Below are 72,089 nucleotides of genomic sequence, written 5' to 3'. Positions count from 1 at the left end.
CAGATTATCCATCAGTGGGTGCCTCAAGGTCGGCTCTGTAAATACTGTATTCTGCATGTTTCCGAGCACACGTTTTCCAGGACACTAATATTAAACAGAAAAACAACATAAATCAGTGTTAAACACAAACAAATTTTAGGTAAATTAAATAAGGTTTTCATTTTCAATTAATATAAAAGAAATAAACGCAATAAAAAACAATGTCAGTGACGTAATATGTGTAAATTTACACGCATCATTTATTAAGCATTATAAAAAAATCCAGCAATATGATTAAACTTTGGTTATTTGTTATTATCCCTGCATTCAAATGGTTGCAGGTTGGAGCAGGAAGTTAACCCTTCTGTCGCGCAAGCGCGAGCATAGACAGTGGTCGCGAGGCCATTCGTACGTCACGTGAGCGCCATTTTCATGATATGACCGTTTTTCCTCAGGCACACTTCAACATTTTCTTCGCATTTAACATCATTATTAACATGTAAATAATATAATTCGTAAACATAACGTTTATGTTAATTTATAATATGTTTTTTTTTTATTATTGTTGGCTTTAAGTTAATTTGTCTGTCAGACTCAGTTTGTTCGTGTTGGTAAGTAACTTAACGTACGTTATTAACGTTACGCTAGCCTTTTGTCATGTATTGTTAGAAACTGATAAAATACGAATTAATTCACAGATATAAATAACTTTATAGCTAATACAACTGAAAAAATATATTAACTTAATTATCAAACCACTTCGCTATAAAACTTTAAGGCTTCTTGTGAATACCGGTCGTTTACATAACGTTAACTTACTCCAAGCAAGTCGGACGGGAAGATTGATACATTTTATAACTCAAGTAACTTTAAGTTAAACAGGGGCTGGTCTAGGCTAACTTAGCAAATTTTTACCCCACCACCGCTGAGAAAACGGTTACATGTTCAACGTGCCTTGCCTTCAGGATTTGCAGCTCGATTTTGGCTTGCATTGATAAACGTTACAAACAAACAAACCAAAAAAAAGAATGATCATATACGACAATCAATCTTTAGATCCACTACATGCATAACATGTTGGTTACTTACCTCCAGGGTTTAAATTGGGCCGGGGCCGTCCGGGGCTAAGCCCCGGCACATAGGCTGAAGGTCGCGCTCTGCTCTTGCCAGTGTACCCGCTGCGCTGGTGGGTGTGCACTCGCTGCGCTGGTGGGTGTGCACTGACGCAAAGGGAATAATGCGTTTTCATTCATTATGGGGCATACTCACCAACGCAAGTTCAACGATTTGCGAGCAGATTACATACAAAGTCAATGCAAAGACGCAACCAGGCGCGTCCTCGCACGGGGCGGTGAAAATGACGCGAATTGGGCGCCGCAATTGCCGCGAAAATACGCGCTTTTCCCATTAAATGCGTCTTCGCGCAAGTTATGCAACTCAAGCGAAAAAAATCAGAACTTCAAGAACGCGCTCTCACGCAGGATCATTTGACGAGAGAGAGAGAGAGAGAGAGAGAGAGACAGAGAGAGAGAGAGAGAGACAGAGAGAGAGAGGTAAGAATGGTGCCCACGTCGAGAAAACTTCATAGAAGACTAGAAACGTGTAAAGGATTAATTATAAGTATGTATGTCACTCATCTAATTACAGTATGTTAACTGGATAACACTGGATATAACTATTGTATCGTTTAATAAAATAATGTGTTTTGATTACACAAATCAATATGATTGTTTTAGCTGCTGAACAGCATAGGGAATCTCTATGGCCAATTTATAAGACATGTTGATGATACAGTACTGTGTGTTGTACCTTTTCTTGTTAAGTGAGTCTTTTGGGGTAGCCTAGAATCATTCAAGGAGGTTGATTCTTTTAACTTCCTTTAAAGTTTTATCAGTTGTGCATAATGACATGTGCAACAAATGGATATAGGGTGTCAAACTAATAGATTTGCATCATTTTAAAATATTTTGGGTCAACCTCTGAGCATCCTATCAAATCCTATCAGATGTCCAGAATGTCATTGAAACACACCAGGGGCTTTGCTATTATCAGTATTAAACATGTTACCCCTTGAAGTACCCCTCCCCGCAGAGCCCCCCCACATAACAAATCCCAATTTAACCACTGCTTACCTCTACTGATGAAACTCCTTCGTCAGCGTTGTAACTTCACATGTTGGTTTTGGTAAATCACACGAGGCCAAAGATCGAGGTGAAAAAGAGCAATAAATCGTTCTGCGATCGTTTAACGCGATGAGACACGAAGCCTTAAAAGCCACAGGCTACTCCAGCCCAAAGCCCTTGTGTCCGGCTTCACGTGGCTTAGCCTTAACCAGTATGACATCACAGTACCGCGTGATTACACTGTTTCGTGGGCTTTTGAATCACTCTCGCGGTACTTCAATGTCTGCGCATGTGTGCCTGAAGTCAATCACTCATGCTTGTAACAGGGGTAGCGTTTGTGCGCTCAGTGATTTAGGGTGTTACAAAACAAGATTATTACATATATATTATCAATTAGTATTGTAATAAAGCTTTTTAAATGTTTGTTAATGATTAAGTGTCATTAACAAACTCTGATTTAAAACATCAATATATATGCTACGTAAATTTTCCTTAAATCATCAAAACATCCAAAATCAATGAAACAAAAACAACATCAATGTATTTAAGATGAGACACATTCAGCATTTATAATTTTTTCTCTCTTTTTTGTTTGACTTTGTTTTCTACAGTAGCCTGTTAACAGTAGACCAAAGGTATGATGATCAATTATAAATGCAATATGGTTGAAAGGTCAGTAAACAAACAAGAAAAAGGTAATTTCTTAATAGAATGTCTATACATTTTTTGCTTTTGTTACATATTTCATACATCAAAATCATTAAACGTTAATAATTATGTATTCCAACTTGTTGCAGCTTGACAAAAATGTAGCTTGAAGGAGAAGGGACAGCTGAGTAACAAAGTCCTGGTACGCAGACGACGATACTTTTACACTGACAAGAGTGTAATGATGATGGAGACACAAGCCAGAGAAAGGGGGACCAAACACCAGGCCAGAATTCTGCATGAGTCAGGTAAGCATAATGAGTTACAGCAGTGGTTCTCAACTCTGTTCATGGAGTCCCACTGCTCTGTGCATTCTGTATGTCTCTTTGATTTGACAGACTGAGGCTGCGTCCAAATATCACTTTGTGCATCCTATCGTGCATCATGTTCTGGATGTAAAGCATGAGACTTTTAATTGTATGTTAACATTTCTATGGTGTTCACTGCATTATTGTTATGCATTTTGTGAAACATCTGCAACATTGTGTCGTTTATTTAGGGACTACTGAATAAATAATACACTTTAATAAAGCTACATACTCAAAACAAAGAGCTTTTTTACAGGAGCAAAGAATTCTGCATCTAAAAGTTTGATATAAGCAAATGTTCATTTCAGAGTGTTCATTTTATTTACAGAAAAACTTAAAAATGTTAAATATAAATTAAAAGTAGTAAATAAAACACAAATACGTTTTGGTGCAAATTGCTGGCACTACCTGGATTGAAATTTTTACCCATGCTAAGTGTGTCCCATCGGATGAATAATTCTACATGCACGCTTGGGATCTTCACGCCCACTAGAATACTTAGGCCAAATACAAAAAAAAAAAACGTAATGTAAGTAGTCTAGTGCAAAGACAACAAGTGTGAAAATTTGGACACAGCCTCAGTTCAGTTCATGAAGATCTCTACTAATGAGCTGATGATTTGAATAAGGTGTGTTAAATAAGGAAGACATACAAAATGTAAATAGCAGAGGACCTCAAGGAACAATGTTTAGGTACAGTTACACTGTATAAAACATTAACTAAACAGACAAATTATTTGTCATAGCTTCAATAAACAAAAGAATGTCACCTGCATAGTAGTGTACCCTACTACACTTGGTCTCTGCAACAGTCCAGTTTAGTTCATGGTAGGGGGGCATATTTAGAAACATAAATATTTTCAAATTATTTGCGACCCTTACAAAGACACTAATTTCCCACAGCCAGCAACAGCACAATGTTTGTCTGACATCACAATCTTACTGTTATTACAACTTTATGATTGTCAACAACTACTACTTTAGACTGAACACCAGTGGGCGGAGCCAACGATATAATGATGTGCTGTGTCTTTCTGTGGGGGAGGTCAAATGAAAATTAATTTAGCTAGTGACATCACTACTCCAGCCATTTTACATTCGTAAAAGAAGAATGCTGTCTGCGATTCACTTATGTTTCCATGATTGCAAAAACCTTTATCGAAGTACATATACAATTGTTTAAGTGTCATAATTAAAACATGCCTAAATTGGCAGTGACCCTGGCTTAAGTCGATACAAAACTCAAGTGCAAATCATGACACTCATATTAACTGTAGTTTTGCTAATTATTGTAACACCGATATCAGATATGAATAGTGTCTTATGTAAATATAAAAAGATCAGAACAAAAAATGAATATAGTCAAAAAAATATGATCTGTGCATTAAGATTTGCATTGTAAATGCAGTCTTATTGTTACGAAAAAACTTGGTTATTGCTGGAATCATGAATGGTCTGAATAGGATTTGAGTTTGTTTACTTGTGAAACTTACCTGCACCACCATTTACAGATCCAGTGGGTGCAGATCATCATACAGATGGTTCAAGTGTGGATCCACCTAATATTCAAGGTAAAAGAGCATTTGTTCACAGCATTATCTAAGAAAACATATCACTAGATATTACATATTAGATGTTAATGTCTGACTCTGATCCATACGAAACAGATTTTCTGTCCTGGGACACTCGGCTAACCATCAAGAAAGAACACAGTAGGTTAACAAGAATCTGACCTCACGTTTGATCATTACAAAATTATGGCAGTACATTACACATTTAAGGACTGTTATTCCTCTGGCTGATTTAAAAATACCCAAAAGTTCTTAAAAAGAAGCAGCCCTAGTTATTTTGGCTTGTTAAACATAAACTATATAGACATAACTATTGTGACACCTCCTTCTAATAAACAGGTTTAAATACTTTACTTATTTCCATGAGCACAAATCTTAATGCTACAGCATATGATATTCTAGAAAAACCGTTTGATGCTAAATTTATAGCAAGAGTTTTGGCAGGGCCCTTTTCAATACCAACTTAAGAATGACCCTACAAACAAAGTAAGGTTCAAACAGAAAATTAGTGATTCAGTCTGGTGTGGAAGAACTTTGACTGGTCTGAATAAACCCCAGACCTTAACTCAGCTAACACCTTTGATATGACTCAAAGGTTTTTAGCCAAAAACTCATCACCTAAACCTATCAATGACTTGTACAAGAAGCTGTAGTCATTTCGGAACAGAAAAAGGCACTTACAAAACTGTTGCAACAAAAATCAAAATTCTTTGTAGTGGTATTATATGGTATAGCATTTTTATTTGTTTTGATTGGACATACTGGAATAAATAAACATGTTTATTAGAATGAGGCCTCCCAATACTTTTGTCTAGTGTATTTGCCACAGACAGGGTAACGCAATCCTTAGAGTGTGCTTCTTTGTAAATGTGACAAATGAAAATGACCTGATCCATCATTTCCAGCTCCAGTGGGCATCCTTTATCCATCCAGACCCTCATACAGATGTTGGAGTTTTGATTCACCTAAAGTACCATGCAAGGTAAGAGAGCATTTGTTGACATAATTAGGAAGAAAACATAAACGCATTGTTCATGGCATTTAAATACAACATAACACTGTTTAATACTACCTTTTTCTGTTCAATCCATAGAGCACTCATTTTCCCTCTTGAGACCATGGTGTGACCTGCAAGGTCGAATGGAGAGTAAGTTGCCTAAAAAATAAAAAAAATAAAAGTATTTAAAATTGTCATTAGCTAAACATCAACATGTCTGAGGCAGATGCAGGTCTGATAATCTGTCCAACATTCAAAACCTCACAGTAAATCTACAGTCTTGAGTACTGTTTTAAATCAATGTATACATATGCTCATTATGAATTTTAATAAAAAATACTAAATGTATATAAAAAGCCTCAATTCAATTATTTTTTTGATATTGCAGCTGTAAGCGAGACAATCTTGGAGTCACCTGCATTGACTGGTCCAGTTGTTAGTCCAATTACAGATGGAGATTATAGAAGAGGATGATGTCTTTTCTCCAAAATCTTTCTAGACTGATAAAAGATCTAGACAGGCTCGAACAAAAGTTAACAGAGGGGCTTATATAGAGAATGGTAAGAACCATTTTATCCGTCAAACTTTTTACCAATTATTGTAAACATAAACAATATTATAGGGCTTAATTTGTTTTAAACATTACTTCAATGTACTGTATCTGTTTAAGGTGAGCAGCTACACATAAAAGAAGAACATGGAGAATCTGCCCAGAGGTGTTAACCAGCAATGCAGCTATACAACTAAATTGATGCAGGCGGAAACAATGTGTGTATGTTATGTCCAAATGTTGTTATGTTCAAATGTTTTACAATATACTTAAACAGGTGGACCTGTCAATATTGCATTAGTCAAGTACAACTGAGTAGGTTAAGTTTACATATCAACGTCAATAAATATATAAAAATAAATATCAGTCTTGACAGCAAACATAATAATGTTAAATAAAATAATAATTACAGCTTTTTAAGAAATTTACACGGGCTCAAACTATCAGTGAAATTAACTATCAAAAACCTAAAATAACCACAGACACGTGAATAAAATATCTAACGTGAACTAGCTAGTTACTGTACATACATTGCTAATTATCAACGAAATTTCTAGTTAACTGATCCCACACCCAGCATTATTAAAATGTATTATTACTACATACCTTAAACAAATGTCCCCTTAAATCGCCAGACCAGGACAGGTTTCTTTCTTGCCCTTCTTCTTTTGCATTGCGACGTCGATATAAGTGCATGGTGTGGTGTAGCACGAATTTAACGCAAAGAGGCTCATATTAATAATATACACGACATTGACGATTAATACGGATGATTTTATCTTTGTTTGACATTCTAATCAGAGTTATATTGAGGAAACAAAGAAAACATATGACATAGTTTGTAAAATTCATTTTTCCTTATTTTTGTAATGGTTTCTTTTAGAATGCAGCTGCTGCAGATGAAGAATCCGTCCGTCTACCACTGAAGGAGACGCGGAAAATCGGGAAAAGATGTTCTTTGCCCGAGGAAGCATTTGATTAATTTAAAGATATTGTGTTTCTTTGTATGTTATAGAAAAACGTTGCTTTTTTGCATACACTCGTGTAAATATGCATCTTATGAATGTTTTCTTTTGTCTAATTTTAATAAATTTTACGCAATCAACTGCCTGTTTTATTGAAAATACTGTTTTAATTGTTGTCAATGATATATTGTAATAATGTGTATAACTGTGTAGAAGATGTAGTTTAGAGCAATTTATTTTTAATGATCTTTTAATCGTCTTTTAAAGCTCTCAGAAACATCTTAGAAAGAGCTCGATTAAAGCTCTTATAAAGATCTTTTAAAGATCTAAGAAACATCTTGGAAATATCTTAGAAACATCTGCTAATCATCATTCTAAATATCAAGCGTCTTGAAAATATCTTAAAAGCGTCTTCAAAACGGCTGGGCTCGTACGTCTCAGATACGTAATTCATATGGGCAAACGACCTTTATAATACGTTTTCCAGACGGAATGGAAATCTGAGTGATTACCTCGCAGATACGTATCTGAGACGTACGTGTGCTATCTGGGATGTGATTGCAAACATCACATCTACTTGTTTACACGCACCTAAAGTTATCTCCAGACAGACGCGAGTGTGTCACGATGACACGATGCCTCATATTTGACGCCCTTTGTGGTATTCTTATAAAGATACGATTGTAAACATTACATCTACTTTTTTACTCTCGCCTGTAAATAAGTTATCTCCAGACGCTAATGTTTTCTTTGTGCTTCCGTCAGACGCGATCAATGGCCAAACGCACAAACACACAATGCCTCATATTTGACGCCCTTTGTATTAAGACACATCTAAACACATCTAAAACATTGTTTATTCGCGTATATCTCTGCACAGTAAGTTTATTTAACGCAGGATCATGCATGGAAAGGCATTTCTTTTGTGTTGCTTTCACAAACAAACACTTAACAATAATGGCGTCGTCTTACTGCCTAAAGGCTCATTATGCAAGTGTATTGTTCTTCAGCTGTCAATCGCGGATGTCATCAACCGTTCATTTTTCGTTTTGCAAATAGGCATACACTGTTAATTATTTCCCTGTTAAATAACAGGAAATTACTGGCAGCAGGGTTACCATTATTTTCCTGTTATTTTAACAGGTAATTCATGTTAATGTTTTTTTTACAGTGCACTCCCCGTAATGTTTTTTAACAGGAATTTACTGTGATTCACAGAAAAAAACAGGAAACAACTGTCAGCAGTGTTACCATTATTTTCCTGTTAAATCACCATTTATTTTGTTTCCATTAAATATTGTTAATTATTTTAGCGTAGTAACATGTACCACTGATTGTTATAGACATATTCTAACTTAATACAAGAATAGGCATAATCCATCAGATAACACTTAAGTGAAAGAAAACGAATAGTCCGTGTTGAAATTCACTTTTTATTGTAATACAAACACTGAAAGGTAAATACTTAAAAATGAGACACACATGGATCAGACCAATCACAGAAATTTATTGTGTATTATGTTCATTGCTGATATCTGTTGTCACAGGATGTAAAATAACTGTGTAAGTATTAAACTAGCAAAGACAATTGTGTGTATAGATGCAAGGGCCCGCAACCTCAACATTTAATGTTCCCCCGAGCTGCTAAAATTAAACTAAAAAGACTTAAACCAAGGATATACACTGACTCCTTGTCACATTAAAATGTTACACATTAATCACAAACAAAACTCATTTTCTTATGTTCAAGGCTTAAAAAGTAGCAAATACATTTTAAAACCCAAATACATTGTTCATTATAACAAAATGCTGAACCTCAACACCTCAACACTAAACCACTAAAATTCAACATGTATAAATACATTCAAACCAGTACTTATCACTCAATGGAACTCATCATCAATAAAGAACAATAAACCTAATAAACAAAAACACTGTCACTGTCACTTAGACAACTAACCGTTTCAACCATTTTTTTAAAGCAGACAATGAGGATCCTTTGCAACGTCTTGGGTCTGTATAGAGAGCGAGAGAAATAGATAGAGAGATGAGTTCTATAATTTCAAATTTTTTATCCAAAACTGTAAAACATGGCTTGAACTAACAAAAGCCAATTTTAGAAACCACATACAGAACAGACAGAATAACATAAAATAATAGAAAGTGTGATACGTACAATTCATTGAAAGAACAAAAACCAAATGGCAAAAGAGCATGGAAGAGGAGTTCAGCATTCTAACTTTGAAAGGCAGTTGAGAATGAACATGAGAATTAATGTCCCCAGCTGCCAAAGTCATTGCTGTTTTGTAACATGTGTAATATATACATCTTACTCACCATTTTCAAATGAAATCCCACTGAAAGTCCATAAGCTTGCGCAAGAGGCTGGCGACATGTGAATTTACCGTTCTTCTTTTTTTCCCCTTTGCAGCCTTTGTCCCTTTCTCTGGGTTTATTCCCACAAAGCGTCTAAAAAATTATACACTGGTAAAAAATCTAGTAATTCACACAGACTAACAGCACAACAAATGTACATGAACTATCCTCAACATGCACTATCTTCTTGCCTCTGTGAATACTAAAACGAAAACTTTCTAAATCAAAGTTAATTGCTAAATCCCATCATCAGACCTGTTAAAACCACGCTTGAGCCACAGCTAGGCCAGAAAAAAATGCAGGTGTTAGCAGACAATATCTTACCTCTGGATGAATTCAAGCGTGCTGGCTGCCTATATGTAAAATACAGGAAAAGAAAGATGCCAATCCTGTCACAAAGGTGGACTGGATCCCTTCACAAACTATTTGGCTGCATCTGTAATAAAAACAAACGTGAACATTGATCTACAACTCAATAATAATCAAAACAGCAAAAAAAGAAAGAAAAAGAATGCACTATCCCAATGCAATAAAACGAGAATAGCTGTTCACAAATCTAGATCCTGCACTAGCCCAATCAGTACTGTTTTTGCTATAATTAAGTTACCTCATTGATAATTCTAAAACCTGCACATAAATAGCCACACCAGCATGTCTGTTAGCCCAAACAGCTATAATCCATCAAAGACGAGCAGCTGACATAAATTCATATATAGTCTTAGACCAACTATCATAACTATCATAAACAGCTTACAGTAAATAGATTTATGTTAGCTGTTTGAATGTCAGGATGAATCTGCTTTAACCAGATGTACACATGGCAAGAATGCCTCACAAACTTGACCACGGTAATGCAACTTTAACGCTATAGGTCTAATGTTAATTAGCCTGTTGTTTATAGTTTTGGATTGTATACATAAATGAACATTAAAATGTGTGTACTGTGGGATTTGATTTTGTTTTACTAATCGTGCTGTTTATAATCTTAATTCATGTGTATTATTACAACAATGGTTCCTGTGCTGAGTACAAGAAAGTTGTCTGTGTGGTTTCGGTTGGGGGAGAAACAGCATATGCTGAGGAATGTACGTCTGGAAATTGTTAAGATAAGAGAGAGGCCTGAGGGGGAAAAGTAAACAGGCAACCATGTTATTAACCAATGCTTTAATATTCACAGGATAAAATATGCAATGTATTTCTTACTTAATCAGTATTAATCATAGAATAATTGATGTAATAAATATAAGATGTTGTCTTTGATAAATTTGTATTAACCAATGAAATGAAGGTTGCATACAGAATAACTTAATGGGGGCATGGCAGCTCTACCTTGAAGAACAGAATCTCCTGTGCTTGTTCTTTGTGTGTGTGTGTGTGTGTGTGTGTGTGTGTGTGTGTGTGTGTTTTCTTTCCTAACAGATGGTTTTTAATAATGATTAAAGTGTTTCCTTAGAAGTAGTATTGCAGTAAAAGATTTAATATGTGTTTATCTATCTAAAGAAGTTAATGTGTGCCTTATTCATATAACCAATTTTACGAATAATGAAATGATGTCATGATATTGAAATGTGTTTTACATAATAATCACTTTCATCTTACAGCTTATGTTTTTTATAAATGAATGTTTTGTTAATGATTTGTTTTTAAGAAAGCATTATAACATGCTATGTGAAGTCAACCATATGTGAAGTGGAGGAGTACTAGGGAGGAAGTGACGGACTGCATGGCTCTCTGGGATGAGCGGAGAACAGTTTGTTTTTTCTTTGTCTGTGTGTGTGTGTCTGTCTTCACCGGCAGGCTGAAATTGGGTGTGGTGAGGGAGTCAGATTCACGAGGAAAAGCAGCCTTTGTGGGTGGAGATTCTAAGAAGAAGATCGACGTCACATATTTTATAAATATGCATGTTACTTCCTGAGCTGGTTGTTCGCCGCTTGAGACGACCCAGCGAGCTGTAAAACTTTTTCATATCTGATCAATAAATATTTGAACTTAGATATTTGTATTTTGTGCCTTTCCTCTAAATTATGAACATGCAATGGACGCCTTAAAGTCCAACAGTACTGTGTCTAAAATTAAAAGATAAACTATCGAAATGTTGCTTGCTCGAATCACCTAAACTAAGCTAAATTACTTCATTTCATGTGGTGTAAATCCGTGGCGTTTAGTATTCATCAACATCACTGATAGATGTTAAAACTATTTATGAGCTCAGTCTCACCGGATTATTGTGATTTTGGTCGATGTAACCACTGCAATCTTCCGTCGTGGATCTCCGTGTTAGTTGCAGGTTCAAATGCCGCCTTCTACGCTCCTTCCCAGAACGCAAAAAAATACAGTATGAACATGTTATTTCAAATAGTGGCGCCAAATAAAGTGGTGCCTGCGTGCTGCGTGTCATACGGATACCGTAGAAAGAACAGAGGAGACAGCGCGCACAAACACAAACTGTGAGCGCAGTTTCTCAACTAAATGTATAGGCCGTCTCACGTAAAATCCGGAGTGTAGGGTATTAATAGGGTAATAAAAGACATTTATACCCACGATAACAAACACATCTGCGCATGCACAGAAAACACCGCATATACTTTCTTATTTCCGTCTGTGGAATGGCTATGCAAGATTCTTGATAACATTTGCAGTAGAGAAATCAGGTGTTTAATTTGTCCAATGTTCATACAGTAAATGCATACAATATTTAGTTTGTCAGTAATGGATTGCACCGTCAACTATTGATCGAATCAGTCGTTGTTTAGCAACCTAAAAAAACCTGACATGAAATTGCTAACTTTAATTAACTTCTCCACTGATAAATAATAACTATTTAAAATAAGCATAACATTGCATACGGGCATTTATCTCCAAACATACCAGACCATCTTACTCTATTCAACATCTTTCTTTGAATTTTCGATTTTGCGGTTAAATTACAGAAATGAGGTGTTATTTAACAATGGGTTGTTAAATAACAAAAGAGAGGTGTTATTTTACATATATTTCCTAAAATTAACAGTAAGGCGCAGTAATTAAAAATAACAGGTTAATCATGTTGAAATTTGGCCGTAAATTAACAGAAACATTTAACAGTGTACGGATTAAAAAAGGAAAGACGAATGGACACAAAAGTACACCGTTTAAACATAATATGAGAGAGAGTTCTTTATAAAATTTATAAAAGAAGCAATAGCCTAATTAAAGTAATAACTACTGGATTCTAACCTCAGAAATGCCACAATCAAGACCTCGGAGCAGAAATGAAGGAGAAACACCCATGCTTTGATAACACGCCACGTCTTTTTTAATCTAATAATATTAATTTCTAGTGCAATGGCTGTGATATAGGCTGATATAGGATATAGACTGACCAATGGTCGTTGCCATGAGTTTTGGAATGACTTATTGTGAGAGGAAAAGGTGACGTTTTAGTCGCATAACATCGCTTAATGGAAATGCCGTCATTTCGCAAAAAATTGTTATCCACATTTAGGGGGAAAATTTTGCGCAAATCTGTAATGGAAACGTAACGTGCCTATTTTGCACTTTGAAAACAAGAAGCCCCCCGCGATAGAATATTAACTGAGATGCATTACCTTAAACCACAGACAGGGGGCGATGTTTTACACAGAGGTTAGCCTGTCCAGTTTTTGTTAGTCTGTATCTACTTTCCCTGAGGACTCTGAGACATTAATCTTTCCGCACATGGCTCATTAGAAAAATGGACACTTATATTGTTTTCAGGGGCAACAGACGGGTCTCTCTAAAACTGCACGACGTGTGCAGAGAGAATATCTCGGATTTTTCAGGTACATAAACTATTTATTGCTCAATTAATTAACCTAGTTAAACTGCAAATTTTTAACACGTGGCTGCTAACAATTAGCTGCTGACTATTACAGCGATCGACAAATGAATGCGTAAGCTTGATTTTTGCCAATTAAAAATAGTTTTGTTTTCTTTTAGAGCAAGTTTAGTGATATTGCATGGCCATGTGCAGGGTTTGGTATGTTTAACGACAGTAAGTTTTCTGTTTCACAATCTTTAGTTCAGATCGATGTGAGCAGTATTTATTTGACCGATGCTAACAACGTAGTTATTTTCCCTTTGGAAGATGGTCACTTCAGCAGTTTTGATTTAAGTGAGTGGGCACATTATGAAGTTCACGGTAGAGGCGATCAAAGCCATCTTGGTCGAGCGCCAACCGATGCAGACCACTGGCATTCATTCGCATTTCTGCAACCAAGTAGTGGTGTGCCCTCGTCTAACCTGCTACCACGTGCGAGCACATCGAGATCATTCCAAAGGTACCACATTACATTTAACGTGCATTTGCAAGTGAGGCAAAATAGTTAATACCTATCATAAATGGCTATAATCCAAATTGTATACAGAGTAGTCTTTGTAAAGTAATGGTTTGCAAAACTGTTCATTTCAGATCAATTCACATCTCTGAAGTAAGGGTAAGTAGTCGTGGAGTGATTTTTAGAGTCTGAGAATCAGTGGGGAGTCCTGGTAATGAAAATCTTGTATATGCTCCATTATCATTGTTTAGCCATTTGCAAAAATAAAATTGTGTTATTGCACTAATTTGTAGGGAAATCACAGTATCAAAAATCTAGTAGTTGGTACCAATACAACAAAAAATACTATACTCATGTGTAAAATAGGAAAAATTATAATTAAACATTAAAGTGGACATTTTTAAAGAGTTTTAGATGTCAAGTAGCGATGCACAAATCTCACGATACAATCCGGTACGCGATACTCATCTCGCAATTGTTTATATGTATGTTTCGGTGTGATGCCCAGGGTACGGTGCTTATTAAAACCTTTACAGGAAGGAAAAAACAAATGAAGACTTGGAAAATAAGTGTTTATTAAACAATACTGAACATTAAAATGGTGTACGTAGTGTAGTGTAGTGTTTACAATTTTCATAAAAAGGAAAAAATAATGATACAATACAATGTAATAAAATAAAAAAGTTTTAGTTTAGTTTGTCAACTTTAAACAAACATAACAGAAAATGACAAAATTACGTGTATATTTACAGCTGCTCTATTCGCACTGGATTAGTATAACCTGAGGTATTTTCTAGAGATGCTCCGATCAGCATTTTTGGGGCTGATCACAAAGATCATGGTCTGCTGATCGCCAATCCGTGCCGATCACAGAATGGCAGTGGAATGGGAATCTTTTATCTATAATCTAGCAGAGTTTGCACCATTTGTAGAAATGAAACTAACTACAAATTAGGTATATTATTGTTTTAATAGAGAATCAATTAAATAAGCACAACAAATATTTCTTGCAAAGAGAAATGTAATATGCCTTTAAAAAGGTTTATGTCTGTTAAAAGTAATTAAAATAAAACCCTTCACAGTCTTTACTGTATGAATTAAATATACACGCATTTGTATGAAGTACAACAGTTCTTCACTGATGAGCAGAGAGTAATTTTATTGAGAGATTAATTAGGATACTGTAGCTTTAAGACATGGGAGAGATCATTCTCTTCACGTGCACTGATGACAGGCTGTTGTGCGTGCATCCCTAGTATTTTCTCCCGACCTTTTTATATATAGAGGTCGATTGATACGTTTTTTTTCTTCTCTGGCCAGTTCCGATATTTATAAATCAGGGCGGCTTGATATATAATGCTGATTTTCTGGGCAAAAGTGTCACTATTTAAGCCAAAGTATTAAAAAAATTATGACTGGTAGGGGTGGGCGATATGACCAAAATCGATAGGATTCATTTTATATCATGATAACGATATGTATCACTGTATGGGTTTTTTATGTTTTAATAAGGTTTTTCTGTTATAAAAATCTTTAATACCATAGAAATATTCGTAATTCTCACAAAAACCTTATACAAGCATAAAAAGAAGATAAAAACAAACAAAACTCAAGCTCTCTGAAGATAAACAGTCAACGATAAAGGAATGATAATAAATAATTATGTATATATGTATGTATATTAGGGGTGTGAGGAGACACTTAATCTACGAGACGAGACACGAGATTGGGTTCACGAGAAGAGATTTTTACTTTTTTTTTAAGAAATCCTCAAGGATAAAATAAATGAATGGGAAACTGGAATCACATTATTTTTAAATGTTTTAACGAATCAAGGACTGTCCCTAACAATTATTTTGCTGATTGATAATGAAGTTTTGATATTTTTGGTAATAAAAATAGACCCAATTTAGCAATAACCTTTAAAATTACATAATAAAGACAATGCAATAATCATTTGTTCAAATAAAGTATCAAAACCAGTAAACACCGTAATAAGTATCCTTTGTAATAAAAACCAGCATTATGTATTATAACAAATGCCTGCAAGGGGCGCTAACAGACCCGCTTTTGTTACTTTCACTTTAGAATCTAAACTTTAGCCGCTTTTAACCAAACAACGTTTAAATCCATTTAAATCTTTAATATTTGTCCAATTCGTTACAACAGAAATTATATAGCCACTTTAAGCTTAGGTTTTAGGAAAAGGTTTAGCCAGAAACTTAACTTTATGCTGACAGTGACCGTTTTTCCTCCGGAGGTCGCATATGCAGGCTGAATAAGTCATGAAGCCTGGTTTATTTCAGTTAACTGAGCATTACATTCGCAAGTCATAAGCATATTACAACAATCTACGATTAACTTAATATAATAGTAAACTTTATAATTGTTATTATTCTGTAATAAGACCGTCTTTATGAAGTATGCAGTCTACAAATGCGACCTCCAAAGGAATACACCCTTTTGTTTGAGAAACGGCCAGCATTTCACCTCCCCGAGAATGTATGTGTGTGTGTGTGTGTGTGTGTGTGTGTGTGTGTGTGTGTGTGTGTGTGTGTGTGTGTGTGTGTGTGTGTGTGTGTGTGTGTATATATATATATATGAGGTATGAAAGTGATTTAGTCAAGAGCAGTGAGAGATTTCATAAACATGAGTGACAGACAGGAGCAAAATTGGGTAACTTCCCCTTTAGTCCGGACCCAATGTTACACATTTTCTCTTTTAGCTGTTCACTTTCTCTTAAGCCCTATGTAAGGCTAATAAAGCGGGAAAATTCTCACGAGCTTAATGAGCAGCGGTTGCGCGACTTGCACGCTCCTTACAGACAGAAAAAGAGCAGCAGTTGCTCATCTTGAGCGCTCCTCACACAGAGATAGAGCGCACGCATATAGATCTATTGTTTCAATGGCTTAAAAAAAACTTGTTTTAAAACTGCAGTGCTTAAATAAGTCTACAAACGTTACGTTCTCGTGACCACGCTACAAGAGCGTCACGTGGTAACCCCGATAGAGACGATGGTCTAAAATCTCTACCGGTTGACAAATTTCTACCGGTTAATCATGTCTACCGCTTTATGGCCAACCCCTAACTGATAGGGGTGGGCAATACAGCCTCAAAATTATCATGATATTTTAAGAATTTTTGAGGTAATGATATTTATGATGGTATAAAAAATTATGGAAAAGGAAGGGCAATTTTCATCCAATGATCCGTCAAAATGATCCTAATTCAAAGTGTAAATCCGTTGTCATAAGTAAAAGTAGTGACACGATCACACAGCATGAGTCAAATGTAAACAAAGTAGAAACTAAAAATGAAATGGTATGAAAATTTTACATCTCTGACACTACCACAGATTTTCATTAATATTCACAGATCCCAGTAACTTAAGTTATTAGTTAACAATTTAAAATTTTGATTTAAAATTATTTTACATGTAAGTGCACTTTTGTTCGCATAAACATTAAATAAATAAGATTTATCTCACAAACCCAAATGTGCCATGATTAATGCTCATGTAGTTGAAGAGAATAAATAAAATTTTCATATAAACAGAAGAAATCGACAACGCATCTGTCTGTTGTGAGAAATTGGGTGTACTTTAGGACCAAGGAGTGGACCCAACGTATTGGATCGGCCCACCCTTAGTCTTTGGTGCTAGACATTGGAAGTGGTGGTAGAGAGGAGCCCCCTCCCCTGAAGCACTTTAAGTGTCTATGATAAAGCGCTATATAAATGTAGTATTTTATTTATTATTATTATTATTATTATGACAAACAACTCGCAGATAATTCTCTGCCAGATCTTTCTAGCCTTATGCTGCACTTTCTAAAGCCTTATCTAAAACTTGTAAGATTTGATCGTTGCCACCACTCAACCCCAGAAAATTGGAATGAAGTTGAACATTGGTCAACTTTCACAGTCGCTAAGTAGTTGGATGCTCCCTGTCATAGTCGTCTGGCACTCATTGAAATCAATGAAGATCTGTCACTTTGTAGCTGGCGAAGTAGCCTATTTACCACATTTTTTTCTAGTCGCAGGAATGAGGAATACTTTGGCCTGTTTGATGTTCATGATCAGATCGAAGAGCTGCTGGAAGCCTCTTGAGGCCTAGAAGATGTGCCCAGACACATCAAGGAAATTGCAGCCACATCACGGGACCTGACGGCATTACAGACCCATGAATTAAAGGAGGCGTTCACCTGTTTGGTGTGCAAAGTTATAGTTTGACTTGAAAGTAGGTTACATATTTAAAAAAAAGTTAACATTTTTGATAAGTTTACAAGACCCTCGTAGAGTTACTTATGACATGTTCTGAAGCAAATCTTATGCTGGGTTGACACTAAACAATTTTAGCCCAGTTTTTAGCACGCCAAGTTTTTCAGACGGGAATTACAACTCACTTATGTGACCGATCGTGCACAGTGAACTGCTTAAAACTGGATATTTAGTACGGTTAATGTCTGGACCTGTCGGAGTCTAAATCCTGTGTTGTGACTGACAATGAAGGCAGCGATGTCCTACAACAAATTAGAGTGTGACACAATGAAGTGATCGACAAATTGGAGGAGTAATTGCATTAAGGTATTGCATATAGAATCTTCTCTGATATTTCCATTGATTAATACATGTTGCTTTTTTGGTTATTTGTTTTCCAGGTACAATGGAAAGCCCCATGTTTTCTGCATGCTGCAGAAGCCTGGTGTGGTGTAAGGCGTGGGTAGATGAATGGATGGCCACATCATCTTGCTGCCTGAAATGCAGAACAGATGACCCTGTTTTGACGGAGGGTGTGGGTCTGTCTGCTGCTCTGGATATCTTAAAGAATTAATTATATCCATTTGTACATGATGTGCGTTTGTTGAACCTTATTTTTGAATGCTTTCATGTTGCATTTACTGTTCACTCTGCATTGTTGGTTTCCAGAATTTACTTTGCATAAATGTTAATTTTCTGTTATATAATCTATAATCCATTGATCATTGGTTGTACAGCTGTATTTTAGTGCAAAAAAAATGTGTGGTACTTATTCTTACTATGTACTCCTAAAGAACTACATAGTGGCACTCTTTATTTTTATTTAGTTTATTTAATGGCTCAGCATTGTTTCTTTGTTTTATTTCTGTTCTAAAATCCATTTATCATCGGTTCTACAGATGTTTTTTTAGTGCAAATGTGTAGCAATCTTGCTCACTTTGTACTTTTAAGAACTATTTCTGTGCAATTAAATGTAGCTTTTGCTATTTAGATTTAGTATATGTTTAGATCTTCATTTGTGAGTTATATGCTGTTGCTGACATCAATCTCTTCGAAACATCATTCAAGCTAGTTTTAATCGGACTGTATGTTTTAATCGACAGCCATGGCTTTTGATAAAAAAAAGTTTGAATACGTAATGTTTGAATACGTAATGTTTGAATAACGGGACCTGCAGTCGCCAACAAAGTACCTCACTCCGCCTGATACGCTCCCTTATCCATTATAACAGTGGCAGAGCCAGAGGGGGAATTGCCACCCCAGACGAAATCCTTGCCACCCTTGTTGCCACCCCGCTGAAAACATTACACTCTTTGATTTTTACAAACCAGTGCTCCAGACTGCCCCCAAATGGTGGCATTTTGCCCCTAAAATTTGAGAGTGTGCCACTGAATTTTACATCCAGTCGCACATGTGCAACCAGTAAATTTGACCTTTTTTTCCAAAAGTGCACAATAAAATGTGTCACTAGGGATGCACCGATAGGATTTTTTTGGGCCGATACCGATTTAAACAGACAACTTCTGGCCGATACCGATATTAAACACTTGTATACAATACTATACAGTTGGTCTATTAGCTAGTTTATTTCTGCATCAAATAATTTTTACCTGAACACGGATTGGATCTAATTAACATTAAACTGACCAACATAATAAGAGAGGCACAAATTAAGCTAAAACAAATATAATAAGACAACATGACAACCTTCAAAGGTGGTTTTTGCTATTCAGTATTTATTTTATTAATGACATTAACTTATTTTTTACATATAATGGATTTCTTTATGCAGTTAATTAATAAACAATCAGTATCGGCCTTTCTCGTGCTATTGCCGATATGCCGATGGTTTCAAATTCATCAAAAATCGGCCGATAAATATTGGCGGCCGATACATCGGTGCATCACTATGTGTCACTGAATTTGAAACAGCACATTGTACTTTCTGCATCTATCATTAAAGTATTTATTAGTAATACAGTGGAAATTAGTAGAAATGTGAATATTTGGTTAGCATGGTGATTTACGGTGTGTGCCCCTAAATTTTCTGGTTGCGCCCCTAAAATTTTCAGTTGGGGGCCACTGTGCTCCTAGTGAAAAAAGTTAGTCTGGTACTTTGATGTAATCCGGCTGTCGATTCTTAAGGGGCCGCTTGAAGTCGAACAAGCCTATTGGTTAAGCTGACACGCAGCTCCGTCGTGCTCCAAAACATAACGCGACAGCACACACAGAATCAATGAAGAGCGTTTTGCTGGTATGTACGGCTTTTATTGGTATTAAATTAAACATAGTACTGTTTTAATGGGAAGTAAGGGAGACGTTGCACTGTAGTGCTTAGCATTAATACTTTAATGAGCATTACAAGTCTTGTGAAACTGACTAATAGTGTCACGCCTGCGTGAAGATGCTTAAAACAATAAAAAAACATGTCGTTAGCAAATGTTCAGCAACAATCACAGACATTAGGTAGGCTTATTCATATTGGCACGTGTAATGCAGCATATTGAACTTAATAAAACCACCGTGGAGATAGTACAGGGATGTAACAGCGCGCTTTTCGGTGCCTCGCGCTTTTTTCACATCAGTTTGGGTGACTTGGGTCTGAGAGGGTTGGATTATAATTTAACAAAGTCAACTGAAGCCATTCCATAGCTTAATGTGAGGGACAGAAGTCTATTTACTTCATTACATTAAAGTTTACGGAAACTCGTTCTCTCCTCCCTTAACATAACATGTCTAGATGTCTTTAAGCAATTTTCCTTGTGTTGTCAAATAGGCTAGACCTCAATATACTCAGATCTTGTTGTAATGTATTACTTTAGTATTTGTATTATTAGTAACGGTGTACTTATGGTAAATAAAAACAAGCAAATTGTTACAAATTTTGGTTTCTTCATGAGGTGTGTAACAAAGTTTTCCTTTAGGAACAGCAGAATGAAGAGAAAAAGCAATATTACCAACTTCTTTCTAAAGAAGCAAAAGTCAGGGGCAAATCAGGGCCAAACAGATCCCAGTTGTTCTATTTTTGCTGTATACTTAATAAATACAGGCTATAATTGTGTTCATTTAAGAAAATAAACAACTTTAATCTTTAATATAATCTGTATACATTTTGTGGAAAATAATTTATTTTTATTGTAATTGAACACTTTGTATATTGACCCCCCAAAATAATACCTTGCCCCCCTTTGCCACCCCAGTTTTAAAAGTCTAGCTCCGCCACTGTTGAGATGTAAATGTATGGCTTATATATGCTTAACTAAAGTTTTATTTTAATGTGTATATATTTTGTGGTGGGACATGGGCACGTGTATGAAATAGCGGCGGGCGAAAGAAAATTACGATTACCCGCCTATCACAATTGGTCAGGCGTCAAAGGCAATGCAGTCCCATTTGTTCAGGTTTTATCCCCTAACCAATCTGCTATTCTACACTTAACCACTCGAGGTAAAATGCCTAAGCCCAACCAATCAAGTTGCTTCGTAGGGCGTTGCCAATGACCATGTGTATTCGTAATTTTGAAAGCGCGGCCAGAGAAAGGCGCCATATAATCAGAAGGGAATCGAGTGTTACGGTTACGATTGGTAATGGCAGCTTTAGAAGAATAACGAGATGACATAATTTTTTTAATTTAATTCAGGAATGACTCAAGCAGATATCGCTGAAAACATGAGTCGGATGGGTGTCCAACGGGGATGTTCAGTGATGAGTGTCAGAAGGTTTTTTGGAACAAAACAACCTCTCGAGGTGGGGACACTTGAACAGTGATTTGGAGACGGCTGTGACTCGAGCAATTAACCAGGTAAGTTTTTAATTTTGGTTGCGTAGAACACAACCAAAAAACTTACTATGAGTTATAAGGCCCATAACGTTGATAATTTTTTTATTGGACAGAACGGACCAACGTACGGCCGCAGGATGATGACTGGTTTTGGTTATTTTAATAAACAAATATAACAGCAAGTACATAGTCACAATTGAAAACAGATTTCGGTCGTCTTATTTGTTGACCGCAACTTAAAAACATAAGACATACAATCGTAGTTTCATTCTTACCTTAAAATGTAATGGTTACGGTGTGGCTTTTAAGCCACAAATAGAATATCATAAATTTCTATAAGCCTACTGTGAAATTGAGACATTAATTCAAGAAATGCATTAAAAGCTGAAAGACGTAGGCCACGGAAATGTATAGTGGGTTCACTTCAATCCACACCCAACGTTCTTGGTTTGCCTCTTATTAAATCGAGGCAATTGTTTGATTAAACATTGATAAAAATTAAGATACAATTTATACAAAACGAAATTCACTTTAAGGAAAGTCTTTCTACCAAACCTATGCAGGTGTAGCAAAATCGCTTGCCCGACGTCCCTGGGCTATTGCGAATTCCTGTCAGGCTAACAAAATGTATCTGTGCCCTGCCCTTCGGCTGTCTTAGGGAGGAAAAATATTGTGATGTTTTTGCAATCTCTCTGACTTAGTTATGTAATTATATTGTTTGTAATTCGGCGTCGTCTTGTCAGTCATTACTATCCTCACGTAACAAGTGAAACTCAACAAATGAAGTGACAGCATAATTAAACCCATTATTCTCGTATTCACATCTGATATGTGCGCTACTCTGCATGTTGTTGGGTGGTCACCTTTAAGTGGTTTTAGTTGGGCGCCAGCCATTTTAAAGCTGTCAAAAACAATGTTTTCAACAAAAATTGAAATCCCACTCAGTAACCTGCATTAATAATACACTCCACAATCAAGGTGATTTTATAATATTTCAATCATTTCAGTTCTCATATAATCAAGCACATAATTAAATCAAACACATCATCCGAACATGATTTGCGCACTCAAAGACAGATTAGACATAAAGAGCAAATCATCAATAATCTAATTTATACCCCAATAAAAAGGGGGAGGATTAAATGAATAACCAACTCAAAATAGTTTTCCAAAAAATAACGTGTTGGCTCTGGGGGGAACAAAGGGATTTAACTGCAACTGGATGGTTCCTTTGGGAAAAAAATTATGAAATCTAGTAGGGGTTTTAAAGCATGGCAAGGCAAAGTATACTAGTGCTCCTTTATCTGAAACTTTAACAGAGAAACAAAAGAATATTCAAACCGTTCTTGCGTGTTGTTCTCGTGGAGTATCATCAATTGCAGGTCACAATTTGTGCAGGATATATTAATCCAAAACTCCAGGAAACAATATCTACAAACTTAAGACTTTAACAGATGAAAATCCAAACCGAAAACGAGGATTCCTCACACACCGAACACATCGCCGCCATTACCACCGCGCTCTCCTCCCTTCCGCTCACCTGTTATTATCTTAACCTTTTCCATAGACCACACTCTTTTCCCGTGCCTTCCGTGGTTTTTTCGTAAGAATAAACACAAACATTAGTTTTAATAGGGAAATAAACTACGAATTTCAATATCCTAAAGATTGTTCGTTTATTAAAAATAAGAACTACAGGAAGATTTAATCTTAAACGCAACCGGTGTATTCATTACACTCTCTCCCCCATGAGAAGTCAACCCATGGTTGGCCTATCCTATTCTGGAAACCCAAGGAAATCTTCATCTAAGGATTCTAGAAACAATTCTAAAACATTAAGTTTACCATTTCGATACTCCACTATGAAATCAAATTTCTGTAACCGTAAAAGACTTCTTGTGGTCTTAGTAGAAGACAGAACCCACTGTAAAGCAGAGTGGTTAGTAATTACCATGAACAGTTTTTGTTCCAGATAGTGTTGCCCCTTCTCCAGAGCCCACATAACAGCAAGGCACTCCTTTTCTGTAGCAGAATAATTTGCTTCAGCTTTGAAAACCTCTCGACGCGCACTAGCTCGAGGACGGAAAGGTGTCAGTTTTTTTTAATGCTGCTAACAATATATATATATATATATATATATATATATATATATATATGTGTGTATATATATATATATATATATGTATATATATATATGTATATGTATATATGTATGTATATATATGTGTATATATATGTATGTATGTATGTATGTATATATAGCCTACTGTGTACAAACAACAATAATAATAACACTACTATACATCGTTTAAAAGGTCTAAGGGTTTAGCATCAGTGTCCGTTTTGAGATAGAATTGCTCTAGCATCATAAATATAGTATTTTGTTACAGAAATCCAGATGACAACATGCATAATATAAATTGACTCCTTACCTTTGTGCTGGTATAAGGAACGCGAATCGAATCCAGTCCGTTTCAGATGTGTGAATAATCCATAAAAACTCTCCAACAAAGTACATCCAATGACCATTTTTGTCCACAAATGCGTGTAATCCGTGAAATATAGATATATTTTCCATTGTTTACATTAGATTTCACAAATGCATGTCTTGTAATAGATTATAATATACAATCTGAGGACTATTTATATCGTAACACTTGTATATGAGATTACACTCGCGTTCAAAACCAGCGTTCAAACTTGTTTGTAAAAGTAGGCGGGAGTATAATACATAATATCCAAACAGCGCTGTCAAATATCGTGACGTCATCTGACTCGCGTGTTCCTCCAATTAGAGGTCTACACGGGTCCAAAAATTCCTACCCGAACCCGATCAGACCCGCAAATGTGCTACACTGAACCGACCCGGACCCGTCTGTTGTTTTGAAAGCTGGACCCGGACCCGTCTATTATTTAAAAGCTGGACCCGGATCCGACGAAGACCCGTCTATTATTTAAAATCTGGACCCGAACCCGTCCGGGAAGACAGACCCGACCGACAAATATTCTTAGCTAAATGTTATTAATAAGTCAATAAACAAGTAGCGAAAATTAAACTTTTTGTCCTACCCATAGAAGTACCCATAGAAGTAAGTCTTCTCCCTCCTTGTACCTGTCTGTGTGATGCACAATCCTTATTCCATCCATGTTATTCCTCTCTTGACGATTGAAATGTTTAATGCTTAATCCAGATTTTAAAGTCTACTTTACAGTCATGGTGATTAATAACACAGTTTTACATCGGGTCAACTTGCTTAATAATGTTTGCCCATTTGGATTATAATAACGATTGCTCGTTCAGTGCCATGGCTGCTTTCGTTGCTTGTTTGCTATCATCTCTGTGCTCTTTGAGTCGCGAAAACTTTAGATATAACAGCAAGACGGTCAATTTATAATATTATTATAAAAATAAGAGAAGTCAGTGCAAAATGCGCGGTACGGCGGAAAAAGTCCCGCCTTATAAATAAAAGAGCCAATTGTCAAAGGTAAAGTCATTGCGTCTCACTGCAGAAGCTCCTGACTGGTAGCCAGAGACACATTAAAAGAGCACATGCGCATTAGCTGCCTGGTTGGAGCAACCAAATATAAACTTTTTAACGCAATTTTAGCGTCATAGGGTCTTCGGGTCTCGGGTCTTCCGTGTAGAGCTCTACCTCCAATGACTTCATGGAAAATATTGATAGACAGAACGTGTAGCCAATTAGATAACGAATTCAACGATCTTTGTGTGAAGCTTTATTTCCTGGTGTGAATACGGCATTTTATACACTTATATAAGGATAAACAATGAAAAGAACGAACGTGTATGCATGTAAACAAAAGACTTTTATTTTGTGGCTGACTGGCACTTAGAAAAGGCACTAGTCTTACAAAAACTCTTGCAAGAACCTAATTTTTGGGTCTATTGACTTTAAACTTGAAATATAACTTCTTTAGACTTGTGGCTTTGGCCTCATTGCATTTCTAGGTTTCACACATATTTATCATTAAGATTTTTAGTGTTAAAAAAGATGTTATGCAAAAAAAAAAATGTATTACAATGTACTTCAGCCTCTCTATCTTTTTTTAATTTTTTATCTTAAAATAATTTTGAAACATGGAAAACGAAGCTCAAAGTGTCTTCTTTCTAATGATACCACAGTTGTGCTTATACTATAAATGGATTAGTAAAAACAGCCCTTTTAGTGAAAGTAGGTATTTTCATGGTTTTGGGCCAGAATGGGGGTGCATTTCAAGAGGTTAAGGGTTCTGCTGGCATATGCTATTACCTGTTCATAGGGAGGTCCAGTTTTCTGTGCAAGTAAAATATGTCCCTTTTTTTAGATTATTCAATGGCTTTGCAATCTTGGAGAATCCAGGCATAAAACGATTGTACCAGCCAGACAAGCCAAGAAACCTTTGCAGTTCTTTAAGGTTTTTGGGTATGGGATATGACTGGATGCTTTGCACCTTTTCCGGATCTGCAGTGACACCTTCTGTACTAACTATGTGGGCTAGGAACTTGATTTCCTTCATGCAGAAGCTACTTTTCTTTAAATTAATAGTAAGACCTGCTTGATGAAGTTTGTTAAACACCTTTTATAGGTCCATCAATTGATGTGTCACTGAAGGAGAGTAGATAATTATGTCATACAGGTAGACCAAGCAGCACTGACCTCGTTGGTCTCCTAAGACCAGCTCCATGAGCCTTTGAAAGGTAGCTGGAGCATTTTTAAGACCAAAGGGCATCACGTTAAAATGGTAAAGACCAGATGGGGTTATGAAGGCAGTCTTAAGTTTGCTTTCTGGGGCCATTGTTACTTGCCAGTAACCACTGTTTAAATCAGTTGTAGAAGAAATGGCTGAATCAGCAAGAGACTCTCTAGAATCTATGAAATTGAAGGAAGAGGATAAGCATCATTTTCAGTAAATGAATTCAATTTCCCGTAAGCAACACAAAATCTGTAGCTACCATTCTTTTAAGGGGTCAGTACCACAGTAGAGGACCAGCCAGAATGTTATGGTTCAATAACACCAGAAGACAACATAAAGAGCATCTCATGAATATGTCCTGTTTTGCCAAAGACATCCGGTAGGGTTTTTGTTTTATAGAAACATTGAGCTTGTTTACATGTATAACACTCTGCAATTATAAGTCCAGAGTGTACAAAAATATAATAAAGGGGAAGATGCTCGCCTTTAAGTCAGTAAAATAAGATAACAGAATATAATGACACTGACACCAATAATTTTTAACTTGCCCAAGTGTATTATACAAAAGACCAGTGTTGGGCAAGTTACTTCCAAAGTGTAATACATTATATATTACAAATTACTGTCATTTGAAAGTAATTAGTTACATTACAATATTACTGACTCTGAAATGTAATGAGATACACTACTTTTGCGTTACTTTTGAGTTACTTTCATCAAAATAACAGAAGTATGACTAGGCATTATAAAATGTTAAAATGTAGTTTATTGATGCTTATAAATCTAGAAGTTATGTGTTGGCCCTCGAGCTTTGAATAGGCACAGTGAAGACTTTTGGCAAAAAACAGTAACAATGACTGTCAGAATCATAAACATAGACAAATGATCTGGTAAAAGTCTGGTAAATTATGGTAGACATACCAAACACAATAAAGCTAGAGCCCACTATAATGCAACCTATAGACTAATAACATGCCAACAAAGACACGCAACCTATTTTCATTTCTATTCTTTAATTCACTTTTAATTCAGATTCACAGCACAAACCTGGCATGCACTGGGTTGACACAACTATTCAAAAAGTGCTATTGGAGGATCAGGCCTCAAGGCATACAGCTCATTTCAGAACAGGATGAGGAGGATTACATGTAGGTTAACATATAATTGCTTAATAAAACACAGACAAACAGAGGAACACTGCTTTTTGCCAAACAATGAATATAGGCTCCCATACAAAGGCTGGTAAAAACTTTAACCAGTGATGTTTAAATATACTATTAAATAACCATGTTTAAGTCTAAATTAATGTTATGTTGTAGTTTAGGTTGCTGTTTGTAATAAAACTGAAGATAGCATAGGAATAGCCTAGCAATCTATTATGTATATGGACTGTAACCATAGCAACGTTAGCTTACCTTGTCATTGCTGGTGTGGTAAAATGGATTTTACTGGCAAGATTTCTAAAAGTCTCCTTACTTCTGAGGTTCAAGCAGCATGGGAGACCGATAGAAACTTTCTGTTGCTTTTACTTAGTGCTCTCATTCGCAGAATTTTGCGTATGCGGCGCTACCGGACCTGATTGCGACCACTTTAGTCAATGCTTATACAGCCGAGGACTTCCCAGATTTGGCTCTTTAAGAAACGCGTCAAATACAAAATTAAAGTAAAAATGAACATGCTGCATACAGCACCTGGAAACAGACATACGCTGCGTCCCAAACCGCCTACTTCCATACTATATAGGCAAAGAGTACGAGAAGTAGTGCTTTTCGCCTACTATATAGTATGGAAGTATGCTGTTTGGGACGCAGCCATTACTATTTTACCCGCAGCTTTTTCCTGTGTGGATGCTGGTCGCGCGCATTGGTCAAAAATAAAAAAATTAAAATAACACGTTTATTTTTGAAATGCATTGTTGTAACGCGCTCGTTACTAAGACTGTAACGAGTAAAATATTACCAAAATTTTATTAGTAATGCGTTATATTACTGCGTTACAGCAAAAACTAATATATTACTGTAATATATTATATTTTGTAATGCGTTACTCCCAACACTGCAAAAGACACAGATATATACAATAACAAAATATATACAAGACAAACAATGATTTCCAAGTAATACCGTGAATGTATGTGTGTGCGTGAAAGTCTCAAGTTCAGTATATTTACAAGTGCGGATCAGTTCCACCGGTGATGATAGCAACCAACAGCATAATCCTAAAAAGTGAGTGTGAAGGTGTCCTCCCAGGTGAATAATCCAATAAACTGATATATTCCTCAAGGAATGGTATCTTCACAATGACAACCAATGTATACAGTGTAATCAGCGATCGGAATAGGACTTTTGGGAGTACTTCGACTCGGCGCAGTAACACTCTCCCTCTCCCATTATGAGAGGGAGAAGGGGAGAGGATTTTTCAGGCAAGTCGAAGTACTCCCAAAAGTGCTATTCTGCCATACAATATAGTTCCTCTTTTAAATCCGCTTAGAAAAGCGCTACGTTTTATTTTGTACCACCATACTTGCTCGTTTAACTACTTGTCTTAAATAGGAAAAACGTTGATGTGTTTGGTCACTTCCAACTTTATCTCTGTTTGGTACCATTGAATGAATGGGGCTAAGCTAAATGCTATCGAAGTGTTGCAGCGCGCCCCAGCGCTTACGTGCACGCACTAAGATGATAGAGGTATGTATTAACTCTTCTAAATTAAGGTAATAACATAGTTTTATATTGAAAATGAGTAGACTATTCCTTTAAACCGATGTCTTGACTCTCTGTGGTCATTAAAAATCCCAGGATGTCCTTCGAAAAAGAGTAGGGGTGTGCCCCGGCATCCTGGCCAAACTTGCCCATTGGCCTACTAAACATACCCTCAAATACTAATTGGCTATATCACTCTATCTCCTCTCCACTAATAAGCTGGTGTGTGGTGGGCGTTCTGGCGCAATATGGCTGCCTTCGCATCATCCAGGTAGATGCTGCACATTGGTGGTGGTTGAGGAGATTTCCCCGTTCATATGTAAAGCGCTTTGAGTACTGAGAAAAGCGCTATATAAATGTAAGGAATTATTATTGTTTCTGGATGAAGGCAGACTGCTGACAGCGAGTTCAGGTAAAACTTAATTCTAAACCTAATGTCAAGTTTAACGAATTTGTGCTTAAGGTGCATGACTAAAACACACTCGCACTTCAGTTAGTGCGGTGTAATGCGATTAAAGCGTTTACATGGACACACACTGCGATTAAAAACTGTGTACGCCATCTCTTTTAATACGATTATTCGTACTGCCGTTATGAGCTTAATCACATTATTTTTTACCAAAATATTGTGTTTACATGAGGTAAAGTTTAATTACAGTATTGCCAAAATCACATTATAATAGCCTTATGAGGGTGCATGTAAACGTGGTCAGTGTTAGAAGAATATATGTGATGCTGTAATACATTTGTTTTGCCAGTAGTGAGTGTGCACACCTGAGGATATAGTTGAAGATCCTGAAGGAGGTGCTTATCTGGTCTTTGAAGTTGGGCAGAAGACAAAGCCTTATCAATGTAATCCTGCACACTCAAGTGACCTTTTTCCACAAAATACAGGGGGTGAAATTGAGCCGATAAGACAAAGCTGATGTGTTTTGTTCAAAATTTCCCTTGTTCTTAATTTCAGAACTTTCCAGAGACACAGGCATTACCAGGTTGAAAGGGATGGACAACATAAGGTGTATTTTTGAATCCATATATTTGGCCAGCTACATTTATTTGCAGCTTGCTGTGGAAAATGAAATTAAGACCCAGGACAATTTCATTTGCAAGAGCTTTAGCTAGGAGCACAGCTACAGAGATGTTGGTAATGTTACAATGTAGTTCAAGGTCTAAAGTTGTCCAGCAGAGCGGTGACTCTGATTTACCATTTGCTAAATACAAAGGCCTCTGGGTCCAGGGCCTTAGGTCTTCCTTTGACTTCCTCATGTAGTAACGTATAGCTGGCACTGGTATCAACAATAGCCTTACCAGACCAAGATTTAATATGTATGGGTACAATCAACTGCTGTAGAATAGGCATTTAATCAAAAGAGGTGTATGAGGACTTCAATGATGTTTTCCAATGCTCTTGCCTGAGAGTCACAGCCGATGGAGATGGATTAGAGGGATTTTCAGTTATATTACAAACTTACCTCAGGCTGCCTCGATTGTCCGGCTGAGGAGGATGGTGTAGACGTTCCTTGACCGTGAACCTCCCGATTACTCATCTTGAACTATTGTTATTCTTCTGCTGATGTGTAAAATATCCGTGTTTTATCATTAATGTTCTTTAATATACTCTTATTACAGTTTGTTTAGACTACTTGTAGCTCCGCTGAAAAACAGCGTCCGATCGTCTTCTTATTATTATTTTTTAACAGCGGTTGGCCTTCTGTTCCGGGGTTCCGGTTTAATGAGCTGTCAATCAAAATTTCACAAGCCAATAAGAGCGAACCACTGTTAAGCCCGCACCTCACAAGAGGTTTGTGTCAAAATGGAGAACGTAAATTTGCGAAGCGCAAACGAAAATACTTGCAGCACATTCAAAACTGTTTAGTGAAAGTGAAACTTAGAAAACCATAAACAAAGAATGCAGTATATTTAAAGATGATGTTAATTTTTTGTGTGTTAGTTGATTGTTTTTATTTTCAGAGTGTTTTTTTATCAATGTATATTTTTGTTTGTTTTTGCAAAAGTTGCGTTCATTTAATTTGACACACATATAGTTCCATAGATTTGTTTAAGCTGTGAGATTTTGTAACTATAGCAACCGCTTCTCCGCTACCGTGTTTTGGCAGATACTACCATAAAATACTTAGTATAAACACTTAGGTAAGGGTGACAGTGAAGACCTTTGTTGCAACGCTCTTAAATAAATCCCTTACCTCAGGGATTTTTCTCCCTCAGGGAAACCCTCACTTAAGGAGTTTCATGCAACCGGGCAAAGATGCTTAACCAAAATACTTAAGTACTGTCCACCTCTGCAATTTAGACACAAATGGCAGGAGTCCCAGGTTAGTGACGTCATTTAGGCTCCAACCATTTGTTACATTTATTTATACCAGCTCTGCTTGTGAGTGCACCTCTGCCATTTGGACACAAATGGCAGGAGTCCCAGGTTAGTGACGTCATTTAGGCTCCAACCATTTGTTACATTTATTTATACCAGCTCTGCTTGTGAGTGCAAGACCCTTTAAAAAGTACCAATGGTCCGATTCACGATTTTACATTTCCTTTGTACATGTTAACGATATGCAAAAGGTAAAAACCCCAAAGTAGACGATGACTCGAGTTATCACCTCCAACGTAATTCTATTTTCTTGGACAACAACAAACACACGGATTGTAGGCAACATTGTGGACAAATCTTTCAAAAATGGTAAGGGTGTCACATTTCCAGCTGATGTCAGAGGTATTTCGGCCAATCACAACGTACAGATGTACCTGGCCAATCAGGAACACAGGGCTTTTCAAATCTGTGAGTTTCATGAAGAGAGTGAAATCTGGGGCTGCAAAAATGTATGTGGAAAATGTGTTTTTTAACCATACACTACACATATATATTGTATTATACCAAATACACAAAATATGTTTTAAGCAATGAAATAGGTGAACTTAAATTTTTAAGCTAATTGTGTCAAAAACTTTTTCATTATTCAACTTCCTTGTCTGTACACCAAGAACAAAGTTTAAGCTTTAAAAATCTTTTACATTTATACAGTTAAATGATGTTAGAAATCATTAAGAAAACCTCAGGATTTTAAATTACATTTTACCTTAAAAATCTGTTTGTGTTTTTTTCATCTAATTTCTTCAATGTCTTCATGACTGTTCACAGAGGATCTGCTTTAAATTCGGTACCTATCGATTAAAAACATTGCCAAGTTGTAGATGTTTGCATCTTAATTTATATGTGGTTTAACAAATGTATCCTCTCTTGTTTTGTGGTGTTTCATCGCATCGTTGCTGTTACATACAACAGACTCTCCACTTTATTTTAAAAGGTTTACTAAATAAAAACCTAATCAATCTTTATTATTTTGCAGACTCTGTTATGTACATCGTGCTATTGGTGGTATTACAAGTTACCGATTCACACATATTGCTATCCTCGTTGTTTCGCTGTGAAAGATTTAGCAAGTAAATCTAAAACACACTTTGCATTGTTGTTTTAAACGACTAGTACTAACTTTAAGAGTTTGACAAAATGTTACATAAACTATAGAAATGAAACCAACTGTGTTCATATAAACAATCACAGATATATGTTGTCACTTACAAAGAAAACAAGACGAATGATGAAAACATAATAGTGTCTAAGCAGATACAACTAAGAACATCTGATGAGTTTACAAAATCTCAGACATAAGTTGACACTAGCGAAGAAAGCTATGAACAGAGTATGAAAAGACAAAGGTATGAAGACTGCCTAAGTTTGAAAAAAAAAACCGTTTGCCTAAGAAAAATACACCTGAGAACATCTGATGAGTTTACAAAATCTCAAACATAAGTTGACACTAGCGAAGAAAAACTATGAACAAATTATGAAAAGACAAAAGTCTAAAGACTGCCTAAGTTTGTTTAAGAAAACAGATGTAAGTACATCTGATGAGTTTACAAAAATCTCAGACATGAGTTGACACTAGCGAAGACAAACTATGAACAAAGTATGAAAAGACAAAAGTCTGAAGACTACTTAAGTTTGAAAAGAAAAGTTTGCCTAAGAAAAATACACAACTAGGAGCATCTGATGAGATTACAAAATCTCAGACATAAGATGTCACTAACGAAGAATACTATGAGCAATGTATGAAAAAGACAAAGTATGAAGACTGCCTAAGTTTGAAAAGCAAAAGTTTGTTTAAGAAAATACACAACTAGGAGCATCTGATGAGATTACAAAATCTCAGACACGAGTTGACACTAACGAAGAATACTATGAGCAATGTATGAAAAAGACAAACGTATGAAGACTGCCTACGTTTGAAAAGCAAAAGTTTGTTTAAGAAAATACACGGGTAAGAACATCTGATGAATTTACAAAAATCTCAGACATGAATTGACACTAGCGAAGAAAAAACTATGAACAAATGTATGAAAAGACAAAAGTATAAAGAATGCCTAAGTTTGAAAAAGAAAATGTCTGCCTAAGAAAAATACACCCGAGAACATCTGATGAATTTACAAAAATCTCTGACATAAGTTGACACTAGGGAAGAAAACAATGAACAAAGTATGAAAAGACAAAGGTATGAAGACTGCCTAAGTTTGAAAAGAAAACGTTTGCCTAAAAAAATACACAAAACTACTTTTACTGTTATGTAGAGGTACATCCTTTCTGTTGTTGCTGATATAGATAGTTTAATGGAAGCACACAATCATGTTTAACAAAACCACACAAAAAAAGACTAGTGTGTCTCTGTGATGTCAAATTTTTTAAATGTTTTGTCTTTAAAGGTTCTCTAAGCGAATCTGCGAGACGTTAGTTATTGTTGACGTTTGAAACTGTTTTCAAACAGACGGAGCGTAGCTAACTCCTCCCCCTCCCTTCCGTGCTTTCATGAACGCGCCCAACCCCCACCCCCAAATCCTTTTTGTCATTTATTGGCTGGAATACTTTGTTTTGTTTTGTGATGCTAGGTTTGGCCACTTGTTGATATTGCCATTTGTGAAGCCTGGGCTGTCTACAGAGATCGCGTTTTTTTACAGTTTGATCAGCGGACAGGCAGCAAGCAGATAGTGAGGAGATGTTTCCGGTATGTAACAAAAAATGTTTTATGGTCTAAAACGCTTCAATTCGCTTAAGAGCGCCTTTAAAGAAATGTTTGGATTATAACATCGTCAACTTTGATAAATAATAGTTGCATACATTTTATTGTTCCCTAAACAGATGGGTTTAAGGCTACATTAATTAAAAAAACAAAACCAAAATGTGAGATAAAATGTCTTAAACCTTTTGGGGCGGTTTCCTGGAAAGGGATTAGACTAGTCCTAGACTTAAACACTTTTAAGAGCTGTCCAAACTGAAAACAACTTGCACTTACATATCTTAAAATACATCAGTGCCCTTTGTTTTACCTCAAAATGCACACAGGTAATGTTTTTAGTATGGCATGTTTGTTAAAACTAGCTATATTTTCTAATTAAACTAAGGCCTAGTCCTGGCTTAAGCTAATCCTGGTCCGGGAAACCACCCCTATAAGTTTCTTTAAATCGCAAATAAGGGATAACATGATTTAATCAGTATCTGTGTAATGAAGCATAAATCTAAAAAACCCCTTTACTTTTTGTCAATGAGGGGACAGACTTAACATCAAGGCTTTAGTAACAACCAGAGACACCATAGACCCCCATGCAAACACACACACACACACACACACGCATACACACACAAACGCACACACACACCTCCCAAAGACACGGGCGCATAAACACGCACACACATAAACAGACAGTAGCGCACACACAGACACAAGCGCGACTCGGTGCGGCTCATGTGACATAAGATATAAACTTACTCATGCACACCTAAATGTTTAATTCTGGATTGTGTATAAGAACCTTTGGATGTTAAAGACAAAAATTAAGATCGAATAGCATTTGTCTTAAAACACACATGGGCGCTTCATTTTAAAAACCCGACATGTTTAAATCAGAGGCGCTCTAAAACTAAAATGCGGACAGAATTGCGTTTGTTGTATAATACACACTTGGAGGTTAGGATCCACAGTGGATACAAAACCAGAAAATGGGGTCAAAATGTCTTAAACTTTAAAACTTTGTTTTTAAACCCATAGATATGTGAGTGCATGTCCTTATTGCTCTATGCAATAACTTGTTTTAATCATTACCTTGTGAGGGTGACATAATGATACACCTAAAATAAACATTTATATAATCAGAGCGCATAGAATTACATGTAATGTGTAATAAACACATATTCACAGTTGGGTTTAAGGTGACATTAACTAAAAAAACAGAAATTAGATAAAATGTTTCTCTTAAAACGACAGATATGTGCACGCATCCGCGTATGTTCTCTATTGTAACCGCCGGAGCCCGATCTTTAATGGAGTGAACAGAATACTGTGCATGAAAAGATTCAACATTTATTTAGTTTAAAATAAATAGACTTTAGTCTAAAGAATTGTCGACCTCCGGTGGTTTTGGTACAATTCATTGCTTAAATATACACGTAGGCTACTGAATATTTCATTAAATAAATTTGTGATGTTACAAACTTTTAGATCCTGCAGTGTTTGCCATAAAATAGGCGCTGGTGCTCTACCTAAAATCTAAAATAAACCTTTTACTTTTTGTCAATGTGGGCTGAAATACATTTATTTTACCAACACAGAGTTTTAGAAACAGTACGGTTCGCTGAACACCACCGCTGTTCAGACACACTGGGGCTTCTGGGTGATAACGGATGGTGAGAAGGAGAGACTCTCATAAAAACTGTCCGTCCAGAAACTGATCGCCCAAAACAACAAACTTTTTTTTTTTTACATCAATAAATATGACAAGCACTCGCAAGACAAAAACACGCACTGGAATACCATGTTCAAGAAACCGTTTATTTTGACAATGCGTACCGTGTTACATTTATCGTAAATACACATGTACACACTTGTATATTAGGTGACATTAATGAATTCAAATCAGAAGAGGGGCTGAAATGTCTTAAAACGTTTAAAAGGTTTTTAACGCCAGATATAAGAGCGCATCAGCGTACGTTCTCTGGCAACGTTGGTGCGCGCATTCACATGTTTTAATCAGAGACTTACTTTTTGTCAGAGTGGCCAGTATTACATCTTACCACTACAGTTTTAAAAGACACTAGTTTACAATCCGCCCCCTGCTGTGAATTATCTCACACAGACGCTCACAGAGCAGCTTCTGTAAGTTTGAGGCTGATCAGAAAAAGTTAAATGGATAATAGCAGATTTAAGTTTAACCAGTTACAACTAAAATATTTGATTCTTGCGTGACTTTAAAGAAGGCTCTTGACAAAACAAACGTTTATATCAAGCTGTATTTGTCATAAAATACACGCTGCCACTTCACCTAAATCTAAAATAATACTTTATTTTTGTCAGAGCAGACAGAATAAGATTCGTTGTATAATATACACATATTCACACATGGTTTTAAGGATCCATTAAATAAAAACAAACTCTGAAGATGGGATGAAAACGTATTAAAACATTTAAAAGTTTATTAACGGGATATATGAACGTGCACCCGGCGCAAGCTTCTGTAAGTTTGAGGCTGATAAGAAAAATAGTTCAATAGATAATATCAGATTTAGGTTTAACCAGATACATGTAAAAATATTTGATCCTTAAAATGTCTATAAGAAACTTCTGACAAAACAAACGTTTATATTAAATAGTAGGCTATTTGTCATAAAATACACGCTGCCACTTCACCTAAAATCTAAAATAATGCCTTTTTTTTGTCAGAGCAGACAATATAAGATACATTGTATAATATACACATATTCACACATGGTTTTAAGTATCCATTAAATAAAAACAATACCCAGTAGATGAGATGAAATTGTCTTTAATCGTTTAAAAGGTTCTTAACGGGATATATGAACGTGTACCCGGCGCAATTTCTGTCACCGCCGGTGAGCGAGCTTTAATGCGCGTGAACATAGAGAGCGGGTTCGTGAATAGACTCATGGGTCTCGTGAACCGGTTAAAATTTTATGTAGTTTAGACTTTAGTCTAAAGATTGTAGTATTGACAGCGCCGAAGGTTATGTCTTAGGGCAGTGCTTAAACTGTACACGTATACGGAATATTTAATTAAATAACTTGTGATGTTACAATCAAAAGTTTTAATCAGAGCCTTGTTCAAGAAGTCCCTAAATCTAAAATAAACCTTTACTTTTTGTCAACATGAGGGTGAATTACTCTTTATTTTACCATCATTGATCTTTACTCGTTTACAAGGGCACCCCATTGAGAGACGTGCTGGGGGCTGTGGGGTTGAGCCGCGCAGGGGCGAGGGAGGGGTGAGCGAGCACATAGGACGGAGACCGCTCATAAAACATGACAGAAACTGGACGGTCTAAAACAATAAAGATGTCACGTGACAGACATAGTCATTCCATTACTCATCACTATGACAACACAACAAGGTTTGTTGTCAGGATTGAAGTGTTGATGACAGTAGCAAAGTGGCAATCGGGAGAGTCGGGACTTTTCCCCGTGGGCCGGTAGTGTTTTGAGGCCGCTGATAATAACCAGGCTTTCAGTCTTTTGTCATGCATGCACTCCCGCCACACATTGTATTTCTCACGCGGAAAAACACTTTTTATCATATTTAATATGTTGCAGCGCCCAAAATGTATCTGGCTGCACTGCTCTCTCTATTAAGCCCGTCTCCCCTGGAGTTCTAGACGAGTGAGCCAATCAAAAAAATAAAAGAAGGAGGCTACACAATAGCCAATCAAAAAATTCCACTGTTGTATCTGGGTAAGATTTCAGGCAACAACCAATAAAAAGCATATCCTTGTTCACTTTCTTTATGTTGCCAATAATTTAAAACCGTTATTCTTACACAAACTATTTTGTTAAACACATTCTAATTATAAATAAAACGTAATATGTGGTAACCTCCTGCTGTCATGCTGGAACAATTAAATTAAAAGCCTGTCTATTATAGTTTGGGAAAATAAAAGCCCGGGCTATTATTTGAAGTTTTACGGTATGCTGATATGACCAGCATGGGATGCTGGTGCTAATGCTGGTTTAGCTGGTGCTAATGCTGGTTTGGTGCTGGTTTAGCTGGTGCTAATGCTGGTTTGGTGCTGGTTTGATGCTGGTTTAGCTGGTGTTCACTAGCAAACCAGCACCAAAACACAACATATGCTGGCCTTGCTGGTATGCTGTTTTTTCAGCAGGGGGGAACACACTGGTGTCATTAGATATTAAAAATGTAATCGTTGAATAGGAGAAAATAACTGTATACCATGTTTGACAGTGCTTACAGTGTGAAAACTTTGGTGACCATATCTACATGACAGCAGAGGCACAAAGATTTTGATAACCGCTGGTCTTGGTCTTCTGTTGCTAAATGACAAGCCTTCAAAGATGAACTGGGTTCAAGGTTCAGAGGTCGATATTTCAAAGCAGGAGTAAGGTATCCTCTTCAGACTGAAATATTTTACTCTTCAGGTTGAGACCTTCCCAATGATGTGTTTGCAATAGTCCTTCGACAATGTTTTCATTTTTTGTTTTCAGAGTAGCGCTGACACACGCTTTACATCGCGAGCAGGCCACTTTTTACACTCATTTTACAATAATTTACTGTCACACAGCAGTAAAAGGGATAAAGGAAAAAAAGACGCTGTCTGGATGATAAGCCAGTTGAGATTGTGTGTGTGTACGTTCTTGAGAACTGTAACGGTCGGTTTCCCGGACAGGGATTAGACTAGTTCTAGACTAAAACATTTTTAAGAGCTGTCCAAATTGAAAACAACTGGCACTTACATATCTTAAAATACATCAGTGCCCTTTGTTTTGCCTTAAAATGCACACAGGTAATGTTTTTAGTAAGGCATGTTTGTTAAAACTAGTTATATTTCTTATTAAACTAAGGTTTAATCCTGGATTGAGCTAATCCCTGTCTGGGAAACCGCCCCTTAGTCTATTAACTTATCAGTTCATTTAAGCCTGGTCTTGCTAATTTAAATTAAGTTAACTAGGTATGCACCGATACCAAGCTCTTGTACTTGTAAAAATACCCCAATACCAAAGACCGATACCTGTGATTACATTGTTACTCAGTGTTATAAACATTTGAAAATTTGTGATGATAATCAAGTAAGAATAATTTTTTTTTTTCATAATATGAGTGGAAGTTATTAAAAATAAAGATGCTGGTATGTTCATTAGTCTCATTGAAAATTGCCACATAAAAACTAAACAAAAACAGTACAACAGGCATCGGTACTTGTACTCGGTCCTTAAAAAGTGGTATCGGTGCATCCCTAAAGTTAACAGGATTTTTTTGGACCTGCCCCCACTGCTGACACCCCCCAAAAGGAAACACTGACAAATATAAGAAATCAAAACAAAAGTGAGTTAATGCTCATTTTTCACTTTGAGAGCCCCTTTAAACTCAAACTTAGTCATCTGAGAGTTCAGAATCACTGCCATATCTATCCAGTCAAAACTTGAGCATAGCAGTCTCTGCATGCTTCATCATTCTGGTGACTTCATGCTTCTTCCTCAAAGTTAAGCTGAGGAAACCCTTGATCCCATCTTCATTAAGAACCAACAGCTCACCTTATGAGAGTAAAACAAAAAATGATCAGGAAAAAAGTACAATGTACAGTATAGTATTACAACACATTACTTAAATACGTACTTTTCAATGCCTCACTGGAAAGCTGGCATGACATCTGTTTGAGTGTGTCTGCACGAGTGGAGAGAGATTTCCAATGCTTGCCCATCTCAGACAGAACAATCTTCTTCTCCTCCTCGAGTCTCCTTATTGCAATCACAACATCAAACGCCTTCCTCTTGGTTTTCAAATCTACAGCGTCTGGGATACAGTTGTGGAAAATAAGTTAATTGTAAGTATGATTATTTTTTAAAGAATTTCTGAGATAATCTGGGATAAGGCATAATTGGTTTTGTGCTACTATGTGAATCAAACAAAATTGTCAACAGATGTGTGTACACACCACCATGTGTCTCGTCAGAGAGAATGATATCAAAGACGATCCTTTCTGTATCTGGAACCATACTGTTGTATTTTTCAACGACAGAGCAAAGAATGGCCTTCTCCTCTCTGATTTTGCGCCGAATCCGTGCCCAACCTTTGCTGCAATCAGTGTCTTTGTAAAGGCACTGGGACCTTCTTTTAATGCTGCCCACCAGCACCTCCATTCTACTGGTCACCGCTGCAAGATCTGCATTACCCTGGGATGTTGTTGCTGAGAAGAAAAGAAGTGTAAACATTCTGGAATTGAAGTCTCAATGTAACACAGAACGCCACAGGGAAGTCATAAGGATTATCCCTGTTTGCTTTCTTTATAAAAAAGCTATTGGAGGAATAGGAGCTGTAGTCTCAATAATAATTTCATACTTATTAGCATGTATAGGAAATATGTAACAGGGAACCAAAGGAAATGACAACGTAGCCAACTTTGGACTGTGCACCATTCATGTTCTTTCAGGGCACTTTGTTTTGACATGATTTCCAGTGTGCATGCACTACATACTAAAATTTGGGATTTTAATTGCATGAGTACATGATTTTAAAACAGTAATTACTTGCAGAAGCCTGTCTCCCATTATTCCGCAGAACTGAGACATTGTATACAAGTAATATTAGTATAAAAATAGTATAACTCTCACCTTCTGCCCACTCCTTAATATCAGCGACCCAGCCCTCAATTTCAACCTGTGTCACTGCCAGCTGGATTTTCATGTTTTCCAGGTCCTGAAGTTGGCTTTCCATACATTTTGTGGCTTTCAAATAACAAAAAAAGGAAATGAAAGAAGAAAAATATTATACATACAAACATATACACTAGAAGGTATTTACCATAATTGCAATACTCATCTCAACCTTCTGATATCGGCAGGCAAGTGAAGTAGCCAAGTTATTAAACTTTTGCTGATTCCAGCCTATGGCCATCAGTGTAAGCATGTCTGTACGTCCTGCAAAAAAATAAAATAAATAAACGGATCTATGTTGTACCACGTCCCTCACTGGCTACAATTTTCTTGTAACACTTTCAATCTAAAGTCCAATTTATAGTGCGGATAAGGTCTATGTCGTAGCTATGCCGTAAGTTATCCATAGCCTCTGCGTAGCCTGACGTGCAGCTACTTTCTACACGGACTGCAGGCGCTGTGATTGGTCCACCACTAGACCCTTCCCTTCAGGTAAAAAAACCTGCATCATAGATACTTCCATTCATTAAGGTGAGAACAAAGATGGTCCAAGTTGAGGAGTTATTTAACTCAAACTGCAACATTTAACTCCCTGTTTATTTATATCCATCACTGCTGGTCTTCTCGAAACATACACAACAAGCTGCTGATTCTTCTTCGTTTGTTGGTTAACTGAGCAAGCTTCTCCTTCATTGATGGTCGCGCTGCTACCATGGTTATATGCGTGGATACTGCCAACCTGCAGTCTGCATGTGTGTTTGCACGTCGGCGCGGATGACGATGCAGAAGTATATATAAAAAGCGAAACGTAACCTTCACCGCCACAGCTACATTGTAGAACTATAATGAACCCTTAAGTAGTGCAGTGTGTGGTTACCTTACCTGCTTTAGACATGTGCTTTGTGGTCACAGCAATCCTAGAGAGAAAGGCGTTACACTGCTCCACCTCCTCCCCAAGTGTCAATCCGGCCCCTTGCTGGTAAGCTCCACTCCATTTAACCTATTGAAGAAAATACTTAAAAGCTGCCAACATACCTTTACACCTGTTTAGGGACAGTCAATGACATGGTCATGTTTTCTTACCTCGCATTTAAAATCATGGGCCTTAGCATGAAACACTGAGAGAAATGGTTTCATGCTCAGAAGGTGCTGGAGCTCCGGGCAGCTTTTTGTCACTTTGATGAGGTAGGGCCAGTACTTACAGGTTACATCCATGGCAAAAAAGCTTATTGGCGTATTTGCCAGCTTGTTCTGCAGGTAGAGGGGATAAGCATATATTTCTCCCCTGAACATGTTGAGAGCACCAAGAAAAAACCCATGTCGACAGACTGCAAGCTCAAGTCCCTCTTCGTCAATTTTACTTGAGGATCTCTGGGATGTTTCCCTGGCAGCTGACCACTCCCCTCCACAGACACCTCTTCCAGAGACCTACGACAGGTTGATTACGAACATTGCTCAAAATATCTTCAGTCGTGTTCTGCAGAACAAAGAAATTTATACAGGTTTGTAACAACATGAGAGTGAGTAAATGTTTTTGGGTGAACTATCGCAGTAATATTTGTCTGATCACTCTACTTGCGCAGGTTTAGCCCTCATCACTGTCATCTGAGCTGTAGTTTATTGCCTCAGTTTCTTAATCAGAAATGTTATCAAATAAAATGCTGTCTGAAGTGGGGCTGTGCAAAAAAATCTACTACGATTATCATGCGCGTGTCATCATTAAAGCCGGTTCGGTGATTAGTATTAAATCGTCATCGGCTGCTTTAAGATGGAGCGGCATTATTGCACAGACCCGTAGTTCATGGAGAAGCTAGGCAAAACCGGGTTCATAATCAAGGAAAATCGATTCCGATTATCTATGCGATTTTGCCTAGCTTCTCTGTAAACTACGGGTCTGTGTAATAAATGCCGCTCCATCTGAAAGCAGCTGATGGCAATTTACTTCTAATCACGGAACCGGCTTTACTAATGACACGCGCATGATAATCGCAGTCGATTTTTTGCACAGCCCTAGTCTGAAGCCTGTCCCAGAACACACTGTCCGTATAACATCCTAGCATTATTTTGCAGAAAATTAAGGTCCACTGGAGCTCTCTTGAACACTGTCACAGTCTACACAAAAAAGAAATGAAAACATTATAGATGATTAATCCTTATTCAGTCCTTATTATTCAATATAAAGCAATGCATTGGTTATTGAATTTTATTATGTCTACTTACTGTTATTTTGCATTTCTAGAGAAAGATCCCTCAGTGAATTTTCAGCCTCCTTTAAAGATTGCCATTGTTGCTTGACCTCCATCACTATAATGTGCTCTTCCTCCTTCAGTCGGGAAAGCAACATGAACCGGTCAAAGACCATCTTCTTGGTTGAGAGATTGCCGTAACCTGTAATTGCTGAACGTCTTAAAATGCCATTTTAAACACTACATTAACATCAAGCTATGTTCATCAAATACACTGAGAATAGTAGGCTAATTACTAGTGTCAGGGCATTCCCATGGCCATTGGAAATTATCAGCTGCGAGCAGTTCATCCTCGGAAGGAAGCTGGTGGGTTGACTGTTCATTGAAGTCCTTAATGGCAGCTGCCAAGGTTGACTTGTCTTCATTAATTTTTCTCCTCATTTTGTGCCTTCTCTTGTTGCTATCTAATAAATCAACAACATACATAAATATAACAGCATTCAAGTCTTAGCGGGAATTAGTGAAGTACATTTTATACAGTAGGTAATCATTTTATCTGACCTGTCTGATGGTACTGATTATTTTTTCTCTGCTTTATGCTGAGATAAAGGCATCGAATTCTGCCCTCAAGTCCAGCGTCATCCTTTGCACTTGATCCTACATCACAAATTAGCCTTGCAAATTAGATAAATTCTGCCAACTTGACTTGGACAGTGTACAACATTTATAAATCAAAAAATGTTATTGCATTAGAACTATAAAACAGGTCCTTCAAAATGTATTTATTACCTGCAGCCCACTGCTGGACATCACTGAGCCACTGCTGAATTTCATCATCACTGATATTTAGCTTAGCCTGCAGACTTGCACAACTCTCTCTTTCCACTTTCAGCCTTTCGGCTGTCTAAATATATATCAAATACTATAAATTAATTTGATAATAAAGGTTTATAGTTTAACAATGTATGCCATAGACATAATTGCTCAAATGTACGTAAAATGTTATTTTTGTTTAATACACATGGATTAAAGTTTTCCGTCGCTAGACGGATTTCCGTCAATTGAAAAATTATTAAATTCACTTTTCATAAAGACGACGTGTATTCACCTTTTTAAGTGGGATGTGATCAAAGCCTGGAGCGGAGCCAAATCACGTTCCTCTATCCACTGTAAGCGTTCTGTAATCACTACGCACAGGATCCACTCCGGGTTTTCTGGCTGTATCACGTTAAGCCGAGGTAAAACTTTATTTCAGCAGCATGGACAAACATATAATGCAGGAAGGCTTCGATGTTTTGGAGATCGATAAAGAAATAAAAGACCTGGAGATTAACTTGGCTTAGCGAAATGATGAAGATTGGCAAGGCTTTCAGTTCGTGGGCTAAGAAAACCAAAAAGCCAGGTAACTTGCGTGTCTTTGCACAGTATGACTAGGGGTCCTGTATTTTGGGGGTAAATTATTTCTCCCGTACGTGATCACCCGCGTCCCGTTTTGACTGCTATGCTGATCTAACCAGTGGCTGATACAACGGGTTTGTTAAACTCGTGGGTAAACTTCATGTGGCGCCACAAGAACCAGGAGGCAGATGACATCCAAATCCCGTGAGAGCGATTCGAGGAATCATAAGAGGAGACTGCTTCCGAAATGCTCTCGCGGGACTTTGATGTCAACCACATGTCGGTTCTTGCAGTTGCATTTGCGTGTGGTCACAAAAACTTAACATTTGTACACATATTTAAGCACCGCAGTTTAAAAACAAGTGATTTTAAGCCATTCAAAGTCAAACAACAGTGCAAAATGCGGCCGCTGTTTCTGTGTCAGATGGGCACGCAAAGCCGCGCATTCGCTTCTCATTGTGTGAGTATTTTTGCCGCTTTATTGGCCTTAAATAAACATATGCGTCAAAAATCCAGTCTTTGCAAGTATCCTCATATAAACACGACCATTTAGGTCTTAGGATAAAGCAGGGGCGTCAGTTTGTGTTGAAAAGTGGTGGGGACAAAAAATCAGATGAAAAAACATTACAGCAGGACGGGAAAAATATTGAATAACGGCGCATCAAAAATGGGCATAGGTCAACAACACAAAAATACTCAGCATAAAATCCTCAACAATGTCGACTGCACAAGTAACTGTCCCTGCAACACCACTTTAACCGAACAGTGCCAAAGCACCATACTGTAGATAACAGCAGCACGTTAAGTCAATGATTACTATGAAATTCATTACATATGTAAAAGAAAACACACTATAAGCACACAACGCAAATATGTGACCCTGGACCACAAAACATACATTGCAAAAATTATTTTCAAGAAAAAAATTTCTTTGTATTTTTGCCTTGTTTTCAGTAAAAACATCTAAAAATTCTTAAATTAAGATGCTTTTTCTTGAAAAATAAGAAAATAAGTCTAGTTTTTAGATAAAAAATACCAAATTTAAGTGATTTTGTGCATAAAACAAGCAAATAAATCTGCCAATGGGGTAAGCAAAAAACACTAAATTCGCGAATTGGCAGATTTTTTTGCTTGTTTAATGCACAAAATCACTTAAATTTGATATTTTTGGTCTAAAAACTAGATTTTTGCACATCAAGAAAAAGCATCTTAATTTAAGAATTTTTAGATATTTTACTAAAACAATTTCTTACTTAGTATTTTGTCTTGTTTTCAGTAGAAATATCTAAAAATTCTTAAATCAAGACGTATTTTCTTCATGAGCAAAATGACTGTTTCTAGACAAAAACTATACAATTTAAGTGAATTTGTGCTTAAAACAAGCAGTTGGTGATATTTTGTTATGTCATTTTGCTCATCAAGAAAAAGCATCTTGATTTAAGAATTTTTAGATATTTTTACTGAAAACAAGATAAAATTACTAAGTAAGAAAGTCATTTTTGCGTGGGGACAAAATCAGCCATTTCAAAAAGTGGTGGGGACAAAATCAGCCATTTCAAAAAGTGGTGGGGACATGTCCCCAGCGTCCCCAGTGTAAATGACACCTATGGGATAAAGTAAACAGCAGAAACATTGCGCACAAAATAGCACATCAGCGCTGCCTCTATTGTAACATAATAATTTGTTGATAAAGGTACATTCATTGTACATCTTTCACTATGGTTACAGACATCCTGTGGGTATTGTACACGAGTTTGACTCGAGTTACTCGTTTAGGATTTATATTCATACATAACGTTACTGTATTAGAGCTGTGACTGTAAGCTGTTTTGTGAACGGAGCAGACCCTGGATTATTCGTTTATGTGTACTGAATAATATGATATAAAAAAGTTGTATTTGTTTACATTAGTAAATGCATTATATAACATGAACAAACAATGAAAATATAGAGTATATAAGCATTCTTGTTTATGTCATTACAGTAATTGACGGTAGTTCATGGTGCATTCACTATGTTAACAGTTTTTAACTTTGATTTAAAAAAAATATAAGTAAATGCTCAAATTAATACATTTACAATTAATTAATGAATAAATAATTAATAAAAGATTCATTAAAGGTGGTGATATTCATGTTTTCTTTTTATATAGTGAGTTATTTAGCTGTTTCGCCTTAATCTGAAATTCCCTGCAAACTACAGCTACCTATATACCACAGGAGACTTTAATATGGAATTAATGGCAAAAAATCTCCCCTTAAAATGTTATTGGTCTCGCCTACATAAAGTGTTAGTTAAAGGAATATGACTTGGCCTGAAAAAAATTTCAGTCAGAAGAATTTTTTTCACTTTAATCCCTGAATACATAGGTTGTATAATTGGTTGACATTTGCATCAGTAAAATACCTTAATGTATCTCTGGGACAAATATTTTGCCAGATTTTCAGATTTCCGTTTGTTCCATGCAGAAGCAAGAACCGTAAGCATGTCTGAACGTGCTTTTATTATAGAGTTGTAGATAGTTGGTCAAAGTAAATAAACAATGTTAGTCAGAATTCATTAATATTTAGAAATAACTATAGGTTAAAAGTAGTACTTATCAAAGATATTCACCAGCTTTGGACATGTATTTAGTGCAGATTGCAGCTCTTGACAGGAAGGAGTTGACTTGCTCCACCTCTTCTCCAATTGTAAGACCAGCTCCCTCTTGGTTTTTCCCGGACCATTCAAACCATCATAGACCAGCATAATTCCCATGCTGGTTTGATGCTGTTTTTTCAGCAGGGTGGGCATATCAATCAATCAAAGCTTTATTAAAGACACACAAATAGAAAAATACAGCACAATATTACATATTTACATATAGGATAAAATGCAATAGTTCCACATACTATATTATAACCTGACTAAAGCACAGATTGAATTAAAAAAAGGAATTATTCTTAGTCATATTTATTACCTATGTTCTTCTCATGCATATGTAGCTGTACAATCAGTAAGCAGAGGCAGGGTCGAGCACAGGGGAAGCGGAGCCAGGGAGAGTTGAAAGTGAGAACGTACACACACAATCTCTATTTTATGGGACTGTATTGTAGTTTTTGATTATCTGAGTGGGTATGTGTGTGTATTTGTAACAATTTTATCACTCCAACTGACTGTACACATGACATGCTGGTAGTTAGCAGTAGCTATACTGTGACTTATGTGTTCGAGATTAGGTTTTGCTGACCTGGTTGTGTTTAGTGCAGTGGTGACTTGCTTATACAACCTGAGGAGGCAGGTGTTATCCTAAAGTTTCTTTAAGGTCTTCAGCATAATCTGATTCTCTTCATACCATAAAAAAACTACTAGAATTAAAATGAATTTCAGTCTGAATTTCAGTCCCAGTACGTCCCTGGCGGAAACCTTCAACTAGAGAGAGATGCTGATCTTGCTTGTGTTTTAAGCGGCAGGTGAGTTGTTTTGATTCATAACCCTTCAAAATCAAAACCCTTCTTATGCCATTATATCGAGCACAAGATTAGTGTCTAGACTGTAATCAGTGCGACTTCCCACGAACGATATAATGCACATCAAGAGGTATTGTTACTGCAATAACATAATGCAATATTCAATGGGGTCATGTCAAAATGGTAATTTTCAGACATTTACTAAATCCATTATTGGATAGTGCTATTTTCAGTCTTTCTTTGATAAAACTAAAGCAGCTGATCTCTGCAGTTTTATTTTGCAAGCGTGTGAAAGTTGCACGATCTTATTTCATCAATTGCCCTGAAATATCAGAGAAAGCTCTAACTGTTCAAAAGGCTCAAAGGTCCTAAATATCTCAGATGCCTTAGACCAATCAGGAAGTGCAACGTCATCAGAGCGTCACACAGAAAGAGGAAGAAACTGTTCTAAGAGAAAAAGCAGGTGCTGCACGTGAGAAACTTATCGCGTGCAAACTAACTAATCTAAGCTTCATTTAAATCTAACTTCAAGTGTGTATTGAGTTGCTGTGTGCGTACATGCAAAGTAAGTTTATATTAACAAGATATTCAGTTTTTGCTGTAATTTAGACGTTACACGAGAGCTCATAATGATTGACAGTTATGTGGCTTATATCATTAACATCATTCAGTAAATCAACGTATTCTTGTGTTATACTACATTAAGGGATGTTTATGAAACACAATCTGGTTTATTATTTGATGTTCGTGTTATTTTAGTTGATGATTGATCTGTAGCAGTCATTATTAGACGTCATTTTGCGTGTTTCAGCACAGTGATGCAGCAATTCACGTGTTGGTGGCGCCCTCTGTTGGTATATCAGGGAATCGTCACCCAGTGTTATTTAACTATGGTTATGTGACCTACTTAGATCTTATTCAGACTAAATACTGCTAATTATTTAAGTTGTTAATAAGAAACATTTTGTGTACATATTAATATATATTTATTTCCTTTGTTCAATTTGTTACAGAAAAACCACACACAAGTTTGTAATTCAACTAACATATCCATGTACAAAACACTGTGCAGCATGTTTACTTACAATAAAAGCAGTAATTTCTCCCGCTCGCGTTTAAATGACAGCAGAGAAACTCGCCGACAGTCTCACAGACCAGCCTCTCAAAGTATTAAGGATAGAAGCGGTCAAAAGTGGACAAAAGAGACTGATTTAAATACCAGGTGTAAACGTGATGTGTCTCTCTCATCCACTTGTGATCCGATCGACGAAAACACATCTTAATACCAAGTGTAAACAGCCCCTGATGTTCATACTCGGGTCTCCAGCGCTGCAGCACGACGACCTTACCACTACACCACAGAGTCTTGAAAAAACACTCGCTAATCAGGTTCCTGATTAGAGACTTGATAAAAAATTTAAATAAACAGCTCAAAAGTTCGGGTGGCAAGTAGGTGCATTCCTACCTAATGTCTTTATATATTAGACAAACAACCAGATAACTCAAAGTAATATCACCACTAGTTACAAGAAAAAACAGCATATATAATAAACATACATAAAAGAAAGGGAAAAATCTGGGACCTTTAAATGGTTCGCAGACAAATGGTTACACTCTGTGGATGATCAAAGTAGGCCAACTTCAAAACAATAAGATCATTCGTTTAGCACTGCATCACAGATTGAATGCGTGCAGACAATGGGTAAGGAACATTGTTGCACATTGTTCCATTACACACAAAGAAATCAGTTTGACCATCATCATACCCATATCGTTTAACATCCAAACAAACTTAAATAAATTGTGTGTGTGTGTGTTTGTTCTTAAATGTGTTTGTGCGTGTAATCTCAGATTGTATGAGATGCGGGCTGTAAGGCACTGACCCACTAGCAGCACGGGTTATAGGTCTATCAAACTCTGCATGTCAAATTCATTTTTCCAGGTAATGATTGTTCACAGTAGTGTTAGGAAATACCCAGAGTCGGAGTCTCAATGCAAGTAGTTTATAATAGAATACACTAGATGTAGACAGGATAATAGAATACTCTGGATGTAGACAGGATAATAGAGAACACTGATAATGAGAGTCTCTGTTGTCTCGAGCCATCCGAGAACCACACAAAGCCACACAAAGTCCTCCTCGCAGACACAGGGTAACAGGAAACGAACTAGCGTACGCTTGAAGGCAAAGCATCCAGTTAGTCCAACAATAGGAGACAAACACAATCAGGAACCAAGCTGAAACCCGAACACAGGATTAGGACCCCGGAACTGAGACAGTAATCCAAACGGGCAGGCTTAACCTATGGCGAGAACAGAGAGAAGAAGTAAACTAAAGCGTGGTAGCAAACACTTGGACGGACGGCGAGACAGAGATCTAACAACGAGCGCGTGACGGAAGACGAAACAGAAAGGTATAAATAGACAAGAGGAAACAAGACACAGCTGGAAACAAATCAGAGAAGGAGAGGGAGGGGCCAGTGCGCATGGGAGGATCCTTCACCACAGAGGTAACAAACACAAACACCCACACAACCGATCACCCAGGAGGCGTGACAAGTAGATTCTATAATAACACTCGCACAAAACTACTAGGAGGCAACTTGGTGCTTCCCAGAAGTGAAATCACAATATTTTATAGGTTACTCCTCCCCCTTTATTAGTCACATGCTCCAATCTCAAAAAGGGAGAACAGAAGAAAACAAAGCCGCATAAGAAAACACTGTACGGCCACACTCTCCCCCTCCAAGAAGAAACAACCTGCATTCTCTGGTTCTGGTTTGTAGCTTGGCTAAATGTTCTACAGTATCACCAGTTTGATTAGTTGGATGAAGATTTTGTCCATGCAGTAAGTTGTCCATTGGTCCTTGTAATTGTCTTCCCAGGTGTAGCTCAGCTGGAGACACCCCTGGTCTCTAGCACAGCTGACTTGATGGCAAACCAAAAAGTCAGGTAGGTACTGGTTCCAGTTTCTGTGATTGTCACACACATATTACCACTGTTTTAAGGTTCAGTATACTCTGTGATTTTTTTCTGTAGGTGTTATGCTGAAGTAATCCACAAATACCAGAAAGTTTTCATTTCTGCAGGGACCATGAGGCAGAGGACCCATAATTAGGGGCGTACTTACCCATTAGGCAAAGGTCAGCAAATAACTTAAGTTAATGTTAAAAATCTGTTAGCAAAACTATCCAAGCGGTGCCGTAAAAATGGAAGAAGCTGGAGGAAAACAGATTATATCAAAATTGCCAAAGCTAACAAGCTTTTTTGTGACGGTTGCTGACAATGTAAAAGCTGACGAACAGGAGGAAGCTGAAGTCAATGCCAATGCTAGCGAGGAGGAGTCACCTGTTGCTGCCGACTGTGCCACCCCAGGCTGCTCAAGTGATGTTTCTGTTGCTATACGTATGCAAGAATATTTGAACGGCAGGTAACAAACCCCTGTGCAGGGCTGGCCCTGGCCAATTTGCTGCCTAGGCAAGATTTCAAACAACAACATTTAAACATGGTCTTTGTAATGTTATGTAAATCCTGCGTCTCTGTCTGATTGTTGTTTCCGTTTTCTTGTTACTGCCGTTCGCTGAATTCTGGGTTTATATTTTAAACTGCCGCTTCAGTGCAGTATAGCCACAGAGCTATTTAACAAATGTGCACACTCTCCCGAGACATCACAATATGCGCTAATGATTCATTAATAAGGGCTGTTTTCTTGTACAAAATTATATATTTTAAGTTAAATGTATATATACATTAGGGGTGACCCCGAATAGTCGAAGATTCGATGCATCAATAGGAGAAGCCTGATTCGACTACCAATCTCACAGTCGAATCGTCACAGATGTGTTATGAAATGAGGATCATTCAATTTTGGCTGTATATGGGTGCACACATTATATGATTTCACATATGACAGCTTTCTCACAATATATTAATATACTGCATACGTGCATATTATGATAATGCTGCAAATAATATGTGAAGTAGCAGCTTTCAATAAATATTTTTAAAATGCGTTTATAAATCCAACAACCCCTGTGTCCGGGCTACACGTGCATAAGGGGTTTCTATGTTAATTAACCATTGCCTCTTTGTTTCTACATTTAAAAGACAAAGCTGGCAAATTATATTATGCCTTTCGTTCTTTTAATAATTTCTATATTTTATTTTATTTATAAATCACTTTGGGTTATCTGATTTAACTATTTGGCTTGTGTTTTTTTTCCGTGCACTTGAGGCATTTTGCATATTTGTTCTGCACTTTGTTACTTCTGACCTTATTTTATAAAAAAAATTGTAGTTATTATAAACGTAAATTCTGATCTAATTTAAGTATGTACATTTTGGATAGCTTTTCGTTGTATGGATGTTGCGCTGTTGCGTGCTGGCCATGCTTGCGCATGTAATTTAGCCGAACGGGCTATGTGCTCTGCGTCTCATATTTAGGAGTTCATCAAACTAAACATTAAAAAACTGATGTTTTTCGACGAGTATAAGTTTTTAAAATGTATTTAAAACAGAGGTGTTATCTTGTCAAAACAGGTAAGCCGTTTTTTTATTTCGGTGATAAAACGGAAACTATCTGCACCGAACCTATTTCTGCCTGACACGAATGTCTTTCTTGTGATTTAATATCATGGTCGGGCGGTGTTCATTTTCAAATGATAGCAAAGAGATTCCTAAAATAAATAATATCATCTGGTCTTTCTGTATCTAAAGTTAATACAGAGATGATCAAAGTCAAAGCAAGCAAGCAGGTATTACTGTGCTAAATAATAACGCGTAGTGTCTATAAAATCCTTAATTTCAGTGTTTTTCTTGTTATAAATTAACGTTTAATGAATTGTATATAAAGATTAGTTTTTATCATTTACAGTCACAATCACAAAATATTTGTCATTTCTCATTTGTCGGTTTTTTTTGGTCATGACTGCTTTGACGCGCTATCTCCAAATTAAATAAAAACACTGAATTGTAGCCGGAGTTTCCAAGGCAGGATCACCTTTGTTATTTTTTAGGTTTAGTTATCAAAATGTATTTTTGTGTGATGTTCTGTAGATCGTGGCTTTAAAATGTTATGAGGAATAATTAAACAAATGTTGCCTTAAATTTTACCTTAAAAAAATATAAATGCATCGTCAGTTTTGTCTTCGTTTATTACTTGAAAGACAGTTTTGTAGTGATGGGATTTATGGCTCTTTGAGGGGGAACCGGATCTTGGCGATCCGTTCCTTTCAAAGAGCCGTTCAAAAGAACGGCTCTTTTGGCTCTTTTTAAATATTTAGTCAGTTTTAAGAAGCCTGCTTGGGGGCATCTCAGTTTATCCTGGAAATAATCACTGGGAGGAATGATGAGGTGAGATATGTAGTCAAATAATTAAAACTCACACACACCAATATCTGAGTTTGAATTATTCTGAAATATTGATTATTACCTCATTTGTCATGTGTAGACTATATTCCATAGGGTTGCACAACATCCCTCTGCTTAGACAGTGACATCACTATTTTGGATTTACCTTTAGTACAAAGTGTGTGTACGGGTAAAGCTACGTTGACTTATGTTATTCATACAATACACTACAAAGCCGGCTGCAATGAATTTTGTGTGCAAAACAGATTTTACTACAAACACTTACACAAATTAGAATAAATAAAATGGAAATGTCTACATACAGTCCACTATTACTACTATTACTACTGTAAACTTTGCAAATAGGACATCAACCCCTTCAGGTCTTAAATGAACAATAACAAAGTGGGCTGCAATGAATGTCTGTGCAAAACAGCTTTTGGTGAAAAAATTCTATACAAGAACAGTGTCACAAAAGAACATTTTGATAGATAACAAAAATATTTAAAGTATTAGAGATATACTGTGGATAAAATTAGAATAAATAAAATTGAAATGTCTACGTACAGTCCACTATTACTACTATAACTACAGTACAATTTGCAAATAAGTAAAATTAACTTTGCGCCCCTCCCCATATAACTGTTCTGTCTCGCGGAGGAGCTAATTTGTGTGCATCTGTGAAACACGCATAGGAAAAAAGAACGACAGAAAGAACGGCTCCCCTCCAGCCGCGACTCGGCTCCCATCGTTCATGTTTATGAGCCGTTCAAAAGAATCGGATCGTTCGCGAACGTCACAACTCTACAGTTTTGGTCACTTTATCAGAAAGTTGTTTATGTGTGCTGCTTGTGAAAGAAAATAAAAGTTACCAATTTGTACTTGGTCTGGCCCCCTCCCAACCCATGCACACAAACATAGATGATTCGACTATCGGTCGACTATGGAAAGATTCGACAATTCTGATTCGAATATGTAAATCCTTAGTCGAGGACACCCCTAATATACATAAATAATAAATAATCATTTGGGCGCACGGGCGGCCCAAGGGGTGTGCGGCGCCCTTAACATTTGCCTATTCCGCCTATGCCCATGGCCCATGTCAGTATTTATTTTCAATGATGATGTCATGTCTTAACAATGAAGGTGATACAGATGAATAACTAATGAGTACTAATACTAGCACTAGCTTTCATTCTGACCAGTGTGTTTGTGTCACCCTTAAAGATGATGACCCAGCTCTCTGGTCAAAATATCTTACAGACAACCAGAGCTGCTTAATAGTGCAGAGAGGCCCAGTTCAAATCAAAGACAGAAATTATCCAAAAAAATCATGAGGCGCGAAGATTTTCTAGCAACCACTTTTACCTGCAAATGAAGAACAGGGAAAAGATAGAGGTCATGCTTGTGTACAGTGAAAAAAGTGACAGTTATTTGCTTTTGTTGCTGCTTGTTTGGTAACCAAGAAAAGGACACTGTGAAGTGGGGATGGTTTCAACACCTGAAAAACAATTCAGCCCACTTGAGACAACATGAGATGCCTGCTAAACACATTACAAAAATTGATACTTGGAGCAATCTGTCTCAGAAACGTCAAACAAACACAGCTATAGAGCAGGTTAACCAAGATCTAATTGTTATTGAAGTAAACTGCTGGAAAGAGATGACTTGTTGCAAATGTAAATCATCTGGCAGAGCACAATCTTGCATTTTGTGGCCACTCAGACAGATTGTTTGAGTCTGGTAATGGAAATTTCCTTGGACCAGTACAATTTATGGCTCAGTTTGACCCAGTGATGCGAGAGCATTTGAGGAGAATAAAAAAATGCTAATTGACACCTATTTAAGCAAAACAATTCAAAAGAAACCAATTTCTCTGTGGCAAAATGTACAACTGATGCCATTGTAGAGAGAGTAAAAACAGCCAAATATTATGCCGTAGTCATCGGCTGCACTCCAGATCTCAGTCGCAATGAGCAGCTATCAGTGCTACGAATAGTTAATTATGAGTTATCAGTAAGGGTGTCTCCATTCATGAGCACTTTGTTGGATTTCTTGAAGCACTTGATACAACAAGAAAAAGCCTGTTGTATCTTGTTGTTGGTGTTGCAGTAGCTGTTACAGCGACTTTACAATCTTTTCAGCTCCTCAGTTAACTGTTGGACCATTCTTAAAAAAACATGTCAAGAATTTTACACTAAAGGCTTTTTCAACAACCAGATATGGGAGTGCAGAGTTGAAGCTGTTAAAGCTATTCGTTACCAGCTGCTTGAAATTGTGAAGACATTAATTGCTCTAAAGAAGTACGCCACTGAGAAACAAGATGCCGATGGCCTTTTATGGTAAGTAACATTGTGTGGTACATGTGTTGTTTCAGATAAATAAAGATCCTCCAGAGCCCCAAAGTTTCAATTGAGACTTTGAGGAAAGAAATCAGGGCTGTAAAATAATTTTTTCAGGAATTCTGAAATAAGGCATTTAATTCTGCCAAAACTGAGGTCAGTGAGATTGCAGAGAAGCTTGAGGTGGAGATGAGCTGGCCTGAGGTGCGTCCGAGAAGGAAAGCTAAACAGTTTGATTATGAAGGAACAGAACAGACTTTGTCAACTGCAGAAGAGCTCTTTAAAAGGCTCTTGTCACAGTAGGGGACAGATTTTCCAAGATGGAAATGTTTTACAAACTTTATGGTTTTCATTACTCAATTGACACAATGAAAAGCACGGAGTGGAAGGAAAGCTGGGTGAATGCTGCCACAGATTAGAGCAGAAAATTGATGAAATTGATGTACAAGACATGAAGCTGGAGGTAAAGGGTGCAGTTAGGTACTTTTCCACCCATATCTCATCACCCTTCGAAATGCTCTCTCTCTCTCTCTCTCTCTCTCTCTCTCTCTCTCTCTCTCTCTCTCTCTCTCTCTCTCGGGTTTCCGGTGGTGCGAGCGAGTGAGCGAGTGGTGGTGAATGGGGAGCTAGCGTGTGGCGAAAAGTTTGTTACACTGTTGGGGTGATCTTTTTTTCTACGCTTTCTCGCGTTTTACATGAGAAAGGTAAGACATAATTTACTCTATCTTTCAGTTTTTTGGTAGCGAAGGGCTGAGTGAATATCTGTTGAACTTGTGCGGGCAATGGCGTCCTCTGTGACGCCGCCGCTGTCCATCGGACACGGGATTCGGTTTGTTACCGATCCCGGGGTTACGATGGAATCGGCTTTGCTTGCAGTTGGTGAGCAGATTGGTTATAATAGTATAGCTTATGCCTCCCGAATGAACAAGGCAGTGGTTGTTTTTTTGAAAGAGGAGCGTCTAGTTCATGAGTTGATTGAAAGTGGTGTTTTCATAAATGATTTGTTTTCAAGTTTCGCCACTATCAGTGCCATCCACAAGAATAGTCATATCAGGGGTTCCACCTTTTATCCCTAATGATTTGATTGAGAAAGAATTACGCAGATTTGGTAAGTTTGCGAGCGGATTTAAAACGGTGACTCTCGGTTGTAAGGATGCGCGTTTAAAACACGTGATTTCACTACGGAGGCAAGTTTTCATGTTTTTGGATAATCCGACAAATTCTTTGGACATCTCCTTTAAGGTAAAATATGATGGTGGACATTATATGGTTTTTGCTAGTTCAGGAAGTATGAAATGTTTTGAATGTGGTGATGTGGGGCATAAGCGTCTTAATTGCCCACATAGAGAACATGCTGAAAATGCAGAGCATCCCATTGGACGACTGAATGTTAGATCAGAGGAAACTGAAGTTCCCAGTATTGTTTCTATTGTGCAGGATGAACAAGTGCATAGTGAAACTAATGTGGAAGCAGCTAAAAGTACAGATGAAGTAGCAACTGAGGGACTAGAACAGTCAACATCGGTTGATTCTGATGTCATGGTTTCAAAAACTGTTGAACATACAGGGAGTAAAAGTGATGAAAGTGAAAACTTGAGAGTGGGTGTATCTGTGCAGCAGAATGTTCAGTTTGAAACTAAGGAGAAGGGAGGGCTGTTTTTGTCAAATAGTCAAGCGAGTAGTCTTGTAGTAAGTGATATGGATGAAATGGATCAGGATGAGTCTGATGGAGAAAGTGTTTATGGATATAGTTGTTAGGACGTCAGTTTAATTGGTTGCTTTGTTTCTGTGTTTTCATTGTCTGTGTTTATGTTTTACAGCTTTGCTCATGCGCGTCTGTCACTTGGGTTCTTCATCTGCGTGATTCCTTACACCTGCGTCATTCACCTGCTAATCATTTACCCCTCGTTTGGTTTGCTATATTAGTGTCCTTAGCCTTTTGTTCCCTGCGAGTTCGTCATTGTATGTGCCTTGCCATATCTCCTGTCTTGTCTAGTCGGTCTAGTTCCTAGTGTTGTGATATTATAACTATCCGTTTATTTTGTTATTTTATAGTCTATCAGTTTCCATAGTTCAGTCTGTTTTATTACTTTGTTTTTTTCCGCTTTTTACCTGTGCTCTCTGCTGTCACCATCTGCCAGGTTACCCTCTGATCTGCTATCTCTGAGTGGTTGTCATCTCACTCTCCGCTGCAGCTTCGACTGCGTGGCTGCCAGAGGCGCTGTCCAGCGTACCATCGCAGGGTCCGTAGCCGCGGTCCGGCTCGTCCGGGTAATTTCTCCGTGGCAGTTCTATCATTCACCCAGTCTCCCAGCGGTGGATTCCTCAGTTGGCCTTCGTCCATTGGAACTCTCTCCCTGTCTACGCACAGCGGCAACTCTCTCCCTGTCTACGCACAGCGGCAACTCTCACCCAGTCAAGCACTGCAGATCTCTCTCTCCCTGTCTACGCACAGCGGCAACTCTCTCCCTGTCTACGCACAGCGGCAACTCTCACCCAGTCAAGCACTGCGGATCTCTCTCTCTTTTTGAATCTTCAGCTATATAATTTACCCAAGCTCAGTCTTGTGGACTTTTAATAAATATTTTTTTTCCTGCAATTGGATCCTGTCTCAGTCTCCCTCTCTAAGCCCTGACAGACGAACTCGCCACTAAATGGATCCAGCAGATGCCGAGTCAGTGCGTACTGCCATCGCCTGGTTGGGTCAGCACACGGCACAGATTACATCAGCCTCTCGTGAAGTCGAGGATCTCTCGTCTCGCTTCACTGAGCTTAGCACTCAGCTCGATCAGGTCCGACGAGAGGTCAGTCAACCCCGCCAGCCTCTGGAGGCGGAACCTCATGCTGCCAGCCCTCCGCCGTATGATGGCGATCCCAACTCCTGCCGGGCATTCCTTTCCCAGTGTTCTTTAGTTTTTGCACTTCAGCCCCGACGATATGCTACAGAACAGACCCGGGTAGCTTTCTGTATTACCCTGCTCACCGGGCGAGCGCGTGAGTGGGGCACTGCGGTCTGGGATGCCCGTGCGCCCTGCTGTCAGTCTTTTGATGCCTTTCGGCGTGAGATGGAGAAGTTGTTCGACCGGTCGGTTCAGGGTGATGCCGCAGCCGCCTGTTTGGTGCGTTTGGTTCAGGATAAGCACTCAGTCACGGATTATTCCATAAAATTCAAGACTCTGGCCACAGCGTGCGGTTGGAATGACTCAGCTCTACGTGCTCAGTTTGTAGACGGCCTCAATTATGAAATCCAGGATGAAATCGCTACCCACGATTTGCCTCGTTCCCTCTACGATATAAGGCAGCTCTTTGTTAAGGCAGAGAAGTGCGAGTTTCATAGGGATTCGGTTTCGTTCTTTGGTTTCGTTATCGCCGCGGGTGAGATCCGTCCAGACCCTTCTAAGATTAAGGCGGTAGCCGAGTGGCCAGTCCCCGACACTCGTAAGGAGTTGCAACGGTTTCTGGGTTTTGCCAATTTTTATCGGCGATTCATTAGGAACTTTGGTCAGATTGCTAAACCTCTCACTGCTCTCACTTCCACTAAAGAATGTTTCCGTTGGAATAATGACGCTCAGGAGGCCTTTGATAATTTAAAGTCCCAGTTTATCTCTGCTCCTGTTCTTTCTATTCCAGATCCGGAGGCTCAGTTTATTGTGGAGGTAGATCTTCTGATGTCGGGGTAGGCGCCGTGCTTTCTCAGCGGTCTGCGAAGGACGGAAAAGTGCATCCTTGCGCTTTCTTTTCTCACCGGTTGAGCCCTGCTGAGCGAAACTACGACATTGGTAACCGGGAGCTGCTGGCGGTTCGATTGGCTTTGGGTGAGTGGCGTCACTGGTTAGAGGGGACCTCGGAGCCCTTCTTGGTTTGGACGGACCACAAAAATTTGGAATATGTCCGTTCAGCCAAGAGGGTGACATCGCGGCAGGCTCGTTGGGCACTCTTCTTTGACCGTTTTAACTTTACTCTCTCGTACCGGCCAGGTTCGAAGAATACTAAGCCTGATGCCCTCTCTCGCTTGTTTGGTGATCCTGACGTCGAGAGGGACAAAACCATCCTCCCTGAAGGGCGGGTGGTGGGTGCCCTCTGTTGGGGCATCGAGCAGCGGGTGAGGGAAGCCGGACGAGAGAGTGAAGTGCCAGAGGGGTGCCCGGCGGGTCGGCTTTGGGTTCCGGCAGCGCTTCGCTCTGAGGTCATCCGGTGGGGTCACGAGTCCAGGTTTTTCGGCCATCCGGGAGTTCGGAGAACGTTGGCTACCGTCCGTCAACGTTTTTGGTGGCCCGCTATGGGCTCCGACGTCAGACAGTTCGTTTTAGCCTGTCATGTTTGCGCCCGTAATAAGGCGTCTCATCAGCCTCCCATTGGTCTGCTTAAATCTCTCCCCATACCCACCCGTCCTTGGTCACACATAGCCATTGATTTTGTCACCGGCTTACCAGTTTCTAAGGGTCACATCCCTCGCTATATTTGTGGGCAGAAAGTATGGCTCTCTTCCAAGGATCTGCCTCTCCGAGAGCCTTCACGTAAACTGGCTCCTCGCTTCCTATGGCGTAATATTTGTGCCTCATTCCTGAGCGAGCAATTGTAAGTTTTGAGCACAGAGAACTATATTTTGCAAGCACATTACATAATATTTTGAACAGAAATTTACAATCGCAAAAAAAAAATTAGTTTGAGCAAATAAAAAACGATTCCGTGCTCAATAAATGTATTTGCTTGTTTGCTATTATCCATATATTTACGTGCAGTAATTACCCGTCTCATGCACTTCACTCAGATGCTCTCTCACAAACTTATTCTCTGCACTCCTGTCAAGTTCCTCTCTCTCTCTCCCAACCTCTTTCTGTGCGCGCTCAACTCGATGCACACGCTCGCTCAACTTACAACAGCGTAACAAGTGTGCCACAAAATCAACCAATCAGAAAATTAAAGGTCAATTTTGATTGGCTGTTGGTCTCCAACCAAATCGCTAGTAGAACCAAACCCCGTCTGGTAAAACTATCTACAGCATCCCGGAAGCTTCCTGAAACAAATCTAAAAAAACTGACTACAGCGAGATTAATGGATTAAAACACATTTTGGTATGTTTTTTTATTATTAACTTAAAGGGCCTTAATAGTTTTGTGTATTATAATGCTGTTGTATTGCAGCCTGGGCGGAGTGGGACCAAAAAATCTACCGGGAAATTTCGTATACCACCAGCCCTCCGTGGTAAAAAAAAAAAAGGTCTTGTATTGGTAGTAAAACTAGGGTAATACAAATCGTAATAAATCTGCCAAAAAAATAAATAAATAAACATTTTCATAATAATAATAAAATCATTAAATCATGGCAAATTTTCCTAAATGAGTAACTATACAAAATGATACCTGTTTGAAAGACAGAGATGCGCACCTCAATCAGCTATTACATAACAGAGCGAGGCCAGAGATGAATGTGCTCATAAATGGGAGTAATATGGAATACTTTCTTTACATCTTTGAAAAAGTGTAAGAATTTTTCCTTTAAATATAATTTTTGTCATAAAAATTTTAGTTCTGAGAGATAATGTTTTATTGCTTATTTATTTTAACCGTGCTTGGCACATTTACCTCAAGAGATTATTTCAGTAATATTGCTGTTTTTCCAGTAATAATAATACAATTTAACATGCAAATCCTGCTTCCTTGTCTTTTTATTCATTTCATTATGCTGTTATGATATAGTTATATGTGGATATTCATTGCCGTTATATACTCTCGTCTAATATTCAAATCATATGGGGAATAATGTGTGCATCTTTGAATAACTGTAAGAATTCAGTTCCTTTGAAAATAATTTTTGTCAAAGTTTTGAGAAATAATAATGTTGTGAGGTTATTTATTGCCATATTGCAGTTGAATACTTGTCTATAATATGGAAATCACATAGTAAGAAATATATAATGTGATACTGCAAAGTTACCAATCTAATTTTTATTTATGATATAGCCATATGGAGATAAACCTTTGCAAATATGCTGATTTGATCCATTCAAGTACTGACCACCAGGCTATAGATTTTAAACGTCCTCCACACTTACTATCAAATAGTCTATCCGCTTGATTTATCAATCCGACCGCATATGTACGGCAATAAACAGGCATTCGGTGGCGCGGCTTGGCCGCCAGTCTATGCCATTTGGGGAGGAGCCGCTCTAAACTGGCCCTCGCAGCCTCAAAACACTACCGTCCCACCGGGAAATGTCCCGACTCTCCCGATGGCCACTCCGCTATATTGTGACTAAAGTTACGTAGTTTGTAATATTTTGGTTAGTTACTGTGTTTATTACCTTTATTTTGTTTGTCTGCATTCTTAGTGTGCAAACTACATTTCGTTGCTTACGTTAACTAATTTATATAAAAAAGCAGTAGACTAACTCTCAGGATAACTTTATTTGGCAAACTAAGAGAACAATAAAGGTTCAACTTTGTTCTCCTGAAACATTATCTCTCAGAACTAAAATTTTTATGACAAAAATTATATTTAAAGGAAAAATTCTTACACTTTTTCAAAGATGTAAAGAAAGTATTCCATATTACTCCCATTTATGAGCACATTCATCTCTGGCCTCGCTCTGTTATGTAATAGCTGATTGAGGTGCGCATCTCTGTCTTTCAAACAGGTATCATTTTGTATAGTTACTCATTTAGGAAAATTTGCCATGATTTAATGATTTTATTATTATTATGAAAATGTTTATTTATTTATTTTTTTGGCAGATTTATTACGATTTGTATTACCCTAGTTTTACTACCAATACAAGACCTTTTTTTTTTTTTACCACGGAGGGCTGGTGGTATACGAAATTTCCCGGTAGATTTTTTGGTCCCACTCCGCCCAGGCTGCAATACAACAGCATTATAATACACAAAACTATTAAGGCCCTTTAAGTTAATAATAAAAAAACATACCAAAATGTGTTTTAATCCATTAATCTCGCTGTAGTCAGTTTTTTTAGATTTGTTTCAGGAAGCTTCCGGGATGCTGTAGATAGTTCTACCAGACGTGGTTTGGTTCTACTAGCGATTTGGTTGGAGACCAACAGCCAATCAAAATTGACCTTTCATTTCTTGATTGGTTGATTTTGTGGCACACTTGTTACGCTGTTGTAAGTTGAGCGAGCGTGTGCATCGAGTTGAGCGCGCACAGAAAGAGGTTGGAAGAGAGAAAGAGGAACTTGACAGGAGCGCAGAGAATAAGTTTGTGAGAGAGCAGAGAGCTGACTGAAGTGCGTGAGACGGGTTATTACTGCACGTAAATATATGGATAATAGCAATCAAGCAAATACATTTATTGAGCACGGAATCGTTTTTATTTGCTCAAACTAATTATTTTTTTGCGATTGTTAATTTCTGTTCAAAATATAATGTAATGTGCTTGCAAAATATAGTTCTCTGTGCTCAAAACTTACAATTGCTCGCTCAGGAATGAGGCACAAATATTACGCCATAGCTTCCTTGGTCCATACAGTATAGTTAAGGTCATTAGTCCGGTTGCGGTCAAGCTCAGATTGCCTTTAGCATTCGGTCGGATTCACCCGGTTTTTCATGTTTCCAAGATTAAACCCGTTTTTTTCCCCGTATTAATCCTGTCCCCTCTGCTCCCACCCCTCCCCCACCCCTCATCTAGTGGACGGTTCTCCTGCTTATTCCGTTAAGCGGTTATTAGATTCACGTCGGCGGGGCAGAGGTTTTCAGTATCTCGTGGACTGGGAGGGCTACGGCCCGGAGGAGAGGTGTTGGGTACCGGCCCGGGACATTTTGGACCCTGAGTTGATTAACGATCTCCGTAGGCGACAAAGTGAGCCCCTCCTGGGACCGCCCGGTGGCGGTTTTGGGGGGGGATACTGTTAGGCCGTCAGTTTAATTGGTTGCTTTGTTTCTGTGTTTTCATTGTCTGTGTTTATGTTTTACAGCTTTGCTCATGCGCGTCTGTCACTTGGGTTCTTCATCTGCGTTATTCCTTACACCTGCGTCATTCACCTGCTAATCATTTACCCCTCGTTTGGTTTGCTATATTAGTGTCCTTAGCCTTTTGTTCCCTGCGAGTTCGTCATTGTATGTGCCTTGCCATATCTCCTGTCTTGTCTAGTCGGTCTAGTTCCTAGTATTGTGATATTATAACTATCCGTTTATTTTGTTATTTTATAGTCTATCAGTTTCCATAGTTCAGTCTGTTTTATTACTTTGTTTTTTTCCGCTTTTTACCTGTGCTCTCTGCTGTCACCATCTGCCAGGTTACCCTCTGCTCTGTTATCTCTGAGTGGTTGTCATCTCACTCTCCGCTGCAGCTTCGACTGCGTGGCTGCCAGAGGCGCTGTCCAGCGTACCATCGCAGGGTCCGTAGCCACTTTTTCTATGGGAGGTCTAAGAGTTGGCTCTTTGAATATAAATGGTGGGAGGGATAGACAGAAGAGGGAAATGGTAAAGGAGATAGTTAAAATTAATAATCTTGGCGTATTACTTTTGCAAGAAACTCATAGTACAATGAAAGATGAAGTTGATTGGGGTTTATTTTGGGGAGGACAACTTTTTCTAAGCCATGGAATTTCAGTTAGTGGAGGGGTTGCAATTTTGTTCTCTAGTCAATTAAAAATAAATATTTTAAGCTCTATTGATATAGTTAAAGGTCGAGCTTTAATGACTAAAGTTAATATAGAGGGTTCCATTTTTTGTTTCATAAATATTTATGCACCTAATGTTGGGGCTGAAAGGATTAATTTTTTTAATGATATAAAAATTTTTTTTGAAAAAAATGATTGTGATTATCTTATCTTTGGTGGTGATTATAATTGTACGATTGATTTTAATGTTGATAGGATTAGTGAGGAGCCACATTTACAATCTAGCAAAAACTTAAAAAGTCTAGTACTTCAATTTGATTTAAAAGATGCATGGAGAATTAAAAATCTAAATGTGAAACAGTTTACATGGGTAAAAATGTTGGATGGTAAAGTGAGCGCAGCTAGATTGGATAGAATTTACTTGTCACAAGATTTAAGATCAAAACTAATTGACAGTAAAATTATACCGGTTGGCTTCTCAGATCATCATCTTATTGTTGTGAATTTACTTTTAAATCATGAAGCTAATAAGTCTCAATGGCATTTTAACAATAAGTTGCTCCAAGATGTAGCTTTTTGTGAGAGCTTTAAAGATTTTTTGGGAGAAATGGAAGGAAAGTAAACATTCTTTTGAGTCACTAACTAGATGGTGGGAAGTTGGCAAGACTCAAATAAGAATTTTTTGTCAGCAGTATACTTCTTTTTCTACTGTTATGTTAAAACGGGCCATAAATGACCTTGAAGAGTCTATAAAACAAATTGAAAGTCACATTTTAAATGGTGGAGCTGCTGAAAGTAATAAAGATTTACAAAAGAAAAGAATGGCATTGAGTTCTATGCTACAAGAAAGGGTTAAAGGTGCCCTTGTGAGGTCAAGGTTTATTCAATTAAAAGACATGGATGCCTCAAGTACTTTTTTCTTTGATTTGGAGAAATCCATTGTGAGAGATCAGAGAATGTCATGTCTGAGATGTCCTGATGGGAATATTACAACAGATGGAGTGGAAATGAGGAGATGTGCAAGGGCTTTTTATACAGACTTGTATGGCAAGGAACAATGTGATGAAGGCTGTGTACAGGAGCTGGTGGAGGGTCTTCCCAAGCTCAGTAAAGTTGAGCAAGCGGAGCTGGATAAAGAAATAACTCTGGAAGAACTTACTATTGCCGTCAACCAGATGAATTCAGGGCGTGTTCCTGGAATTGATGGACTTAGTATTGACTTTTATAAGCACTTTTGGGGACTTATTGGACATAATCTACATGAAGTTCTTGCGAGCTCCTTTAAAGACAATCTACTTCCCACTTCCTGCAGAAGAGCAGTTTTAGCTTTACTTCCTAAAAAAGGAGATTTAACTAACTTAAAGAACTGGAGACCCGTAGCGCTCTTATGCACCGACTACAAAGTTTTGTCTAGAGCTTTGTCCAATAGACTGAAGCCTTATATAGGCTTGCTTGTACATATGGATCAGACTTACTGTATCCCAGATCGGTCTATAATGGACAACTTATTTTTAACAAGGGATATTCTGGATGTGTGCAAAGTGTATGATCAAAAGGTTGGGATTTTATCCCTTGACCAAGAAAAGGCCTTCGACAGAATTGATCATAATTTCTTGTTCTCTGTTTTAAAAGCTTTTGGGTTTGGGGAGAGTTTTATAGCCTGGGTAAGCCTCCTTTACAATGAAGCTTCATGTATGGTGAAGGTGGGAGGAGGGCTTAGTCGCCCAATAGCAGTTGAAAGGGGCATAAGACAAGGTTGTCCTATTTCTGGGCAACTTTATTCATTGGCTATTGAGCCCCTTTTATGTTTTTTAAGAAATAATTTGACTGGTTTTAATTTTCCTGGCTGTAAGTTTGACTCTCCTCTGGTTGTTTCTGCATATGCTGATGATATTAATGTTTTTATCAAAAATGATGATGATGTACATGAAATTGTAAAGGATTTAAAAATTTATGAGAACGCTTCTTCATCGAAGGTCAATTGGGATAAAAGTGAGGCTTTGCTAGTTGGCAATTGGGAAAGGGTTTTAATACCCTGTCTACCTGGTGGCTTGAAATGGAGAAATGATGGGTTAAAAGTTTTAGGTATTTTCTTTGGCACACAGCAGTTTGTTGAAAAGAACTGGGAGGGTTTAATAGAGAAGACCAGTGCAAGAATTGCCAAATGGAAATGGTTATTGCCCCAAATGTCGTATAGAGGACGTGTTTTAGTCCTTAATAATTTAGTTGCTTCCATGTTATGGCATACATTTACGGTTTTAAATACACCAAAAGCATTAGTACAAAGTTTGCAAAGAAATATGTTGAATTTTTTTTTGTCGGGTTATCATTGGATTAGAGCTGTAGCACTTTATCTCCCCCTTTGTGAGGGGGGACAGGGTCTCACTGATCTATCTTCACGCATAGTGGCTTTTAGATTGAAAGCTGCTCAGAGTTTTTTTATATGGAAGTGGTTTAAGATGGCATGAAACTGCTAAGCTGCTCTTACAGAAGGTAGGGAGGTTGGGTTATAGTAGGCAACTTTTCTTGCTAAAATCCGAAGAAGTAGATTTCGGTGGGTTAACACCTTTTTATGATTCCGTCTTACAGGCATGGCAAATCCTGAAGGTTTCTAGAGATTTAAATGCATTACCTGGGATGTGGTTATTTGAGGAACCACTTTTTTATAATGATTTTATTTGTGCAAGATCCCTGAAGTCTGCCAGTATACGTGTAGCATTGAGAGAGGCAGGATGTACAAAACTTGGCCATGTACTTAAAGCTATGCACTCATCTATTGCAGAATTGGGGCATTTGGCTAATATAAGATCTGAAAGATTGATTAAAAAACTTGTTGATGAAGTCTATGAATCACTACCACAGACACTAAAGCATTTTGCTAATGACTATGATATACTTTGTCAGTGGGAGGATGGTTGTGATTATATTTTCCCAGTGCTTGATATTTCCTCAACTGTTGAAGAATGCTTTGGTTTAGAAAATAGTTTTCTTTCCTTTTCTAATGTACAGTTAGGTGCTTTTGAAGAGTTGGACAAAAAAAAGACATATATTTTATGTGTTAAGTTACTCCATATGAAACCACTGGAAGAAATGAAATCATCAAGGTGGGTTGATTTTTTTTGGCCCTGAACAGTCCGTTAAAGGCTGTTGGAGATCTTTGTATAAACCACCAATTGATAAAAGAACTGGTGATCTCCAATGGAGAATAATACATGGGGCTATTGCTACTAACAAACATGTAGCCCACATAGATCCTAATCAGAGTATTGATTGTCCATTTTGCTCACGAAATGAAACTTTGATTCATTTGTTTTGTGGTTGCTACAGGTTGGGATCTTTGTTCAATTTATTGGAACAATGGTGTTTGCTTTGGGAAGAATGTTTTTCTTTTCCTTTGTTTATTTTTGGACCTAAGCACTCTGTCAATAAGAAACAAAAACACATTTTGATGAATTTTGTCTTTGGAGTGGCTAAACTTTCTATATGGCTTTCAAGGAAGAATATAATTCAAAACAAAGGGTCAAAAGAGGTTTATGATATTTTTGTAGGCTTATTAACAGCTCCGCTTAAAATAGAGTATGCCTACTATAAATTGGTAAATAACTTGCAAGCCTTTGTTGACAAATGGACTATTGCCAATGTTCTTTGTGATGTTGATGAAAAATTGGTTTTATTTTTTTAATTATTTCTGGAGTGTGTAAGTCTGATGTAGACATTTTAATATTCTGAAATGTTGAATTGTTAATAAATGAACTTTTTCAATCAATCTCTCTCTCTCTCTCTCTCTCTCTCTCTGTATTTAAAAGAGAATATACTTGACACACATCCAAATTTGACAGTAACGTCAAGTGAGAAGTTTCTCCTCACTGAAACTTATTAAAACATACCTCAGGTCAACTATGTCACAGGACAGGCTGTCTGCACTTGCTGTTATTTCCATTGAGCAGGAAGTCTCAAAGGCCCTGGATATGGAATCAGTGATAGTAAGATTTGCTGAGGCCAAAGCTTGTAAGGTCAGGTTTTAGTTTATACACCTGAAGTGTTCCCAGTCATTCAAAACATATTTGAAACATAATATAAAACATTTTCTGAAAGTCCTGGGAAAAATCACAGATTTGAGGACACAGCAAAACTGCAGCAGCAGCCCAAGATTCCCTTCATTTGTTTCTTAATACTAAGTTTTTAAGTAAGAGAAAGCAAGAGAATCTCACTGAATATTAAATGAATTTAAGAGATGAAGGGAACCAAGTGAAAATCTGGTGTAAAGACAGACAAAAATGAACAGAAGAGGGTGAAGATGAAAGACTGACAAATATTTGAATCCTTTGTTTCTTCCCACTTTAAACACAAGACATGTGACTCTAAACAACTAGTCCAATTTAGGTCCCAGCAAGCAGATCGTGCAGCAGATATGAGAAGTAGGTCTTGGATAAGAAGTGAAAAAATGGTAGAAAAAGAGACGTGGAGGGCCCCATGTCTGTGTTTGCCTTGAGCCCCAAAATTACCAAATCCGCCCCTACCCATAATATCCACTCCCAATATCTCAGTTGGATGAGTAGTGGTGGTCTGTTGAATTTGTCCTGTTGGTTTCCGGTTCTCATTCTTCTGGTTCTCAGTTTGGCTTGACCTACAGTTTCTTACATGATGTTTGACAGACGTCCACATAGAAGGCTGAAATGCAACATAATGTATTCTTTGAGTTTTGTATATTCCTAAATCTCCACTTAATGGGTGTGCATGGTAGCAGGGCTGAACTGGGACAAAAAAAGGGCCCTGGCATTTTTGCTCAGACAGGCACACCACAATTGGTCGGACACAACCAACCAGTACACCATCCGTGCGGTCCCTGTAGATAAGCATATCTACTGTTCTATTCCCAAAAACCCCTACAAAGCTGCAAACTTAGTGCCATGGACCAGTGTAATAGTGCAAGTGGACCAGTGTACTCACTCTCTATTGACTGACTCCCTGGTGATCAAAGGTGGCAGTGCAGGGCCTACACAAAGTGACGGCATCCTGAGAAAGAGAGAGAGAAAGGGAAGGAGAAAGGGAAAAGAATGATAACTGAATGAGTAAAATGATCACCATAAAATTATCTTTAATATATAACAATGTAGAGAGAGGTTGCACATATTTTATACTTGGTCCTCTGAAAATCCTCAAAAGAATGAACTACAAAAGTGAGGGCATCCTGAGAAAGAGAAAAAGAGATAGAAAGGGAGAGAGGGACGAGAATGATGACTGAATGAGTAAAATGATCACCATGCAAGTATCTTTAATATAACAATGTAGAGAGATGGTTGCACATATTTTATACTTACTTATTGGAAAAGGCTAGCCTGGTAGAACCATCCTCTGCTATTTTGCTTCGCTTCATAGACAGAGTCTGGCTGGGCATAATTGACAATCGTTTTCCTTCTCATGGGAGGGGCTTGTCTGAAGTTTAAAATCATTGGTCTAAACGTAAGCCAATCACATAACGTTTGGATATGATGTGCGTTATGCGCCAGCTCAGCCGCATCAAATTTCTGCTGTAAAACACACGCATGATGTGAAAACAAACCCATCGAGCGAAATACCGAAGTTAACATGGCTATGAACGACTTATGCAGATTATGTAAAGTAAATCGGGCCAGAGCTAGTTAAACACTATCCTTACGGTGTCTTTCCACTCACGTCTAAGTGGAGGAACGCCCCTCTCTCCTCTCAAACTCTTCCACCAGACGGCCATAACCATATGTAAATTAAATCTTCCTACCTTTTTTTCTGGTTAATCAGGAACGTCACCAAAGAATGTTTGCCCACGCGTCCTCCACCATTAACTGTGAACAATGAAATTTCCTTCCATGATATCGATTGTTGTGCACGTCAAGCTGTGCTGCACACAGTTTCTCGCTGACGATCGATAATAGTTGATAAATTAAACGTTTCCCAAAACCTGTCGGGAGTAGGGCAACAACATAATCTCCATTCAAAATGTTTAACAAACACTTTTCTTGTTCGGGATTAAGTTGGCAAGTGCCGGTTCTCCACAACAGAGCAAATAGCTTTCTGTGCCTCCATGTCCACTACAAACTACAACCGTACATTCGGCGCTTAGCGTCTACGTCACGGCTCTCAGCCCGCCCTCTGTTCATTGATTCGCCGGTTGTTTTGAAACCTGAGGAAAACGGTTTGAATGGGAGGTATCTCAGACTGAGTACAGAAGCGTAATGAAATTTAGCGGAAGTACAAAGTCTGACGTAGTCAGGCTAGGAAAAGGCTCCATGGTGCTCTGAACATCCTCAAATATAACAAACTTCAAAAGTGAGGGCATCCTGAAGGAGAGAGGGACGAGAATGATAACTGAATGAGTAAAATGATCACCATTCAAGTATCTTTAATATATAACAATGTAGAGAGATGGTTGCACCTATTTTATACTTACTTATTGGAAAAGGCTCCATGGCGCTCTGAACATCCTCAAAAGAATGAACTACAAAAGTGAGGGCATCCTGAGAAAGAGAAAAAGATAGAGAAAGGGAGAGAGGGATGAGAATGATAATTGAATGAGTAAAATGATCACCATACAATTATCTTTAATATATAACAATGTAGAGAGAGGTTGCACATATTTTATACTTACTTGGCTCCATGGTGCTCTGAACATCCTCAAAAGAATGAACTACAAAAGTGAGGGCACCCAGAGAGAGAGAGAGAGAAGCGAATAATGTCACATTTTCAGACAACAGTCTTTGAAGGAGGCACAGCTTTTGTTGATGATTTCCATGTCCTCTTCCTTTCCATCAGGTCCATCCTCCACTGTCATTGTCACATATTCATCCAGTGGTGACTCTTTCAGCCTGTCCCACTGTCCCGCTAAGCTTTTCAGCTCATACTGCAGGTTGTCAACTGTTGCCTTATCATCAAATTTAACCAGGCACTTGCTGAGGTCTTCAAGTGCAGATTTAGGAAGAGTATCGTTTCTGATCAGGGAGAAGTTTTTGGGATCCAGAAATGACAAATCTGGATAAAGAGTGCCATGTGTCAGAAATCTTTGATGGATAGCCTTAATAGCTGTATCAACAATTTGGTTATGAACCTTTACCTCATAGGCTGTCTCAGCATCAAGTATGGTGTCATCCTGAGACATCTCACCTGGCATGGCTTTCTTCTTCTTTCTTCTTTTCAGTGGCAGTGCAGCCTCCACTTCCATGTCGGTCTCCTCATCTTGCTGCTCAAGTTTTTCATTTGTCCATTTCACAAAGTCATCAGCAGCAGCCTTGACAGCCTAGAAATCTCTCGCCTTTTTTTTTAGGGCATCTTGTGTTGACATGACCATCCTATGGGCAGAGAGGATGTCCATTCCTTCCGTCTGCAGGTACTTCGACAATGGTGATGTATGCTCAAAAATCCTAAGGAATAATTGAGCTGTCAGTATTGTCTCATACCATAGTAGGCCCTCTTTGTATCCTCTGGCTTTGGTGCGTACATTCCCTTTCACAGTCTTGGACAACACATCAATGTACAAAATGTCTTGAGGCGTTCTAAATGATCCAAATATTTTGTTCAGAGCATTGTGCTTAGCCCACCAACGTGTCTCTCTAATTGGAGCAGTGCGTATGTGTCTTTTGTCATGGCTCTCCTTCTCCCAAATGTTTACCCTCTGATATGACTCCCTGATGAACACTGCTGTGTCATTAAGCAGATCAAACAGTGATCCACTCTCTATCACTATTTGAGTGGTATCAGACAGCACAAGATC

The 72,089-nt window shown here is 37.8% G+C and overlaps 1 protein-coding gene and 3 long non-coding RNA genes across 4 annotated transcripts in view; all 4 read right to left on the bottom strand.

Annotated features, from left to right (window-relative positions):
- Positions 1-87, bottom strand: part of LOC135776691 (uncharacterized) — a 4,002-nt gene extending 3,915 nt beyond the window's left edge. Inside the window, exon 1 of the long non-coding RNA XR_010544172.2 lies at positions 1-87. This exon is cut by the window's left edge and continues 15 nt beyond it. This is a non-coding gene — a long non-coding RNA (uncharacterized lncRNA).
- A 2,558-nt stretch (positions 88-2,645) lies between these two features.
- On the bottom strand, positions 2,646-6,195 carry LOC135776690 (uncharacterized). Its single transcript, XR_010544171.2, has 4 exons — positions 6,101-6,195; positions 5,761-5,844; positions 5,576-5,653; positions 2,646-4,676 (listed from the first exon to the last, which is right to left on the bottom strand). It is a non-coding gene; the product is annotated as an uncharacterized lncRNA (long non-coding RNA).
- A 32,083-nt stretch (positions 6,196-38,278) lies between these two features.
- Positions 38,279-41,119, bottom strand: LOC135776971 (uncharacterized). The gene is made up of 4 exons (XM_065287873.2): positions 41,002-41,119; positions 40,326-40,577; positions 40,007-40,183; positions 38,279-39,924 (listed from the first exon to the last, which is right to left on the bottom strand). Exons 1-4 carry the CDS (start codon positions 41,102-41,104, stop codon positions 39,806-39,808), a joined length of 651 nt encoding a protein of 216 aa, XP_065143945.1. The 5' UTR covers positions 41,105-41,119; the 3' UTR covers positions 38,279-39,805.
- Positions 41,120-41,209: 90 nt separating this feature from the next.
- On the bottom strand, positions 41,210-42,549 carry LOC135776970 (uncharacterized). Its single transcript, XR_010544255.2, has 3 exons — positions 42,127-42,549; positions 41,926-42,043; positions 41,210-41,307 (listed from the first exon to the last, which is right to left on the bottom strand). It is a non-coding gene; the product is annotated as an uncharacterized lncRNA (long non-coding RNA).
- Positions 42,550-72,089: the final 29,540 nt, after the last annotated feature.

The sequence above is a fragment of the Paramisgurnus dabryanus genome, chromosome 18 (assembly GCF_030506205.2).
Source record: "Paramisgurnus dabryanus chromosome 18, PD_genome_1.1, whole genome shotgun sequence".
NCBI lineage: Eukaryota > Metazoa > Chordata > Actinopteri > Cypriniformes > Cobitidae > Paramisgurnus > Paramisgurnus dabryanus.
The sequence above is the reverse complement of the archived record's forward strand: the minus strand, read 5'-3'. Positions and strand labels throughout refer to the sequence as shown.

Bases quoted from the DNA above. Each gene is read 5' to 3' on its own strand.
- LOC135776971 (XM_065287873.2), bottom strand. From the start codon at position 41,104: ATGGAAAGCCAACTTCAGGACCTGGAAAACATGAAAATCCAGCTGGCA. The intron at 40,184-40,325 runs GTGTGTACACAC...ACTGTATCCCAG, and splicing joins CTCTGACGAGACACATGGTG to ACGCTGTAGATTTGAAAACC. The intron at 39,925-40,006 runs GTACGTATTTAA...TACTCTCATAAG, and splicing joins TTCCAGTGAGGCATTGAAAA to GTGAGCTGTTGGTTCTTAAT.